This window comes from Hemibagrus wyckioides, linkage group LG01, assembly GCF_019097595.1.
Source record: "Hemibagrus wyckioides isolate EC202008001 linkage group LG01, SWU_Hwy_1.0, whole genome shotgun sequence".
In the NCBI taxonomy this organism is placed as follows: Eukaryota; Metazoa; Chordata; class Actinopteri; order Siluriformes; family Bagridae; genus Hemibagrus; species Hemibagrus wyckioides.
The window spans coordinates 9,722,042-9,782,989 of record NC_080710.1 but is presented as its reverse complement, the minus strand read 5'-3'; the positions used below and the strand labels follow the sequence as shown (position 1 = coordinate 9,782,989).

General features: G+C 36.9%; 1 protein-coding gene and 1 long non-coding RNA gene across 4 annotated transcripts; one reads left to right on the top strand and one right to left on the bottom strand.

The window, feature by feature from the left end:
- The first annotated feature begins 7,100 nt into the window (after nucleotides 1-7,100).
- Nucleotides 7,101-38,054, top strand: LOC131359415 (uncharacterized). The gene is made up of 4 exons (XR_009205779.1): nucleotides 7,101-7,537; nucleotides 21,203-21,373; nucleotides 37,536-37,590; nucleotides 37,799-38,054. It is a non-coding gene; the product is annotated as an uncharacterized LOC131359415 (long non-coding RNA).
- Nucleotides 24,919-36,668, bottom strand: LOC131359394 (uncharacterized). 3 transcript variants are annotated; one of them, XM_058399274.1, is made up of 8 exons: nucleotides 36,543-36,668; nucleotides 32,066-32,132; nucleotides 31,923-31,975; nucleotides 31,703-31,839; nucleotides 29,815-29,931; nucleotides 28,451-28,469; nucleotides 27,611-27,634; nucleotides 24,919-25,110 (listed from the first exon to the last, which is right to left on the bottom strand). In XM_058399274.1, the coding sequence occupies exons 1-8, from the start codon at nucleotides 36,613-36,615 to the stop codon at nucleotides 25,067-25,069; spliced, it is 534 nt and encodes a 177-aa protein (XP_058255257.1). In that variant the 5' UTR covers nucleotides 36,616-36,668; the 3' UTR covers nucleotides 24,919-25,066. The 3 variants fall into 3 exon arrangements, with proteins under 3 accessions (XP_058255257.1, XP_058255251.1, XP_058255240.1); XM_058399268.1 differs by lacking the exon at nucleotides 24,919-25,110 and adding an exon at nucleotides 25,212-27,375; XM_058399257.1 differs by lacking the exon at nucleotides 24,919-25,110 and having other exon boundaries at nucleotides 27,395-27,634.
- Nucleotides 38,055-60,948: the final 22,894 nt, after the last annotated feature.

Sequence of the window (60,948 nt, the reverse complement as noted above, 5' to 3'; positions counted from 1 at the left end):
ACAGCAATGTTCAAAGACAGCAAAGCCAAATCTTAAATATTTAAATGTAAATGCTGTCCATTGAAGAGGCTCTATAAGAGCACCTATATGAAGATGATGCTTCTTTGCTATTTGCCACTCAAATTCCCGTTACAACCACCTTACAGTTCCACAAATATACAAAGTCAGAATGAGATGGTAATATTCAATTTATTGTAACAAAAGAGGAAAAACCTAAAACACTAGCTAATAAAGCCAAAATACAAGCAATAATGCAATAATAATAATAATAATAAAGAAAATCTGTGAACCACAGTCCACCTGTGATACACAAACATCAAAGAACTGACTGACAATTTAACAATAATATATATATATAGTCTTTATATGTAACATATAATTCAATTTATATTAAACAATTTATTGTATATTATTATACATGGATATATAAAATAAATTGAATTGATATATACACTACCGCACAAAAGTTTGGGATCACTCAAAAATATTATTGTTTTCCAAGGAAACACACACGAAATTTGTCCAAATAGAAAATATAGCAAAAGAACAGGACAAGATAATCTGCTGAGATTCCACCCCATGCTTCCTGGAGCATCTTCCACAAGATGGATTGGCTGATGGAGTCTTCCTCCCTAGCCGGAATCAAGCTGAAATATGCAAGTGATCCCAAACTTTTGAGCGGTAGTGTATATATATATATATATATATATATATATATATATATATATATATATATATATATATATATATATATATATATATGTATATAACACAGAAACCCAAAATCATTAATTGTAAAGTGACATTGGAGTTTGGGAAAAAATTTTTAAGAAAACTAAAAAATAGCTGTAATATTCTGCTTGCATAAGTATTCAACCGCTGTGTTATGGGAGCTCCCAGATTCAGTGGCTCAGAGTGGAGTAATGATGCACCAGTGAAATATATCTATATCTATATGTTTAGAACTATATCAATCTGTATCTATGTATCTATATATGTTTCTTTGAACAGATAATACCAGCAGCTATCAAACCACTTCTAAAAATAATAAATTCTTCCTTTAAACTTTTTAATCTATGTTTTTGTAAAGCTTATTTAAGACAATGTCCAATGTTAAAAGCACTATACACTAAAAAAAGCACTAAACACTGCATGACACTTGCTTGTATCACAAGAAAGAAGCCATTGCTCAAAAACTGAAAACTGAAAGCAAGTCTTGGGTGTGCCAACAAACATAGCGTGACAGCTGCAATGTGTTTTTTTTGTGGTTTTCCCCTGAATAACTGAGGGCTATATGTGGGGCTAACCTAAAATTCTGATGCATCAAGACACACCATTACTACAGTGAATTATGGAGGTTGCAGTATCATGCTATGGGGATGCTTTTTCTCATCAGCAGGGACCAGGCGTCTTGTTAGAATTGAAGGAAAATTCAGCAAAAATAATGGAAAGGAAGAGATTCTGCTTCAGGTTGACAGAAAATTCACTTTTCAATACAACCCCAAGCACAATACCAATGGCTAAAAGTCCTACAGTGGCCAAGTCAAAGTTCTAATCTAAATCACATTGAGAATCTGTAGCACTATATGAAAATTAGTCCAAGAGCATCAGCCAACCGACTTGAAGAACCTGGAGCAAATCGACCAAGACGAATGGGCCAAAATCATGTAACTTAACTTAATTAACTGACTTGATTGAGTTTCAGTGTTTTTAACCCTTTAGAACCCACAGAACCCACAGATTGTCAGAGAAAAACTAGTGACATATACGACACATTAGGTTTTTTTTTCAACTTTTAAGATTATAAATTGCTCAGTTAATTTGGCTGATTCAGTGATATTTACTTAATAATTTTCATTGTTACATTTATTATCAATTTATTATTTATCGTTAATAATTTATTATATATATATATATATATATATATATATATATATATATATGCGGTTCTCGAACCCGGACGCCCGTGGTGTGTGTGCACACGCCAGCACACGGTGTAATGAGACCCATTCGCAGGATTCAGCGAAGCACTGCTTTTATTACATTTAAGACACGACATAGGGAAACAAATGTAACACAAGACATGGCGTGGTAAACAAAACAAGAAAAAAACCTAGATCTTTTGGGGATGGAACTTAACAAACAAAACCCAAACAGAAACTAAGGTTCAGGTAACAATCATGGACAAGGACACAAACACAAGGATCCCTATTTATAGGGGTAGACATTAGGGCTTATGGGATACAGGTGACACAATCAGGATAGGAACAATGGGAAGGGCGTAACACAAAAGAAACACAAAGAAGCAGGCCTTCAAGGTTCACCTGCCAGCGCCCTCTCTGGGCCTGGCAGGGAACTGTCCAGCTGTTCCTGACAATTATTAATTATTATTATTTTTATTTATTATTATTTGTTATCAATGTATTATTATTTATTATTATTACATTTAACATTAAAACTACCGAGGTACCTCTGCCTGTTCTGGCAAACCATAATGCTCGTCCTTGTCAATGCATGGCTGATCTACAGCCGTGACTGTAAACTACTTGGTGTCCACAAGCCACTGAAACAAAGGAGCTTCCAGGCTGAGGTTGCAACTAGCCTTATTCTCCTGCATTCACAAAGGGGCCGCCTATCACTCAACACCACAACTCCACCACCACCTCCCAAGAGAGTTCATGTTGGAGTTCCAGATGATGTTCATGTGGACCAGGTTGCACACTGGCCTGTGAAGCAAGGTCGTTGCAAATTCTGCAAAATCGATGCAACCACCACCCTTTGTGAGCAATGTGATGTGCATCTTAGTTTCACTGAGGAAAGAAATTGCTTCAAATGTTTCCATTTGGCCTAGGTTATTGCCACATAAACAAGTTTCATGGGGTTTCATGAGAAAAGGGTCCGGCTGCTTAACACCCAATGTTACATATATGTAACATTACAGATCTCTGACAGTAGGGGGTGGTATTTTGAAAAAAAATTCTATCTATTTAGTCTGTGTTATGTCCCCCATAATTTTCCTTGAAGGAGAAAGGGGTCTGGGTTCTTATGCATTAAATACAAATGTCCCATTTGTAATTCTGATATTATGATGTTCATCATTGTCATGAGTGTCAGATCTTCTTCCTGGCGATGATCCTAAACACATCAAAATAAGAAACCGTCACTATTTTGTGCCAAGCAATACAAAATATCCTTTTCTTTAGTATGCTTGTTTTGTTTTGTTAGGATATCGAGTGCTGCAGAGATGGCGTACTTTTATAGGCCCAAGTGGAATTTAGCATCTCATTGTTATTTTTTTTGTCGAGGAAACAATTGTCATTGTTTCCTCGACAAAAAACAGATATGAATTTTCCATGATCCCTCTTTGCTTCATGTGTGTTGAACATGAGCACAGCTATCATAGAAAGTGACTGCATATGTGTCTTCAATTGTAAGAGGAACCCAATTCAGGTAGTTGTCCACAAAAAAAGCACAAATACTTGCTTCATAATCAAGCTGTCACGGGCACGCCCATCTCAACCACGCTCCCGCGCTCACAATCACCTGACTTTTGATCACCTCCACCTGCACTCTATCTCATGGCGCGTATTTAAAGCGCTTACTCGCCGAGGACAGCGGCGAGTATTAAGACTATGTACTAGTGACATTCGTGTTTCAGTTCTGTCTGCTGCTCATATTGCCTAAGTTACATTTCCCGCATTTCTATTTGCCTGAGTTTATGCTTGTTGTCGCTTCGTCTTCTGCAACCTCAGTTGTTTCAAAGAATTAAAAAAAAGAAACGGTTTTGGATTCTCTCCCTGCCTCCTGAGTCTGTGGTTACACAAGCATTTGCCATGAGTCTTGCCCAGTAAGTGCATGGCTAGCTCCTTAAGCCTCACCAATGATGTTTTTTTATTTTTGATGATTTATTATTTTTTTTATAATTATAGCAACCTTAATTATAGTAATGTTTGAGGACGTTTTGGCTGTAACACTTGGGCCTCTTGGAATACTGTATACATGAATGAATGAATGAATGAATGAATGAATGAATGAATGAATGAATGAATGAATGAATGAATGGACCAAATGCATACCTTAAACAAAGATATAGGCGATGGCTGCAATTGCAGTGGTCAGCAATACTAGAAAGAAGACAATTTTGAGGTAAAGGTATTCATATGCTCCTCCATATACATTTATTATATGAAATAACAGAATAATGTAATGAGACTCTACACACATGTACATGCTCTTGTATACTTACTGTAGGATGCTTTAGAAATGGGAGAACTGGATGTGCCTAAAAAAAAACATATTCCTCTCAGTCTGAGCTCTGAGTTTTTACATTGTGCAGAAAACCACCATCAGAATGTTTCCCAATCAGAAGCCATGGGTGGATAAGACCATCCGCAATGCTCTGAGAACTCGCACCGCTGCCTATAACGCAGGACTTGCGTTGGGTGACATGACCTCTTTCAAGGCTGCGTCATACAACGTGCGGAAAGCGGTGAAGGAGGCGAAGCAGTGCTACGGGAGAAAACTAGAGTCACAACTCCAACAGAGTGACTCTAGGAGCCTGTGGCAGGGATTAAGGACAATTACGGACTATAAAGCACCAACATCCGGTATGATGAATGCGGAAGTGACTCTGGCAGATGAGCTGAACACCTTCTACACTTGCTTCGAGGCTGCAGCTAATGATGCTAAAGCTAATGCTACAGCTAATGCTAATGGGTGTGGACAGGAAGAGAATGCCAACACAAATGCGTTCATCATCTCTGAGCATGACGTGAGGAGAGCCTTCAGGAGAGTGAACACCAGGAAAGCAGCAGGACCAGACGGAATCTCAGGTCGAATCCTCAGAGCCTGCGCTGACCAGCTAGCACCAGTGTTCACAGACATATTCAACCTCTCCTTGGTCACTATTGCACACTACACACTTCACTCTATATAATTTTGCAATAATTTTGTACTGCTGCTGTCTGCACCTTGGACACTATTGCACTACACTCTATTCACTTTACACTTTATATAACTTTATATAAATTTATAATTTTACATAACTTTGCATCACAGCTGTTGTATTTTACACTTCCTGTATGTACATTTTACACTTTTACACATATACAACATATTCTTATTTTATATACATATTATATATACATACCCTACTTTATTTATATTTATTTTATTTCATTCTGTTTTTATTCTATTATATTTTTTGCTACTGTGAACTTGCTTTTATATTTTTATATTTCGTATTTTAGTGTAAGTCGTATTCTTATTTTTTATATTTTGTATTTTTATATTTTATTTTTATATTTTATCCTTGTCTTTTGTTCTGTCCTTATTCCTTTTTCCTAGGGTCATAACAGTCGTGTAAGCATTTCACTGCATATCATACTGTGTACCATTATGTATGTGACTAATAAAATTTGAATTTGATTAGTCTGTTTAACTGGTCAATTAGAAAATTGCAGGGCCACAATTAATAACCAAAATATTATTACATACAGTCCTACAATTATTCTAATAGTTTAAGAGCTGGAATAAGAATAATGGAATAATGGGCAGCATGGTGGAGGTGTGGGTAGTGATACCACCTCATGGATTGATGCTTAGATTGGGTGTAATGTTTCAGTAAATGTTCACACCTGTGTCTTAATTTCCTGTCCACTTCCCACAAACACATGCCAGTAGACACGCTAGATATAGTAAACTGTGCTTTTCCTCCCATGTTGCCAATGTCACACTCTCATCTTGATTTCTTCTGTACAACATCAGAAGGATTCAGCCATTTTTATCCATGCATGCTGCTCAGGTGCTTGTTTAGTCTCTTGTCATTTCAGGACTGGACTACTGCAACTCTCTACAGGTCTACCCTTGAATGCAATCTGTTCTCTGCAAATGATCCAAAAAGCCATCACGCATCTTGTTTTCAACCTGCCCAAGTTCTTCCACACCACCAAACTGCTGCGTTCCCTCCACTGTAGCTGCACGCATCAGATTCAAAACACTGATGCTTGCAAAGCCAAGAATGGACCAGCACCCTCTTACCTCAAAGCTCTTATTACTCCTTGCACTGCACCACACTCCCACCAATCTACTAGCACTGCATGACTGGTCCCACCATCTCTCAGGGTAAGAGGTAGGTATACATCTGTTCTGGCACTGAGTTGGTGGAATGAACTTCCCCTAGCTTTCCGAACAGCTGAGTCACCGACCGTCTTCAAATGACGGATGAAGACCTACCTCTTCCTGAAACACTTAAACCAGCTCTTATTTTCCCTATTTGTTTTATGTATTGTTGTATGTTGTAAAAAAAGGTATTTGGTTGATGGCTGATGGCATGAAAAATGGACAAGAGTAAGGATATGAGCGAGATTGACAAGGGCCAAATTGTGATGGCTAGACGACTGGATCAGAGCATCTCCATAACCGTGTGAACCGATCCAACAGACGAGTTCAAGGTCAAGTAGTTAAGGAGTTAAGTAGTCAAGGACATCGCAGTTTGTTGTGTTTTGGCAGCCAAAACAATACCAATACAATATTAGGCAGATTATTAGGCAATATTAGGTTATAATGTTATGCCTGATCTGTGTATATCGCTTAAAATAAAATATCCTTAAAATAAAGCTCAAAGACTTTATGTATGAAATTTTGCAATGAGATAGCGAACATCCCTTTTCAGTTTTCTATTAGGATCACACTGCCAAAAAAAAAAAAAAAAAAAATTAAAAGAGTATAATGGTTGCGAATCACAAAATCTGCAATTCACATCTGAACTAAAAGAAAAATAAAAGAAAGCTCGTGTCTAGGTTTCAATTATCTGCAACCGAAAGCTGTCGAGGAGTGTGGTATTATGTGTGTTTTGACAGTTTAACTTTTCATATGGGCGGAAATTTCCCATTTGGTCGGGGGGACAACAAAAATGAAACTTAAACTCATTTCCTGAGTCGGACAAAAAAATAAGTACAGTTCTAAAAACTGAAATACTTCAAAATAACTCTACTGTTTTGTGCAATAAATCTCTGGAGCTTGAAGTCTATCATTTCTCTCTCTCTCTCTAGAGGGTTTGTTAGAAATCATTATCTATTTCCTTAATCTACAGACAGCTGAAGATGCTGGCGCCACGGCACACGGAGCTTCTATCGTTCATCATTAATGTGGATGCTCACGTCTTTATCGTAATAATCATCGCTCGTGTTTACATTAGTAGGAGAGAAACAACAATTCTAACAGCCTTAAAGCTTAATTAGGTTTAGATTAACAGAAGGAGCAGATCTCTAATGCGTTGCTGTCACTGCGTAACGTAGCGTGTTCAGTTGATAGCTTCCGCCCCCGCCTTTTTTTAAAAAAGCATTCTGCCTCCTAACTATCGCGCTAATCTACAAGTCTACACGCACTGCAACGACTGAAGGAGGACGTTTACGGCACATTATTTATTTATTTATTTATTTATTTCTTTATTTCTTTATTTGATTTTATTTGATTTTAATTTTTTCCAATAAAGTCGTTGATTGTGGACGCACTGCATTACCATACTAATGGCAAGGTAGGAATTAAGCCTTTCTTGAACGTGCATTCGATTAATTGTTCGGTGCATGATTAAATATTATATCTATATAACTATATACTCTATATTATATACTCTATACTATACACTCTTTACACTCCGATAAGTTTAGTACAGCACATCCTGCACATTTTAACATTCTCTGATCGAATACAAAACAATTCAACTGTGAATTAAATGTGTTAAAGCACTAAAGTGTGCAGGGACCAGGATGCTATCCAGGATGTTGACAGAAAGTGTAAAAACCTCTGTACACAAATCAGTCAAGTGGATCAGGGCATGTTTTCTGTGTTAGCGGGTTTTCACTTCCAGTTCTACTCATGAAATTACTAAAATGAACAGAGCATGGGCTGCAGGGCTGAAATAAAACATGAATAACAAAAACATTGCTATAAATGATTATTGTAAGCCTACGACAAGGGACTGTACCTGTAGTTTCTGGAGAGGACGTAACACCTTTCTGACCTGCAAGAATAAGGATTTTGTGTCAGTTGGTTGTAAGACAGTACAAGTCTGAGCATGTTATTGTGGTATATTGGCATGCCATTATACCACATCTTCTTTTGTAATACTAATACTGAACCTGAAACCTAAAGTGTTAAATGAAATCTTGTATGAAGTGTTTCTACACAGCTGACATTTCCTGCACATCCTTAGCCGAATTTCCTTTTCAACATTTGACTTCTGCATTGCTTGCACTCCTGTGCTCTTATTTCTGGAATAAGAATTAAATCTAAATCTAAGCGTTTAACCGTTTGATAATTTAATCCCATACAATCTTGCATTAGACAACAGATATAACAGTGTTACAGTTTGTAAGTGCATATCATAGACCAGTCACAACACCCATTCACACACTACAGACAATTCAACCAAATTCAACAGCAGTAACATTCATTTTTACTTTGCTGTGATCTGACTTACATTCTGTCAAAGTGTAAATGGGTCATGATAGAGTTTGGAAATGAAAATGAAAGAATGAAATGCTCTGCTTAAAAAACTTACACAAAAATGGGAAGTTCTTGTTGAACTGCAACAAAAAGGAAAAGTTTAAACTCAATACAGAAAGTCAAAAGCAGGTGTGTATGTATAAAACACTAGATTACTTTTGTTCATTACCTACAGCTATAGTTTATTAGACAACAGCTATAGCTGTTAGAAAATGCAAAGATCATGACGATGACATTTATTATTTTCTAGGAAAGTATTGATAGTACTATGTATTAAGGCAGTTGTATTACAAATGAACAATAAATTATAAATGACTTACATCAATTTTAGTACAAGTGATGTAAAAGATCAGGGCATCATGGCACCTATCGAGCGTGACTGATTCCAGTGTAGGAGTGATGATGGGGAAAACAAACTCCCACTTGTTGGCCTGATAATCGGCTACTGATGTGCCCTGATGAAGAAAACAAAAGATGAATGAAAGGAGGGTAGATGTTAAAAAATGTAGACATAAACTTATTTACACTAACAGTTGTGTTTGTAGGATCAATTGTGAAATAATTATTTAATATATAATATAATATAGACTCAGCTTGGAGAAAATTCCATTAGCCTTGATATAGTAGATCATTGATCATAATAACAGCATGTAATGTATTGTATTGCAGTCCAGAAAAAGCTTGCTGTGATGATGTATGCAAAACTGAAAGTCTGGACATATGTTTGAGAAGTATTCTACAATCTTAGATGCATTCACATACTTGTTACAGCAGGTATAATGGTCTTTATTTTTTCTTTTTCTTTTTTTTTTACTAAGGGTTGTATTTGTTTGCCTGACCTGACAAGACCTAAAAGAATTCCAATTTAACATTAGGAGTTTAAGTGAGTCATTAATTATTGAACTTATAGAAAATCACGTCATATTAAGGATGGCATTAAACATTTTTTTGGTTTTCTGATACCAGCACTGATTTTGACACATTAGAGCTTTACACACTTGAAATAGTTGGGTAGTGGTGGCTCATGTGGTTAAGGGTCTGCATATTTCCGTTGTCAGCAACCATGACTGGATAAATTCAGTGCATAACTGCATTAATGGCTTGTTTCATACTTTCACAACCCTTGTGGAACTTTAATGGCTGTTAAAAATAAAAAAAGGACGGGACTGCTGTTCTGCACCTGAGCAGGTATTGTTACCTTTCACAGCTTTTTTTATGTTTGTTGCATAGTTGATCAACATCCAGTTTGAACAGGCTTTTTGACTGTAACTCTCCTCTTCACTCTAATTGACGAGATTTCCATCACTATTTGTCATTTTTTATTTTTTTTACTGTTTACACCAGGGGTCTCTAAACTTTTGTTCTTTTTCTTTTTTTGAGCCCAATTTTGACGCAATGAAGGTGGCCAAGAGCTACTCCTGTTATACTTTTATTAACATTTATTACATAGCTTATTGCTTTAAACCAGCTTAATGCTTTAAACCAACCCAACTGAATAAGCCATTTTTGTGTGGACTTCTCAATGTCGAACATTTGAAATTCACATTTGGTCATGTTAAGGAGCATGTTAACTATAGAGGTAATTAATTTAACACAACGGGGTTTGTTGACTAGATTTCTCAGTTATTATTGTCAGATTTCCTTCATTCGCATAGATTCTGTTATTTATCAGCAAATTTTTAGTGACAGTCCCATGGCACATACCCTGATGTCCTCAGCAAGACTGAAAAAGACACATCTCGTATTAAAAGGGGAACACTTTGATACTGAAGGTACTGTTAATTTTGAAAACAGTGACCTGAAATTGTATTGGACTTTAAGTGATTAAATAATAGTATTTTTTATGGCATTCATATGGTTGCGCCATGGGAAATATTAAACCGTATTTTATTACGAAACATATAACCCGAATCCCCAGTGTCTTCCAAGTTCAGTTGATCTTTATTCTTTATCTAAACTACTTTGATTTGTGGTTATAGATTTAAATATATATAACACTTCCATGCACGGTCTTAGTGCTATCTGTGTGTGAAATAACCTGAGATTAATGAACGGCTGTGTTAATCTGTGTGATGCGCGTGCAATTACGCGCGATGAATTGTCCAGGGAGTCGATTCAGAGATTCGGTACAACACCGTAAAACGACGAGGCGTCCGTGGATTTGATAGGGATGAATTTTTGATGAATTGGTTTATCGAGTTAATTAGTTATTATTATTATTATTTTTTTTTTTCAAATTTGTATTCATTTTATGAAACTTTAGGTGAGCTCCTCAGATGTGGGTTATTACTGGTAAGTGAAACACAGCTTTTGCTTAGCCTCTAGATGTAATATTCTAACGCTACATCGTTTCACACTGTATGCATCTGGCTCCACCGTGTGGGTTATCACTGCAAAAGCTCTAGCAGTGCTGCTTCAGGGCAGTGTTTTATAACGTCAAGAACAACGTACTATTGGCCCCTCTTCTAAACTGCAAGTGTTTAATGGTCATCTACCCGGGGTTAAAAGCGGGGTTAGATCACTGATAACCCGGGGTTAAGTACAGTGTGGAAAGCCCTCCTAAGGATCAATCACTATCAGTACTCAATATTTTCTTTGTTAAAACCCAGTGCCTTTTAAAAACAGAAAAGGTACAAAGCTAAAACCATGAATGTACTGTTATTTATTACATTAATAAATATTAAATAAGTAATTATAAAGTATGAATATACACCAATCACGCATAACATTATGACCACTGAGAGGTGAAGTGAATAACTCTGATTATCTCCTCATCATGGCACCTGTTAGTGGGTGGGATATATTAGGCAGCAAGTGAACATTTTGTCCTCAAATTATTAGAATAATTTGTTAGAAACAGGAAAAATGGGCAAGTGTAAGGATTTGAGCGAGTTTGACCAGGGTCAAATTGTGATGGCTAGATGACTGGATCAGAGCATCTCAAAAACTGCAGCTCTTGTGGGGTGTTCCCGGTCTGCAGTGGTCAGTATCTATCAAATGTGATCCAAGGAAGGAACAGTGATGAACCGGAGACAGGGTCATGGGCAGTCAAGGCAGATTGGTGTACGTGAGGAGTGAAGGCTGGCCCGTGTGATCCGATCCAACAGATGAGCTACTGTTGCTCAAATTGCTGAAGAAATTAATGATGGTTCTGATAGAAAGGTGTCAGAATACACAGTGCAGGATGGGCCAGGGCTGTTTTGGCAGCAAAAGAGGGACCAACACAATATTAGGCAGGTGGTCATAAGGTTATGCCTGATTGGTGTATTAAAAGTTAGTCCTCATAAAAACAACTGGGTCTTTACATATACAAGCGTTTTATTTTACGAAAAGTAAATAAACAAAATACATTTTAATTCTTTGATCTTTTGTTTTTTGCTGGTATCAGATTGGTGCCATCTCTACTTGCAATTAGCTATATAGATCTGAACTAAGTAACTTTTAATTATCTTTTTGTCTGAACACTGCAGATTCCAAAAGCAGGAAGTTTCATTTTTAGGACAAATGTAAAGGTAGAAAACTGATCAAAAACTTACATTAATAATCCACTGGGCATTGCAGGTCTTGTCAGGCAATATTTTTATTATAGAAGATGGTAGATCACAGCGAACTTTGCCGTCACGCAGTGTTGTGCACTGCTCAGGGTCAGCTGCATGCAGTGGCTGGCTAATCATCATGAGCAGCAACATAGCTACATTTGAAGAGAGAGAGAGAGAGAGAGAGAGAGAGAGAGAGAACAATGTTTTTGTTTTGACACTATGACAGTAAGACCACTGTTACTACATATTTTATATGTACCTACACATTGATGGGCACTGCTGATGTCCAGTGTGCTATAATATAGTTGAAGCCAGAGTCAAAGCTACACAGCTACTAGATCCAGTTTTCTGCCTTGTAGTTTTCCCACCACAAACCTCATATCTCATTTACATTTTAGTTTGCAATCTAATGTATTTCATACTTTCATACAACGTAATTTCTTTCATTATTCTGTTTTATTATTGATGTTTCTATAACCTTTCCTTTATTTACATTTAATTAGTATTATTATTATTATTATTACATTCTTTTTAGTTTGCGAGATGTATCTTGTCTTGGGTCCACACTGGTTTAAACTGTTATACAAGAGAGACATGCACGTGTCTTTTGTAAAACGTTTTCTGCAACATTAGCATTTTAGACTTTGTCTTATGTATGAATTCAGCTTAGCATTGCATGGCTAAAGATCCACGTAGCCTTTTTTCCCACTCTGGACCCACTAATCCCTTCTGTTTCTGGCGTAAGTGAAGACTTTGGATAAATCTAAAGGTTTTCTTCCACCTTAAACAAGAAACAGCAGTTCTAATACATTGTTTTATTACCCCATGACTGCCACTATCTACTCATAGGTGGCTGACAAATAAGTGGATACATGACAAGACCTTGATTCATTCATCTTACATGACATGACATCTTACATTTCATAAATGAACTCTTCAAATCCCTGCCATTACTAACCGTCTCCTGCTGCTAACACCTTACTTCCAGAGAATGTAGAACTGCAACGCACACATGCCTGTAAAAAAGTGCACCCATCTGTGACGTAACTTTGAAATAATGATGTGTCACAGTGAATCAAACCATGTAGCAACAGAGCATTACGGCTAGAAGCTTAGCAACTGATACAATCAGAGACTGGACAGGGTGTGTCTCATATCGCGTGAAAATCAGGAAGTAGCAAGTGTTACCAAACAGGCACAGTATGTACATGTGTGGTGTAGATAGGGGGAATACCTGAGACTGAAAAATTAGAGGAAGTTGGAAATCAGCGTCTGGTCAAATGCGTGCCAGAATTAAAATAGAATAAAAAGACCAAAAATTAGAAAGACAAAAAAATATCTGCTGAAGCACAAAATTGCAAACCTGGCCTTTTTTTCCACACTGCTGTCTAATCATTTATCTAATCATATTTGTTGGCACCGCAAATATAAAAATAAAAAGAAGATTAGGGTCCAGGGTTTAGGAATGTACAGCGTCAGATTATGAAGAGTTAGAATTAATTGTTAACCCCTGGTGAAGTATAAGTAGTGTGAATGGTGAAAATAAGTTAACCCAGGATTCCGTTTACCAGAGCTTAGAGTGATTCAGGAAAAACTATAATCTAAACACAGAACTTCAACAATTAGGATATAACAGGATACAACAGCACATGAGGCAACTACTGTGACATGAGGTGTCATTTCTCTAGTTGAAGCTACACAGCTACAAAAATTCAGCTTTCTGCTTTATTTTTCCACCACACACCTAACAAAAATAATTCACACGTCTTATTGTCTTATTTAAATTTTAGTACCCTTACTATTATTATCACATGGTTTTATTTCTTGACATGTATCTGTACAGTGTTCTTGGGCACAACTACTGTGGTTGTACAAAAAAGATATGCGCAATAAGTCTTTTGTAAATTACTGTATCTTTTTTCTCCTAGATGCTTAATAAGCAAATCAGCATGTTTGATCGTCAGCATGTTGCTTGCTCCTACACATTTGTTTTTGCCTCATATGAGACATAATTAGACCAAATTTCCATTCTCTCTCACAGACAAACATCCTTCTGGTGACTTCTTGCCAAGCTTTCTCTTGGGTGTATTCTTACTGTGGCTCAGTGCTCTGAGGTATGCTGTGGTCTCATTTATGTAACATGTTCCTATTTATTATCTTAGCGTCTTGGAAGACAAAAACTGCCTTGCATCTAAGCACATAATAAGCAAAAACAATAAACAACAACAGAGTAACAGCTAATGCTTATATTATGGTGACAAAGGCTATAGGACTCAATGCTTCAAGTGGAGACAACATTTTGTCAGACAAATATATTTTGACAATTTATCTCCCTACCAAAATTCCCCCATTGTTTACATATATCACTATGACTTCTTTGACGTTTGTTTGACCTTTACATTTACAGCATTTGGCAGATGCCAAATTATGAAAGGAAATTATGAATAGAATGCAGTAACTGTGTAGGGTTGACTTGTCTGAGTTCTCTTTTGAAAGTTAAGGCAAGATTTTTATTAGAAGATTAATAATGCATTGTGTATTATTTATTAGGACAGTATTTCCTTGTCTAGATCAATGGTAAACATGCAGTAGTGGATTTTAGGTCCCATTCCTATCTAAATTATGCTATTATAGTTAGGCAGTAAACTTTCAGGCAGTAATCAAAAATTGCAGGATTTTGATTTTAATCTACTAAGTGTTGTTCTGTGACTAAATATTTACAATAGCAACAGCGACCTAAGTGCAACACGCAAACAATGAGTGTAATGGCCAGGGGCGTCGTAAGTGGGGGGAAAAGGGTGACTGAGTGCATAGGGCCCTGGCATCAGTGGCATGTCAGGGGCCCTGGCCGCCCTGCCCTCAAAGATCCTCAAATAGTATTATTATTATTGTGAAATTGAGTGTACAGTGCCTGCACTTCCACGCAGTATTCTGATCCTCGCTGTTTTAGCAAGATTTGGCACCCCCACACGTTTGTGTGGACACCTCCTTTAGGAACAGGGTGCATGCAAATTTGAATGATTTAATTGGTCATTCAAGAACAGTGCCAAATGATGATTGGCTGTGAGGGAGCACCGGAGCGCGGATTCGGCAGTCAGAACTAAGTGAGCGCCGTGCGGGCAATTGTGGTAGCCGAGACGACGCAGTGCGGGCAATTGTGGTAGCCGAGACGACGCAGTGCGGGCAATTGTGGTAGAAGTCTCCCAAGTTTTTCCCTAAGAGAGCAGATAAGAACATGTGTTTTGTGACAAGAAACACAATGTTACGAAGCTAGCAATAAAAAATCTTAGCTTACTCTAAACTTTGAAATAACATGTAAAGTGTTTGAACGTGAGGCAATTTTTAAGAGATAAAATATGAAGAATAATATGAAATCTATGTGTGTACTGTACAGTACATTACAGATTTCATGGATCCTACTCAAAATATTAAAATGAGAAACCCTCTGTTCACCGGCCCTGTCTCAGAGAGTGCTGCAGTGGGTCCATCACAACAAGGTCCTACTGCTAGTTTTTCAGCCTTTTTCACTTTTGATTATTTGATTATTTTATGTATTTTGAATTAGGCAGGCATGCTTTGAAAGAAGGCAAAGTGGTGATTTGAGTTATATTGTGTTTATTTATTTATATTACTGATTGAAAGAATAATAATGTTCTGGACAACGAGCACAATGTCTCTTAATAAAACACAATTCAAATAAAAAAAAAATCATTACGTTGTCATTTTTATCTATAAGGGGATACCTGAGGTGCTTTATTTATAGCAGGGGTGTCCAGTCTTATCCGCAAAGGGCCGGTGTGCGTGCAGGTTTTCATTCCAACTGAGCAGAAGCCACACCTGAGTCTACTGAAAGCCAAGATCTACTGAATAGCCAGTTGGAATCAGGTATAGCTTCTGCTTGGTTGGAATGAAAACCTGCACCCACACTGGCCCTTTCTGGATAAGATTGGACACCCCTGATTTATAGTATAAAGTCACAGGGGTAGGCAAAGTCAATCCTGGAGAGCCGCTGTCCTGTAGATTTTAGCTTCAACCCTAAGACAAAGAAGAAAAAACAAAACAAAAAATAACTGTCTATAGTATTCCCGAAGACCCTGATTAGCTTGTTCAGGTGTGCTTGATTAAGGTTGGAGCTAAACTCTGTAGGACAGTGGCCTTCCAGGACCGACAATACCTATCTTGGTATAGCACAATTTATACACAAAATTAGTTCTGTGCTGCATTAACATGCATGGAATGCAAAGAATGTTTTTTATACTATACATGGTATTAGAATTTTTAATAATGTTCTTTTCAATTTTACAACACTGATTTGACAACAATTACTGTATCAGTGAGTAAAGTGTGTATACTTTTATTTAAAAAAAAAGTGATAAATAGCATGGATCACGAGATGATGGGAAAGGGGCCCCCCCCATACACTGTCTTTGCATAGGGCCCAAGAATTGGGGCTACACCTCTGGTAATGGCATCCTCCATTATGCATGAATGACAAAAACAAATGAGTTTAGAGCAATTAACAAAAACTAGTATATTTATTGTACAAATGTTGAGACTCACATCACATTTTCTAGCTTGAATATAGATCATTCATAGCAGTACTGTCTGAAATTTAAATAGATTTTAGTCATACAAGTTGTACATTGATACACTAGCTTTAGTTTTATGACCAATGATAGAAAATTCCTATAAGAACTTTAATGCACATTTACTTCATTTAATTGTGTGGAAGCCACATGCCTCACAGCTATGCTGGTATTGATTTATAATCATTTGAATATGTTTGAAAATAACATTTTCCTGTCTTTACAAACAGTAAGATAATAATAGGGTCCGCTCTAATGCCTACACTAGACCTTCAGTATTCCCCTTCTCTGGGATTCCCCTTCTAGAAACAGAGGTTCTGCAAATGACCAATGGTCCCAAATGACAAACTAATGACGACTTCTCCTTTACAACATCATAAGGACTTGTCCATTTCTATCCACACAGGCTACTCAGTCATTTGTTGTTACAAGACTGGACTAATTGAACTCACTCCTGGCAGGCTTGGCTTTGTGGGCCATTCCATTTCTGCAGCTGCATGATGTGCAGTGTGTGTGTGTGTTTTCTTAGCATTCCAGTGTTCTTAAACACCACCACATTGTTATTGTCAGGAACAGCTGGACAGTTCCCTGCCAGGCCCAGAGAGGGTGCTGGCAGGTGAACCTTGGAAGCCTGCTTCTTTGTGTGTCTTTTGTTACGCCCTTCCTATTGTTCCTATCCTGATTGTGTCACCTGTATCCCATTAGCCCTAATGTCTACCCCTATAAATAGGGATCCTTGTGTTTGTGTCCTTGTCCATGATTGTTATCTGTACCGTGGTTTCTTTTGGGGTTTTGTTTGCTAGGTTCCATGTCCAAGCTAAGGTCTAGGTTTAGTTTAGTTTAGTTTAGTTTAGTTAACCACGCCATGTCTTGTGTTACGTTTGTTTCCCTATGTCGCGTCTTAAATGTAATAAAAGCAGTGCTTCGCTGAATCCTGCGCATGGGTCTCATTACACCGTGTGCTGGCGTGCGCACACACACCACGGGCGTCTGGGGTCGAGCCCCGCATAGGGCGGGGGTCCCAGACGTTACAGTTATGCTCCCTTCACAGTCTTTGTGTAGCGGGCTGCATAAAGCTTAAAGCACTAATACTGACTGTCAACAATGGACCAGTATTCATCTACCTTAAATAATTTAACACACCCTGCACCGCACCATGCAGTTCAATACATTAGCACTGCTCAAATGGAACTAATAAGACCTCCTTATTTGTCTTCATTCTTTCTGTGTGCTTTTCTTACTATATTACTTCCCCAAAAAGTTTTTTAGACTGATGGTATTGTTAATCTGTGACTTAGTGAACCAGTTTCAGGATTTACAGACTTCAGTGCACTCGATAAGTTCCACTGGATCTGGGTCAACTGCTTGTTCAAACAATACTATGTTAAAATAAATGGAGGAGAACCTAGATAGTAAATGAATAATGATCTGCCAGTGACAGCCATTGCACACCATATTCATCCACTCTGCATTTCTCTGTGGGTTGAGAACATCATTATCCACTAAGATTACTTGTTATCAGGTCAACAAACCAGTTCAGTTAAAATAACACAATGCAGATATTGGTATTAAATACAGGACAAGTACAGACACAGACACACAGCTGTCTTTAAAACTTCTGCAACACTGAGGAAGGTATTCATCCTAACTCTTTGGAGCTCACAATATGTGCATTCAGAACATATAGACACCCTTTCAAAACATAGACAGTGGTCACTATCTATCAAAAGTATCCTTTAAGACCTGTTAGTTGCGAGGTGGGGTCTCCATAGGTCCAGGACTTACAGGACTTAAAGGATCTGCTGCTAACATCTTGGTGCCAGATATCACAGCACACTTTCAGGGATCTAGTGGAGACCATGCCTCAACAGGTCAGGGCTGTTTTGGCAGAAAATGGAGGACCAACACAATATTAGGCAGGCATGTTATGCCTGATCAGTGTATGCCTTTTATATATATATATATATATATATATATATATATATATATATATATATATATATTTATATATATATATATATATATATATATATTTAACACCATTTAAAATTCTGCTAAGATCATTTGTGTCATATTGAGTTAAATATATGTTATGGATACATCAGTATTTTTTGTTATTTACATTTTTTGTTATTGACAGGGCAGTGTGTACCGAATCTAAATTTTTTAAGTAATTTACACTGGTACACTATACTGGTCATATTATGCCACATTACTGCAGCTTATGTATGATTCCAGTCACTGAGTACTAACAGTAACCAGTTTTAGGGTATTTTTCTACAGGTACCGTTTAGGGTGTCAGCTGAGATTTCTACCAACACACTCACATAGCCATTACTCTTACTTAAGGTCAGATTTAATTTTAGTGTGTTACAATCAGTGAGAAACTGTTGTTTTTTTCCTCAACCTTACATATACAAAGAACCTCAAAATTTTATAGAACGTTATATAAAATAAATAAATTATTCGGTTTTGAAATCCTGTTTTCTGCAGCTTTCAGTTCTTGTTTTATTTATTTGCTTTTCCAACACTTGAATGAGCAAGTTGTGAATGTGGAAGATACCAGCAAATACACTGAAGACATTTAACGCAAACATAGCGCCTGTGTAACACGATAGAGGATACGTCACGTGTATAAAGGTGAATGTCACGCTTATTAATTAATCAATACCTGTTAACCTATAACACTCCGTTATAGGAATATTTTTTGATGTATCTGTGACCAAACACAACTGTAACTTCCGACTACCTTGCAGTGTCCGAGAACCTTGTTAAATATCGCCAGTTAAACAGGTTTTGGATTTTAAATAATAATAATAATAATAATAATAATAATAATAATAATAATAATAATAATAATAGTATATTTATTATTATTATTATTATTATTATTATTATTATTATTATTATTATTATTAAACCCTGACAAAATACAAGAGCACAAAATATACTTTTAATATAAGTGAAAACTGAATATTTTAAAATGACTTGAATTTGTTTTTGCATTTGTTCAGCTCTGTTCCATAAAGCACATGTGTTTCCAGTCAGACACAAAAATACAGCTCAAAATGTATACAAACAATCTTAAAACCCAGCTCAAAGATTACACGAATTATTCTGTAAAAGATTGTGGCGGTGATCATTCAACAGGCAGGACGCGTTAATATCATTAAATAACCAAAGTTACCATGTTAGATAAATGTTCAGTCTTTTTTAGCCTGAACACACTAGCTTCTAGCTTACACCATGTGAAATGTAATAAGCAATAGTGTACGATTTGTGTACGTTTTAATCTCTCTCACGTGTTAACCACGTTAATGTATGTAATGTCTGAAGAACGTTAAATGTAGAAACATTTATAAGTATTTTTTTAAACGATAAGCCCTTTTTATTTAATAAGCAAATAAAATGATTACACATTCAGACCAGTGGGGTCATACAAAATAGTCCTAATTATAACCGCTAAGAAATAATAATAATAATAATAATAATAATAATAATAATAATAATAATAATAATAATAATAATAATAATAATATCAGGAGACGGTGTGTTTTTTGTCTCACGTTGCAGTTTCGTTTTTCAATCACGTGTGCATGAGGCATGCAAAAGTGTGTATTAGCTGCGTTTAGGGTCAAAACTCTAAAGCAAAATCGATTGGTTTTTATCGTGCGTCATTCATTTCTGCGATCTTTGGGAACGCCACATTTTTCTGACGCTCTGAGGTCTGTGCTTTTTATTTCATTCATACACGTGTTTTTTTTTCTTGAGCACCTCCGATCGACAAAAAATTTGCATCGATTACACCTAAAAGAGGCGCATCATGAAATAAACGAATTAAAACCTAATGAACGGTATAATAAAGCTTTAGGAGTCGGATAGTGCTTGACTATAAAACAGCATGTTATTTTCGCTAGAATCTCTCAGGTACAATACAGAACAATAGAGCAGACGCAGAGCAAAATAAACCGCCATTATTCTGGAACAATATGTACAGAATGATAAACCACATGCCTGTTAATAGAAGTAAATTAAAAAAAAAAACCGAAAAGGGTCCTACCGAAATATATCGCCGTTTTGATCATCTTGGAATGGACTTTCAGCGGTGTGTAGAAATGGAAGAGCGGAAAGTGGGTGTGGCTTAGATCCGTTCAGTCTTGGCGCGCAGCTCGTGGTTAGAGGAGTGTTTAACCAAAATCTTTCTCGCCGGCGTTTTCTATTTTTCTTGTGGTGACGTCATTCAAGATTTTTGAACAGACCTATAAGCAGCAATTACAGTGAGGGTTCCTGTTTAAAATACACATGACTTGTGAAAAATGTGTATTTTGCATTTTGTGTGTGTGTGTGTGTGTGTGTGTGTGTGTTATATTTATAGTGTATTTTTAACAAAGCTGTTTGATTTCACTGGTATTTCCCTTTTAATTTTGTTAGTAAATTCGTCCAGTTTTAAACAGCGGAAGTCTCCTCCACTTCGCATTAACCTAATTATTATTATTATTATTATTATTATTATTATTATTATTATTATTATTATTAAAAATTAATTAATTAATTAATTATATTTTTTAGGGTACCGCATTGGCCTAAATATTGGCGTAAAAATCTTTACAGGACTTAAAGGATCTGCTGCTAACATCCTCGTGCCAGATATCACAGCACACCTTCAGGGATCTAGTGGAGTCCAGACCTCGACAGGTCAGGGCTGTTTTGGCAGAAAATGGAGGACCAACACAATATTAGGTAGGTGGTCATAATGTTATGCCTGATCAGTGTATGCCTTTTTTTATATATATATTTAACACCATTTAAAATTCTGCTAAGATTATTTGTGTCATATTGAGTTAAATATATGTTATGGATACATAAGTTTTTTTTTTTTATTTGTTTGGGTGAGAGAGGGCAGGGCAGTGTGTACTGAATCTAAATTTTTAAGTAATTTACACTGGTACACTATACTGGTCATATTATGCCATATCACGTATTTTTCTGCGCTTACCGTTTAGGGTGTCGGCTGAGATTTCTGTCAACACACTCACATAGCCATGACTCATACTTAAGGTCAGATTTAATTTTAGTGTGTTACAATCAGTGAGAAACTGTTGTTTTCCCTCAACCTTACATATACAAAGAACCTCAAAATTTAAATATTTTTAGGGTACAGCATTGTTTTTCTCGCAGCCTTTGTCACCGCTACTTTATATTTGAATGTCTTGGGGTTTATGGAAATTAGTGGGCAGAAGAGATTCATTAATCTGAACAGATGCTCAAGAAATTTGTTGTATAAACACGGCGTGCATGTATGTTCACGCAAGGTTTTATAAATCTGGGGTGGGTTTCCCGTTAACGATTAATCTTTCAATCGAGATGTTTACGAAGTACTTAAAGAAGGACGTATCTACATCCTATGTTCTCCCTTCACTCTCTGCACCAGTCCTGGGCCAACTCCTAGGCTTTCCTCTGTTGGGCCAGGTCAGAAGGTTCCACCTGAGAAAGCCACACCAAATAAAACCTGTTGGTGTGATGATGCGGACAGCCAATATGATCTGATCATGTAGATTTTAAACCCTTTAATAAATTTAAACAGCACGTAAATACTAGAGACTGACCTTCGCGGTTAGAGGTTATGTCCTGAACCAGTACCTCATCATAATACTGTACATACAGGCATAAAAAAATCATTTAATACCATGAACACACGAACTACATGATTCAAGCTTGATTTTTCTCAGCGTAAAATGCAATTGTACACAATGCAATTACGTTATGTAAAAAAAAAAGAATATTTATTTCCGTGTTTGTGTACATATGCACGTGTATGAGTGTACACGTACGCATTATACACGCGCTGTCATGTTTATACAACCATCGCGTCTGTGATTTTTAAAGGAAAATTTGTGGCTCCCTGTTTTGTTGTTCAGGTAGAACTGCACGCGAAGAGCGTAATAATAATACACGCACACACACACAGGCACGCACACAAGCTTAAAGTCAACTAGTCAGCTATATATTAAATTATTTAAATTGGAATTATTTCAATTATTTAAATAATAAAATAGTCAGATATATTTTATTTCAGTTTTTAAGTGTTTCAGGTCAACGAGAAGCTAAAACCTCATTAAACAGCTACTGGGGTTTCGTCCGCATACTAAACGTACAATCAGATTTTTAAAAAAATATATATTATTTATTTATTTATTTATACTCAATCAACTTACAAATCTTTTCCCTGTCCTTTTGTACGATTTGTATTTCGTTAGGAAAATGCATACTCAGTCAACCAATTTCCAGTTTCTCCTCCGAAGGCATACTGAAGAAATCTTAAGTACGCATGCTTATATATTTCCTATTATTGTTGCGTATAATACATTTAATAAATATTTAACAATTATTTTACATTACAATTAAATATTAAATGATGATGGTTGCTAGAATATTAATACAATTTGTATTTTTTTTTTGTTGAAGGATTAGGTTTGCCTTAGAGGTTGCTTTTGCATATATTTTCTGTGTGGGGCTGCATGCGCACTTCTACTCAATAGAATTTAAAGGAACAAGTTTATTTAAATGATTCCAATTTTAATTCAGCTCTGTTCAGCTACGAGCTGGAAAATGACGACTCTTCCATGCTTTCATTACTTCATTACTGATTTCGTTTGAGGTACAGCTGTGTGTACAAAAACAAATGCATTGACAATGATCCCAGATAAGCACTCGAGTTTTACTCTTCCTTACTATTGTATCTTAATTACAAGTAAGAGACGGTAAATACAACTAAATGTAACAACAGTCGTGTACAGGTAAGGTATGCTTACAGTAAATAGAAACATCTTGCTTTTAGATTTGTGGTTTACTAAGTCACTGTAGTTTCCTCCGTTACCAAAAAGATTTCGTAATAGTCTGGTATTCCCCCCGACCTACTACAGGGCAGCCTCTTCCAGTAACATCAGGCAGCACTGTCACAAGCTTCACTTATGTACACTTATGAAATGTCGGTGTATGCTGTGTTCCCTAACACACACTAACGAAAAGCTTTGTGTAAAGTGTTCTGTCTATATCGTGTATGCATTTGAAAACCACTTCTTCCAGATTACTTAATTCACACCTTATTCACCTGTTCAGTAATTTATATTTTCACATATACTTTCGCATATTATGTCTCCTGAGAGCTCACCGGCCATATCCATGTCATATGTGAACTGCCCACCCAATTTGCAATTTATTGATTTAATTTATTATTATTATATATTTTATTTATTCACTGAACAGACACGGCCTTTACTAAGTTTAATTGGCTGACAAGGTTTAGTAAAAGGGGGGAAAATGACACCATATTGTCCTCACAACCTTCCAAGTAGCAGTCCTTAACCACACCTTATCCACCTAGCTCATATGCTGAAATTGTGTGTGTGTGTGTGTGTGTAAGTGAATGCATGTGTGTGACAAAGAGAGGATAACAGAAGAAATCCATATCAGTTGAAAGCTTACTGAAGTAGACTGGCTGTATAAAGACAAAGACTGTAAGGGAAAAAAAAAACATTTGCAAGTAACAAGCAACAAACAACCATGTTTTGCTTAATTATTACAGTACATCTGAATTACAAAATATTTCTTAATCAAAAGCAAAACACTGATAAGGAATAATACTTCTGTGAAAGCCTACTGAACCGTGTGAGTGTGTGTTTAAGTAAATGTTGGAATAGGTGTGTGTGTGATGAAAGCTTTCTGCATAGATTTGACACATGCGAGAAATGCTTGTTAAAACCTAAGAAAATGCTGATAAAAATAATATGACTTTACAATTCTTCACACAAACAGTATGACAAAAAAAATTATTAGTAGTATTTTTTTTACATTGAAAAGTAAGTTTTATAGAGGTCACATGTGGCTGCTTTCTTCCAGAAAGGAGGAGGGTGTAACTGAGCATGTGCAGTATGAGTCAAATGACTGTAGCTCATTCCTTATTGGAGGAATAAGCAACTGTTGCAACTCTTTTCTATTCATTGGCCATATATGTGTATATACAGTATTTATGGTCTCTGCTTTGTAACTTTGCACTCAATCTTATTGCATATACACACATATATATATTTATATTTATTTCTATTCATAGTACTATTTGCAAGTCTTGTTAGATGCAAACTCAGGGGTTTACGCATGGAAGAAGCTTTAACTGTGCTGCTGCCACTGCCAGTTCTGATATCAGGGAAGCTTTCTGTTAAAGAACCACACAGAGACTGTGAATGAATAGCAAAACCCTTCGAAATTTACTGAGATTAACAGGGAATATTTATACAGAAGAATGGCGTAATATTCAGTGTTATGTATAGGTAAACAAAAGACGTCAGCAGAAACAGGCATGGTAGTTGACGTGTTCATTGGTGGTTTGGCGAGTTACTATGAAAATGCTTTTCTAAACTACAGATGAAGAGACTGTCAGCGAGTATCTGTGTTCAGCACATGATTATCAGAAAGAATTTCTAGGACAAAACAAAAGTACATCACAGTCATAAGATGAGGTCATAAACAAATAGTATCACACAGTTAGTCAAAGGCCACAGTCAGCCCAGGGCAGAGAGTTTCTTCTGAGTTTCTTTTATTTTTTGGGGGTTATTCTAACACTTAGAACTTTGTTAAAAGATTGATAAATAATGGCTTAGCCAATTGCTCTTGAACTAGGAACTAGGAATAAAAAATAAGCCTAGCCCCATACAGTGCATAGTGTGCAACCTAGGGCAGTCTGTGCAAGACAAAAGACAGTGAAAGATAAGAGAAAGTGCAGACAGACAACCCTACACTACAGGACAGATATATTAATAGCACTGATCTGTATACAATCTGTGTGGACCATTGTGCAAACAAAATAATTCTTGTAAACATATTTACACATCCAATAGCAGTAGTTGATCATAGCAGCAGTTACATTTTTTCTAGCCTTATAATTACCTATGAGGCAAAGACACTGAAGATACACTCTTTATATCAATATATAAAATTAATATTTTATTTGCAAAAATAACAGCACTATGATTTAATTAACTGCAGTAATCTTTTGTATGAAAAATAGTATTAAAAATAGTACAGTTCTAAACTACAAAATATATTAAACTGTTTGCAATAGTATACTAAATTCACTACAACTACTACAACTGTGTATACTATTAGATAATATGCAAAATATTTTACAAACTCAGTAATCCTACATCACTGTTGCAGTGAGAAACTGTTGCTGCCTCACAGCTCCACAGTCTCTGGTTTGAGTTTGTTTTATTTTCTGTGTCCACTTTCTATGCATGTTCTCCCCATGTTCATGTGGCTTAACTACAATTTCTCTGGTTTCTCCCTATAGACATGGCAGTAGATAAATTAAATAAATTACCCCTGTGAATGTCTACTACTAAAATTATAAGTTTGTGCAAAAGAACTTCACTGTACCAAACTCAAACGCTTTTTTATAGACTCTTTGGAAAATGACACTCCTGGTCTGATCTAACCCCTGTTGTTTACTTGAGGGTTACTCTTTCTTGTTTTTATTATAGGTATAAGTGAAAGACAGTAAATAATATTTAATGTATTGACACACATATAGATAAAGATATACTAACATTGCACAGTGACATCTTAGCTTTAGGTAGATGATCTATCTGAATCATGCTGGTACCTGAACTGCTTTATAAATAAATCATAAGAGGTAGTTTTGAGTTTTAAAGAGTTCTCTACACACTGTTAGTAGTCTTACAAAAGCACTGTGAAGTAATTTAATGGGGCTAGAGTTCTTGTTAAAAAAACATGATGCACTCTTGGAAAGAGTTCAGGATGTTGACTTGGCCTCTGATCAAGCATCTGTGGGATGTGCTGGACAAACTAGTCTGATCCATGTACGCTCTACCTCACAATTAAATGAAACAAAGGCTCTGCATTTAACATCTTGGTGGCAGATTGCAACACACACCTTTAGAGGTTTTGTGGAGTCACTTAATAAAAAATGAATGGGTTAAGTTACTCATTAATTTACAAACAGGTTTATGTACTATGATAGTTAAAACAGGATTCGTGTTAAAAAACATTCTAATGAGTGAGTTAGCAATGTGGTTTGTTTTGTTTCATAATAAATGTTTTGGGAAGCTACATGAGTAACTGAATATCTGTTACGGCACATAAACCATGAAAATCCACAGTGTTTCTAATCTAGTACACAAAAGTAGATTCTAGTAGACCAAAACCTCCAGTTAAGAATCATGGTTGGAACAAGTAAATCAAAAGCATTTGATTTCTGATTGCTGGAAATGCTTACACTGTCATTACTGTAATTACTATGCAAGTGACCAGAAAAAAAAAAGAAAAAGAATGACTCAGTAAGAAGAGATTTTCTGTTTTAAAATGGCTCAGTCATTTTCCTAATTCCTGACCTTAGCCTAACTGAAATGCTGTGGCATGACATGACAAGAGCTGAATGCTGTTACAGCAGGATTCGTGTTGAAGAACCTTCTAATGAGTGAGATAGCAGTGGTTTGTTTCAGAATAAATGTTTTGGGAAACTATGAGTAACTGAGTAACTGTTACAGTCTGGCCATAACCTAAAGACAAAGAAAAGAGCTGTGTCATTTTAAAAAGCTTTTTAATTATTCAGAAAGTAATGACAGTAACACAGTCTCTGTCATTTTTTTTTTACTACATAAATACCAAGCTATAATAGAAAATTAGTATAATGGCATTAATCTTTCCAGTGATCCTGGAGGCTGACTCTGTAGGTGTGGTCAAACACAAACACACACACACACACACACTTTGTTTCATCGATCCACTTACAAGTACATTTAGTCATGTTAGTGATTCAACAACAATCTAAATAAATTACTACTCAAGTTGAAGGGGCACATTTTATGTTAATAGAAAATGAAATTCTGACCATTCTGAAATTCTCTGACAATTGAAAATTAAAGGTTTGGTCTTGCCAAACCTTCAAGAAAACATACTCACCTGATGATGTCTTGTTGGTGCATGCTGAAAGGCAGAAAAGTAACAGTAAGATGAAAACGCACATCTAAACTTATGAAATATACACATATACACTGACATAACAGACCAGATGCACCTAAACATAGACTAGATCTGTGTCTTTATTATAACTGAGCGTGAAATAAGATGTTTTAAAGAACAGCCACTTTTACTTAAGAAATAATTTTAACTATAAAAATGTTATTAAATGCATTGAATTAAATACAATTTTATAAGCAGTGAGCAAAAATGTTACTCTAATTGGCAGTGACAGCTTATTATTATTATTAGTAGTAGTAGTAGTAGTAGTGGTAGTAATAGTAGTAGTAGTGGTAGTAGTAGAATAGGATAGTACAATTAAAAGAAAAAGAAAAACAGTCTAAATGTAATATTTTACACTGCACATTTTGCCTGTAAAAATGTGTATGAACTATGTAGTGCACCTTTGCTTTTGTAGCATATGCAAAAAATACGTCTTCAGTCTCCCATCTCTTTTATCTTGTCAATTTATTAATTTTCAGCACTGAATCACTTCCTCACACTGGCTGGTACACATTTCTGAATCTTTGTAGATTCAGTTGAAGATTTGAAGATTTGTAGATTTGTGACTCACTTGATCAGAGTTCATTCAAGCTATAGCAATGTTGAAATCTGTCTGTGTGAATTCTAGATATAACTGCTCTAGCTGGAAAATCTTGAGACAGTTCTCACGATATGGTGGACGGCATGTGAGCATAACAAATGTGGTTTATATGAAAAAAAATATATATATAGAGCTGTTCTTAGATGAATGCTGTGATAAACAGTTTCTGTTGCACTTACGTGGACAGTTGATTACTTTCTGTGGAAATAAAAACAAAGAGATGCATATTAGGCTCATGTTTACAAATAAATGCAAGCAGGGATTCAGGGAACAGATGAATATTGCAAGCAAAAAGTTATGTAATACGATGTTCAACAAGCACATATGGATTGATGGTCAGGCCTTCACGTACTTATTGGCATTTACAGTTGCTAGAAAAATGTGGACTGATCTTCATCTTAGTCTCAATTGTCTGTATCAAGCATATTGCAACAAATACATTTTTAAAGACCTGGGTGTTAATCAGTCCATGATAAACAGAACTGCCTACAAATGAACTTCAGGGATGTTAGTACTTTCTACAAACTGTGAAAGTCATGTTCAACTGTCAATATAAGAAAAACATGTTCGACTGCCACTATCAGAAAAACACTGAACAAATATAGTGGTAAGGGAAGGACACCATGGAGGAAACCTCCAAATAATTACATCTAAATGGGTTGCCATATACCATTTAATTCCACAATGTTTCTGGGAAAATCTGCCACATTTTTTGGCAAAAATTCTAATGCTAACTATAATCTAACCTAGTGACGGATGCACACTTAGACCAACACCTTCCGTTATAAATCATGGTTTGGATTGAAGCAAATAAATCGAAAGCATTTCATTGTCATTGTCATTGCTGGAACTGCTTACACTATCATTACTGTAATTTCTATGCAAGTGAACAATAAAGTTACAATACTGAATCAGAAAAATAATAGCTCAGTAAGAAGAGATTTTCTGTTTTAAAATGGCCCTTTCATTTTCCTAATTCCTGGCCTTAGCCTAACTGAAATGCTGTGGCATGACACGAAAAGAGCTATAATCTAATCTAGTGATGGATGCACACTTAGACCAACACCTCCAGTTATGAATCACGGTTTGGGTTGAAGCAAGTAAATCAAAAGCATTTCATTGTCAATTGCTGGAAATGCTTACACTATCATTATTGTAATTTCTATGCAAGTGACCAAAAACTCAGAAAAAGAATGGCTCAGTAAGAAGAGACTTTCTGTTTTAAAATGGCCCATTCATTTTCCTAATTCCTAATTTCCTAACTGAAATGCTGTGGCATGACACGAAAAGAGCTGTTTACTCAAAACAGTGCAAAACTACATGCTGATGTAATAATTAATCATTTCAGTTTGCACTGTGAATGATTACTCAATCTGTTCAATAAAGACAGTTTGTATGTTATTAGTTTGGTCAGAATGCATTTGGCTATAATTAATATCCTGCCATCATTTATGAATAACCAATGAAAAAACTATGATAACTATATGGTTTCCATACTTTTTTGCAATGTAATATATACGATAAAATAAATGTAATTACTCACCCCATTAAAGACATTTCTGTATGAAACATTGACATAGCAGGTTTTGAAAGTGATGCTACGAGGACTGCTACTGAGAACCATTGGGTGATGTTGATCTTCCCTTGCCACAACAGTGTTCTTAAAACACACACACACAGAGTTACAAACATACCAAATGGTGGGCCATGCATTTGATACCTAGACTTCAGTGGTGTCCTATCTAAATTAATGCCATCATTATGATGCCCCGGCAATAGACAGGTATTTTTACGCATTGCGCATGAATGCCAATTAGCATGAAACTCGGACTACACTAACAAGTCTCTTTTCACTGCATACATCACCTCTAGCCGAAACATCAATATAAACCAAATAAAATGACAGAAATACAGTCCATCCCGTGTTTTCCGAGCATTTTTAGTGCCTTTTGAATTCTCTTACTACGGAAACCCCGGGGATTACGGATTTACGGAAAACCGTAATCCCTGAAAGAAAACGAAAAAGCATGAATGGTTCTTGAGAAAGCTTATTAACAGGTCTGAGCAATCAAACACATGACATAAATTTCATGCAGATGATATATATATATATATATATATATGTTTTGTTAATAAAAACTAAAAACACGTTGTATTATTTTCGAACCATAGACTATCAACTGCAAGAAATTTATGTCATACTTTTGACTGAAAATAAAATAAAAAAAACAAAACAAAAGAAAAGGTTCCGATCATAAATTTGCACGAAAAATGTATATATATATATATATATATATATATATATATATATATATATATGTATATATATATATGTATATATATATATATATATATATATATATATATATATATATATGTATATATATATATATATATATATATATACACATTTTTCGTATATATACATTTTTCGTATATATATATATATATGTATATATATATATATATATATATATATATATATATATATTTTTTTTTTTTTTTTAATTATTTAAACCAGTTGGTCTTGAGTCTTGCATAGAGAGGATTTTCATAGACCTAAAAATACAATTTTTGGCCTGGACAAAGCGAATAGTATCCTGTATGTCTGAAAAACAGCTGTTGAATTTACACAAATATATTTCAGCTTGTGGAACTCTCTGACCATTTAATCAAAGGACGGAAAATGCTGACGTAATAGTGCGCCTGCTAGACGGCCCAGTGCCCAATCTCGAAATCTGATTGGTTAAGGCAACGCCATTTATTTTAAGCCTCAGTCGCCCGCACTGTCAAAGGCTTTAAAGCAATATGATTGGATAAGACCTCTAACATAAACACACACTACTGGAAGCAGTGCAACTAAGAGGAAAGATATGAAATTAATAGAATAGACTATAAGGGAATAATGTAATATATATTCAAGGAAATTTTTTTTTATGAAAACAAGGAAGGTCTTGCTGGCCCTGACGGCCCACTAGTTACTAGCTAATTAGGATTTATTTTAATCAACAAAGCCAGCTAAGCCTGATTATAAAGGGATAATAAATTGCAGTTCTAAACAAAGCTTACCACTTAATTCAGTACACAATCATGTGACTGTTTTATTTATAAAAAAATTTCTGATGAAATGAAGAAACACCATACATGAAAACTTATTAATAAAATAAATAAATGATCAAGATGTTTTGTTGAGCATTATGGGTGCTAGTCAGAGAAAATATTTACATTTTAAACACCTTCAGAATTTGTTAAGTTCTACAGGTTAAGATACAGACAGTCTAATGCCAGCTTTATATAAATTCTGTCACAGAGGAAGTATTCTGATGAATAAATGTGAAAACAGCTAGCACATAGGTGCCATATAACAGACACTGACATGAACATGATCACCGGAATAAAAGAGAATATTTTACATTACTGTATATACTCACATTAACAAGCCAGACATAATCAGTGCTAGTCGTTAGATTTTCGTGTAGATCAAACGTAGTGGCAGCTGAATTCGATGTAGCAGTAAAACAATCACTGGGATTGACTTTGTGGAACCATAGGAAGGACATGCAGATGACTGGATGGCAAAAGATAACAACGAATAAAGAAAAACATTTTTTCAAGATCAGGTTTGTGTAGTGTGATGTATAGTAAACATACCCATGCGCAGGATGCCTGCAGTCCGCCGGCGTATCCATGGTACTGTGATGATTCTGTCCAATTGTAATGATCAAAAATATGTAAATAGCCAGAAATCGCCCCCAAAAACATCTCCCACAGCATACAAACACATAACTACTCACCTGTAAGTGTTTTTGACAGTATCAGCCATCATTTGGAGCTGCTCGGCTCCGCACTGCGGATGAAATGCTGACACAGAGGATTGAGGTTACAGAAGGACGTAGACTTACGTCAGTATCATCCTCCTCCTCCTCCTCCTCCTCTTCTTCTTCTTCTTCTTCTTCTTATTGATATTATTATTATTATTATTATTATTATTATTATTATTATTATTAATAATACACACAAACACACACACACATTTTACATCTGGTATTTGGTGACACAGGACAGCACAGAACCCTGGAGATTTGAGGCACAAATGCTACCTTCATGTGCTACTGTGCCCCTTTCTCCTTTTTTACCTTGCTTTGGTTGATGTTAAAAGCTGTAGTAACTGTAAATGGCCACCAAATGAACTAAAAAAAAAGTGAACTTATTGGGAGAGTGCACGACTGTGGTTGACAAAATGGTGATTGTAGATAGCACCAACATTTTATTGCTGTGATGCCTGTTAGTACATAAACATTAAATGCAAATCAGAATAAGAAACAGGAGTGTGTGATTGTGTTGTAAAACTACGATCCTCTACAGTTCTGATGATAATAGGTATGGTTGCCCTTCCTGTAATTTTGCATTTCCTGTCAGTATGAGTAATCTTTACTGAAGGTGGTTATACGTTTTTTGTCTGTATGGCAAAGACTTTATATATATATAATATTAATTTATCCCTAATGAGCAAGTGTAACATCTGGGACCCCCGCCCTATGCGGGGCTCGACCCCAGACGCCCGTGGTGTGTGTGTAATGAGACCCATGCGCAGGATTCAGCGAAGCACTGCTTTTATTACATTTAAGACGCGACATAGGGAAACAAACGTAACACTAGACATGGCGTGGTTAACTAAACAAAACAAAACAAAAACAAAACCTAGACCTTAGCTTGGACATGGAACTTAACAAACAAAAGCCCAACAGAAACCACGGTACAGATAACAATCATGGACAAGGACACAAACACAAGGATCCCTATTTATAGGGGTAGACATTAGGGCGAATGGGACACAATCAGGATAGGAACAATAGGAAGGGCGTAACAAAAGACACACAAAGAAGCAGGCTTCCAAGGTTCACCTGCCAGCGCCCTCTCTGGGCCTGGCAGGGAACTGTCCAGCTGTTCCTGACAGCAAGACAGAGGCAATTTTGGCAAGAAAATCTAACTGAGACAGTGTCAGTAAGAATCCTTAAGAATTAACAGACTCAAAAAGAAAAACACTTCATCTGAGTGACTAAACTATCAATTTTAGTAGAACACTTTGTCCCAAAATATCCTGCAGTCTCCTTTGAAAGAAAAAGCTATATGGTGCAGTGTCAGCATGATAGTTTTCTCTCCCTCACGTTTCTCCTCCCCCACAGCATGTCTCAGAATTCCCCTACTGAACTATTGTAGTATTTGTAGAGTTCCCCTAAATCTTTGCTGTAATACCTTGGAAGAACACCAATCAGACATAATATTATTACCAACTGTGTTGGTCCTGATTTTGCTGCCAAGATGTTAGCAGCAAGTCCTGTAAGTTGGGAGGTGGGTTCTCCATAGATCGGACTTGTTTGTCCTGCACATTCCACAGATGCTTGATTGGATTGAGATCTGAGATCTAAGTCAACACCTCAAACTGGTTGTTGTGCTCATCAAACCATTCCTGAACCATTTTTGCTTTATGTCACGGCGCATTGTCCTGCTGAAAGAGGCCACAACCATCAGGGAATACCGTTTGCATGAAAGGGTGTGCATGGTCTGCAACAGTGCTTAAGTAGGTGGTATGTGTCAAAGTAACATCCACATGGATGGCAGGACCCAAGGACATTGCCCAAACACGGGCCAGCCTTTGCTCCCCACTGGCATCAATGAGCCTTAGCCACCCCTGGTTCACCACTGTTCCTTTCTTGGACCACTTTTGATAGATACTAACCACTGCAGACTGGGAACACCCTACAAGGGAATTGTCCTTTAGCGAATGTGCAGGTGGTCGCACCCTTAACCACCTTTCATCTTTCACATCTCATGACTGTCACAGTTGTTTTGATTTGCCTCCTTGGTAGAAAGTATAGCAATTTTATCAAAGTGTAAAAGTGTATGTATATATATATATATATATATATATATATATATATATATATATATATATATATATATATATATATATATATATATATATATATTTTTTTATTAAATCTTTCTTGGCCCTGTACCCTAATTCATAATTTGATCGGTCACTGATAATTATAAGTCAATTGTTATGCAAGTATTAGTATGTGAGGTCATCTAGCTACTATAAAATGTGTAGATTATTGAGCAGGCTTTAGTTTCTTTCCTCAGAAAAGTTCAAGGCTAAAAACAATATTTCAGACTATAAGGTTATAGGTTATTTTCCTTGCTGGTTTAACTCTATTCTATTCTGTTTTATTCAGCTCTATTCTAAGTGTCTAATGTCACACAAACCCTCACTGGCTGCACAGAGGCGTTGAAACCCTTCAGTAGAGCAAGGCATTTATTTCAAATGAGTCATATACTGTAAAGAGAAAATGACCACAAAGACTTCTGGTTCACTATGATATTGATATAAGATAGGGTATCTCAAAGTTTCCAAACATAGTGGATATTAACACTTTTTTTAAGCAAGAAGTCTTCCAAAGTTTTAGATAGCTTTCTAAGCATGCTTTTGATCAAGGAAAGCCATGGTATACACTATATTGCCAAATATTTTGAGATGTCTGTCTTTACATGCACATGAAGTTAATATGAAGTTGATCCGCCCTTTGCAGCTATAACAACTCTTCTGGGAAGTCTTTCCACAAGTTTTAGGAGTGTGTTTATGGGAATTTTTGACCATTCCTCTAGAAGCACATTTGTGAGGTCAGGCACTGATGTTGTATGAGAAGGCCTGGCTCAGTCTCCACTCCAATTCATCCCAAAGGTGTTCTATCAGGTTGAGATCAGGACTCTGTGAAGTTCCTCTACACCAAACTCACTCATCCATGTCTTTATGGACCTTGCTTTGTGCACTGGTGTACAGTCATGTTGGAACAGGAAGGGGTCATCCCCAAACTGTTCCCACAAAGTTAGGAGCATGAAATTGTCCAAAATGTCTTGGTATGCTGAAGCATTAAGAGTTCCTTTCACTGGAACTAAGAGGCCAAGCCCAACCCCTGAAAAACAACACCTGAATTCAATGATTTGGAGGGGTGTCCCAAAACTTTTGTCAATATAGTGTATGTCTTACATGTCATGTTCGAACGTTTTCCTTTTATAGGTCAGCACCTCAGAGTGAAAGTTCACAGAATGAAAAGTGAGCCTGGCTTCTTTTGTAATCATCATCCATTCCTCTCCATTTACTCAGTTATCACGTTTAAGGCGAGGCAAGCGCACATTTATCTACTCATTCTCAGAATCAAAACACGGAGGGGGAGAATGAGGAGATGGGGTTCTTTTCTTTCTGTATTCCTTTTTATTTCTTTTCGCTTTAATAACATTTAGTTAATGTGGGAGGATGCAGAATGTGCCAGCAAAATAGTTATTATATTGAAGATCCTGTATTGATTCAGTAGTCCTTACCAAAGAGGGCTATACATTATTTTTAAGAAATAAGAAATTAGTTCGACACCCGAAAGTTTTAACGACAAAACCTGATAATAACCTGATAAATAAAACATCTGAACAATGTCTTGCGGTGTTGTAACTGAGGTATAGAGGAATGATGACTTTTATGGATTGACGGAATGATTGAATTATTAGAAAATACACACACGCATTCGCATAGAGTTGATCAGGTTGTTGATTGTGGCCTGTGGAATGTTGGTCCACTCCTCTTCAATGGCTGTGCGAACAGAGCGGTAGCTCGTTCTCCCCTCCCACACGTGAAACCTAGTGCTAGGTACTCGCTGCTATGTTTTCTTCGTTTAGGTTTATTTTGAGTCTTTTCAGTGTCCTGCTTACTTGTGGATGAAGAAACGTCTGTATTTGTCCTTTTCAGCGATCCCGTTGACAACCATTTATCCATGTTTACATCTGTTTTAGCATGTATGCAGCAAAAATGTTAGATAGCCTAAATTGGCGGGTTGTTATTAAACCAATCAACGAGATGGAATAGTGCATAGTAACAGTTTATTATTAATTTTTCGTTATTCAATTATATATCAAATTATGATATTTAATTATGACTACACATTTTTCATATATTAGCAATATTATTATTTCTGTTGATAATAACTAGCGGCCCCCCCTGCAATACCGTTGCCCACAGGTTGAAAACCACTGGTTTAGAGAAAGGTCTCCGCCTCTGGATTCACCCCGATTCTGAACAGAGCAATCGGTTCCTGAAATTGTACAATGAAGACGAACTTTTATCATAAACGACACCTGACTGCGCGTGATGTGGTCTTCGTTATTTCCTTTCTAAATCTACGACACAAGACAAATTATTTGTGAAAAGAAATAGCTTACCTGCGAGGCAGAATCTCATGAGCATAGGGAGACAGAGCTGGAGCAGAACGAAGTGTAAGGGCAGTCGGTCCATGTTTTTTTCTCACAAAGCCAACACCAACTCTCGCTAGACGGCAGGGGTTTTTTCGACTGCTGCTTGAGCACGCGCAGACCTCGCAGTGTCCTTGAAAGATTTGCCGGGTTTACAGGCAGTTCAGCCTTGCTATTAAAAGAAACCAGTCAGTAAATACACACCGTTCCCTTTTATGGTTTCATTTATCGCAGCACGAGAAACCAGCGAGGAAAAACAGACAGCAGTGTACCGGCTGCTGAGTTGGTCGCGAAGTAATGACATTGAATAAGGGCTGATACGCGTTTATCAATGATGTAGATATGCTGTCTAAAACATGTATGGCACGTGACCAAAACATCTGGGTAAAATAGTGAAAAGACCACGAATGCCAAATTTAAAGATAGCTTACACAGAGAGATAATTACTCAATAAATAAATAACTTTTGCTTCATATTCTCATTTAGTAATTTATGATTTTATTTATTTTCTAGAATGTATTAATATATAAGTTGAATGCATTTACTGACATAATATTATATTTTATCTTAAATGTTTTTTAATTAAATCAGATTAATTGTTATGGTGGGATTTTAAGATGTCATTAGTCATAACATAAAACCAGATATTTGTACCAGACATAGGGTTTGGGGTTTTCCAAAGTCCCCACATATAGCACTTTTTATTTATTTATTTATTTATTTATTTATTTATTTATTTAAAAAAAAAAAACATTTTTCATACGTTTTTCCCCTAGATAGCCTTTAAGGATACCTTTGAGAAAGCAAGGACATGGTGTTCTAGGGAAAGGCAGAGCACAAAGATTTTTTTGTCACATTACAAACATTTGAAGTGCAATTACATACATAACACCAGAGTGGGAAAGAGTAATTGTTTTTAATAATATTAATATTATTATTGTGTATAACAATGAACATTTGTAGGCTTACCGGCTGAAATGATGTGACTTGATCTCACCACACGGCAACAGGTTTCACTGTGAGTATTATTTTTTTTTCCAATAATATTAATTGTATTGAAAATCAAAATAAAGAATACATATTTTTTTTGTCACATGAACTTTGATTAATAATAATACTAATACTATTATTAATACTAATACGAATTCTAATAATACTTCTACTACTACTACTACTACTACTACTACTACTACTAATAATAATAATTATTATTATTATTATCACAGACATATACCTTACCGTAGCCTCCTGGTCCAGCGGCAGGATCCCGCGCTCTCACTGCCGCGGCCTGGGTTTCATTCCCGGGCAGGAAGCTGACCCAGCCACTGAAGAGTTAACTCTCAATTATTCTAATAATAACACGTTATTATTATTATTATTATCATCACAGACATATACCTTACCGTAGCCTCCTGGTCCAGCGGCAGGATCCCGCGCTCTCACTGCCGCGGCCTGGGTTTCATTCCCGGGCAGGAAGCTGACCCAGCCACTGAAGAGTTAACTCTCAGTTATTGTAATAATAACACGTTATTATTATTATTATTATTATTATTATTATTATTATTATTATTATTATTATTATCACAGACATATACCTTACCGTAGCCTCCTGGTCCAGCGGCAGGATCCCGCGCTCTCACTGCCGCGGCCTGGGTTTCATTCCCGGGCCAGGAAGCTGACCCAGCCACTGAAGAGTTAACTCTCAATTATTCTAATAATAACACATTATTATTATTATTATTATTATTATTATTATTATTATTATTATTATCATCACAGACATATACCTTACCGTAGCCTCCTGGTCCAGCGGCAGGATCCCGCGCTCTCACTGCCGCGGCCTGGGTTTCATTCCCGGGCAGGAAGCTGACCCAGCCACTGAAGAGTTAACTCTCAGTTATTGTAATAATAACACGTTATTATTATTATTATTATTATTATTATTATTATTATTATTATTATTATTATTATCACAGACATATACCTTACCGTAGCCTCCTGGTCCAGCGGCAGGATCCCGCGCTCTCACTGCCGCGGCCTGGGTTTCATTCCCGGGCCAGGAAGCTGACCCAGCCACTGAAGAGTTAACTCTCAATTATTCTAATAATAACACGTTATTATTATTATTATTATTATTATTATTATTATCATCACAGACATATACCTTACCGTAGCCTCCTGGTCCAGCGGCAGGATCCCGCGCTCTCACTGCCGCGGCCTGGGTTTCATTCCCGGGCAGGAAGCTGACCCAGCCACTGAAGAGTTAACTCTCAGTTATTCTAATAATAACACGTTATTATTATTATTATTATTATTATTATTATTATTATTATTATTATTATTCCATCTATTATAAAAATGGGAGGGTTTCGTCAGGAAGGGCATCCGGCGTAAAACCTGTGCCAGATCAAAGCATGCGGACCAAATGATCCGCTGTGGCGACCCCGAACAGAGAGCAGCCGAAAGAACAACAACAACATACTTATGCCATAATGAGCCATTAATGAGCCTATGATAATACTACTACTACTACTAATAATAATAATAATAATAATAATATTAATAATAACATACATAAAATCAATTAAATTCATTTTAAATAAATTTATTTTACATAATTAAAACACATTTTACCATTCATTTTTACCATTTGTTTCATCAGAGTTAGTGTCCTTCCTGTCTGATGCTTTTTCATTATTAATATTAATAATAATTATTAGAAATTTCCTAATCAACAATGATCTTTTGTAGGCTAACCGGCTGAAATGATGTGACTACAGCGTCTTATTTCTTATTTCTCCACCGGCAACAACACAGAATATCAGGTTTCACTGTGAGTATTTATTTATTTATTTATTCCAATAATATTAATTGTATTGAAAATCAAAATAAAGAATACATATTTTTTGTCACATTACATACATTTGAAGTGCAATTACATACATAACACTAGAGTGGGAAAGAGTAATTGTTTTTAATAATATTAATATTATTATTGTGTATAACAATGAACATTTGTAGGCTTACCGGCTGAAACGATGTGACTTGATCTCACCACACGGCAACAAGAGAAGATATCAGGTTTCACTGTGAGTATTATTATTTTTATTTTTTTCCAATAATATTAATTGTATTGAAAATCAAAATAAAGAATACATTTTTTTTTGTCACATGAACTTTGATTAATAATAATACTAATACTATTATTAATACTAATACGAATTCTAATAATACTTCTACTACTACTACTACTACTACTACTACTACTACTAATAATAATAATAATAATAATTATTATTATTATTATCACAGACATATACCTTACCGTAGCCTCCTGGTCCAGCGGCAGGATCCCGCGCTCTCACTGCCGCGGCCTGGGTTTCATTCCCGGGCAGGAAGCTGACCCAGCCACTGAAGAGTTAACTCTCAATTATTCTAATAATAACACGTTGTTATTATTATTATTATTATTATTATTATTATTATTATTATTATTATTATTATTATTATTATTATTATTATTCCATCTATTATAAAAATGGGAGGGTTTCGTCAGGAAGGGCATCCGGCGTAAAACCTGTGCCAAATCAACGCATGCGGACCAAATGATCCGCTGTGGCGACCCCGAACAGAGAGCAGCCGAAAGAACAACAACAACATACTTATGCCATAATGAGCCATTAATGAGCCTATGATACTACTACTACTACTACTACTACTACTAATAATAATAATAATATTAATAATAACATACATAAAATCAATTAAATTCATTTTAAATAAATTTATTTTACATAATTAAAACACATTTTACCATTCATTTTTTACCATTTGTTTCATCAGAGTTAGTGTCCTTCCTGTCTGATGCTTTTTCATTATTAATATTAATAATAATTATTAGAAATTTCCTAATCAACAATGATCTTTTGTAGGCTAACCGGCTGAAATGATGTGACTACAGCGTCTTATTTCTTATTTCTCCACCGGCAACAACACAGAATATCAGGTTTCACTGTGAGTATTTATTTATTTATTTATTCCAATAATATTAATTGTATTGAAAATCAAAATAAAGAATACATATTTTTTGTCACATTACATACATTTGAAGTGCAATTACATACATAACACGAGAGTGGGAAAGAGTAATTGTTTTTAATAATATTAATATTATTATTGTGTATAACAATGAACATTTGTAGGCTTACCGGCTGAAATGATGTGACTTGATCTCACCACACGGCAACAAGAGAAGATATCAGGTTTCACTGTGAGTATTATTATTTTTATTTTTTTCCAATAATATTAATTGTATTGAAAATCAAAATAAAGAATACATTTTTTTTTGTCACATGAACTTTGATTAATAATAATACTAATACTATTATTAATACTAATACGAATTCTAATAATACTTCTACTACTACTACTACTACTACTACTACTACTACTAATAATAATAATTATTATTATTATTATTATCACAGACATATACCTTACCGTAGCCTCCTGGTCCAGCGGCAGGATCCCGCGCTCTCACTGCCGCGGCCTGGGTTTCATTCCCGGGCAGGAAGCTGACCCAGCCACTGAAGAGTTAACTCTCAATTATTCTAATAATAACACGTTATTATTATTATTATTATTATTATTATTATTATTATTATTATTATTATTATTATTATCACAGACATATACCTTACCGTAGCCTCCTGGTCCAGCGGCAGGATCCCGCGCTCTCACTGCCGCGGCCTGGGTTTCATTCCCGGGCAGGAAGCTGACCCAGCCACTGAAGAGTTAACTCTCAGTTATTCTAATAATAACACGTTATTATTATTATTATTATTATTATTATTATTATTATTATTATTCCATCTATTATAAAAATGGGAGGGTTTCGTCAGGAAGGGCATCCGGCGTAAAACCTGTGCCAGATCAAAGCATGCGGACCAAATGATCCGCTGTGGCGACCCCGAACAGAGAGCAGCCGAAAGAACAACAACAACAACATACTTTGCCATAATGAGCCATTAATGAGCCTATGATAATACTACTACTACTACTACTACTACTACTAATAATAATAATATTAATAATAACATACATAAAATCAATTAAATTCATTTTAAATAAATTTATTTTACATAATTAAAACACATTTTACCATTCATTTTTACCATTTGTTTCATCAGAGTTAGTGTCCTTCCTGTCTGATGCTTTTTCATTATTAATATTAATAATAATTATTAGAAATTTCCTAATCAACAATGATCTTTTGTAGGCTAACCGGCTGAAATGATGTGACTACAGCGTCTTATTTCTTATTTCTCCACCGGCAACAACACAGAATATCAGGTTTCACTGTGAGTATTTATTTATTTATTCCAATAATATTAATTGTATTGAAAATCAAAATAAAGAATACATTTTTTTTTGTCACATGAACTTTGATTAATAATAATACTAATACTATTATTAATACTAATACGAATTCTAATAATACTTCTACTACTACTACTACTACTACTACTACTACTACTACTACTAATAATAATAATAATTATTATTATTATTATCACAGACATATACCTTACCGTAGCCTCCTGGTCCAGCGGCAGGATCCCGCGCTCTCACTGCCGCGGCCTGGGTTTCATTCCCGGGCAGGAAGCTGACCCAGCCACTGAAGAGTTAACTCTCAATTATTCTAATAATAACACGTTATTATTATTATTATTATTATTATTATTATTATTATTATTATTATTATTATTATTCCATCTATTATAAAAATGGGAGGGTTTCGTCAGGAAGGGCATCCGGCGTAAAACCTGTGCCAAATCAACGCATGCGGACCAAATGATCCGCTGTGGCGACCCCGAACAGAGAGCAGCCGAAAGAACAACAACAACATACTTATGCCATAATGAGCCATTAATGAGCCTATGATAATACTACTACTACTACTACTACTACTACTACTAATAATAATAATATTAATAATAACATACATAAAATCAATTAAATTCATTTTAAATAAATTTATTTTACATAATTAAAACACATTTTACCATTCATTTTTACCATTTGTTTCATCAGAGTTAGTGTCCTTCCTGTCTGATGCTTTTTCATTATTAATATTAGTAATAATTATTAGAAATTTCCTAATCAACAATGATCTTTTGTAGGCTAACCGGCTGAAATGATGTGACTACAGCGTCTTATTTCTTATTTCTCCACCGGCAACAACACAGAATATCAGGTTTCACTGTGAGTATTTATTTATTTATTTATTCCAATAATATTAATTGTATTGAAAATCAAAATAAAGAATACATATTTTTTGTCACATGAACTTTGATTAATAATAATACTATTAATAATAACAACAATTATTATTATTATTATTATTATTATTATTATTATTATTATTATTATTATTATTTCTGCTCCTACTCCTAATAATAATAATAATAATAATAATAATAATAATAATAATAATAATAATAATGATGATAATGTGAGTAAATAAATCCACTCCACAGCCACGCTCACTTTAAGGCACGTCGTATAGACAGCTAGCTATCTCACACTGATCTGCGTATTGACATTAAATATGCTTTCGGTAAAACTACCTTTTCATTCTCAAACAAAAAATGAAACGGCATTTCGTTTCTAAAATCCATATTGCAGGATGTATAGTAGGAATCTAGGAGGAGGCTTAGCAGAACAATAGGTCAATATCAAGCCTTTCCTTTATCAAAAGATCCTTGAAAATGTTATAAGATAAGATAAGAACTTTATTAATCCAGAAGAAAATTCTTCAGAGACTGCTTCAGATTACAAGACAAATAAATATAAATGAATGAATAAAAATATATAATGAAATATTCTATATACAGTGCTGTGAAAAGGTTTTTGCCCCCTTCCTGTTTTTTAAATTTTTTGCATATTTGTCACACTTAAAAGATTCAGATCATCAAACAAATTGTAATATTACACAAAGATAATGCAAGTAATTACAAAATGCAGTTTTTAAATTATTTCATTTATTGGAGAAAAAAGCTGTCCAAACTTACCTGACCCTATGTGAAAAATTAATTGCCCCCCCACACCCTGTTAAATCATGAAAGAACCGTGATTAACCACATTATTTTAGAAAGCTGTAAATGTCACTAGATAGACACACCCAGGCCTGATTACTGCCAGACCTGTTGAATCAAGAAATCACTTAATCCAGGAGGTAATAAAAGAACCCAGAACAACATCTGAAGAATTGCAGGCCTAACTTGCCTCAATTAAGGTCAGTGTTCATGATTCAACAATAAGAAAGAGACTGGGCAAAAATGGCATCCATGGGAGAGTTCCAAGGCAAAAGCCATTGCTGCAAAAAGAACACAAAGGCTCATCTCACATTTGCCAAAAAATATCTTAACCCCAAGACTTTTGTGCAAATATTCTGTGGACTGATGAGACAAAAGTTAAAATTAAGGTTTTGGAGTGGCCAAGTCAAAGTCTGGACTTTGAGATGCTGTGGCATGACCTTAAACCGTCCATTCATGCTCAAAAACCCTTCAGTGTGGCTGAATTAAAACAATTCTGCAAAGAAATTCCACACCAATGTGAAAGACTCATTACCAGTTATCGCAAATGCTTGATTGCAGTTGTTACTGCAAAGGGTGGCACAACCAGTTATTAGATTTAGAGGGCAATTACTTTTTCATGTAGTGCCAGGCAGGTTTGGACAGCTTTTTTTCTCTTAATAAATGAAATAATCATTTAAAAACTGCATTTTGTATTTACTTGCATTATCTTTGTGTAATATTAAAATTTGTTTCATGATCTGAATCTTTTAAGTGTGAAAAAAACAGGAAGGGGGCAAAAACCTTTTCACAGCACTGTATACACCGATCAGGCCTATTGTCTTGGTCCCTCTTTTGCTGCCAAAACATCCCTGACCCGTCATGCCCTGTGTATTCTCTACACCTTTCTATCAGAACCAGCATAAACTTCTTCAGCAGGTTGAGCAACAGTAGCTTGTCTGTTGGATCGGATCACACGGGCCAGCCTTTGCTCCTCACGAGAAACATTGAGCCTTGGCCGCCCATGACCCTGTCACGGGGGGACCACTGTTCCTTCCTTGGACCACTTTTGATAGATACTGACCACTGCAGACTGGGAACACCCCACAAGAGCTGCAGTTGTGGAGATGCTCTGATCCAGTCGTCTAGCCATCACAATTTGGTCCTTGTCAAACTCTCTCAAACACATCTCTCTAACACATCAACTTTGAGGACAAAATGTTCACTTGTTGCCTAATATACACTATATTGCCAAAAGTATTCGCTCACCCATTCAAATAATCAGAATCAGGTGTTCCAATCACTTCCATGGCCACAGGTGTATAAAATCAAGCACCTAGGCATGCAGACTGTTTTTACAAACATTTGTGAAAGAATGGGTCGCTCTCAGGAGCTCAGTGAATTCCAGCGTGGAACTGTGATAGGATGCCACCTGTGCAACAAATCCAGTCGTGAAATTTCCTCGCTCCTAAATATTCCACAGTCAACTGTCAGCTGTATTATAAGAACGTGGAAGTGTTTGGGAACGACAGCAACTCAGCCACGAAGTGGTAGGCCACGTAAACTGACGGACTGGGGTCAGCGGATGCTGAGGCGCATAGTGCGAAGAGGTCGCCAACTTTCCGCAGAGTCAATCGCTACAGACCTCCAAACTTCATGTGGCCTTCAGATTAGCTCAAGAACAGTGCGCAGAGAGCTTCATGGAATGGGTTTCCATGGCCGAGCAGCTGCATCCAAGCCATACATCACCAAGTGCAATGCAAAGCGTCGGATGCAGTGGTGTAAAGCACGCCGCCACTGGACTCTAGAGCAGTGGAGACGCGTTCTCTGGAGTGACGAATCGCGCTTCTCCATCTGGCAATCTGATGGACGAGTCTGGGTTTGGCGTTTGCCAGGAGAACGGTACTTGTCTGACTCCATTGTGCCAAGTGTAAAGTTTGGTGGAGGGGGGATTATGGTGTGGGGTTGTTTTTCAGGAGCTGGGCTTGGCCCCTTAGTTCCAGTGAAAGGAACTCTGAATGCTTCAGCATACCAAGACATTTTGGACAATTCCATGCTCCCAACTTTGTGGGAACAGTTTGGAGCTGGCCCCTTCCTCTTCCAACATGACTGTGCACCAGTGCACAAAGCAAGGTCCATAAAGACATGGATGACAGAGTCTGGTGTGGATGAACTTGACTGGCCTGCACAGAGTCCTGACCTCAACCCGATAGAACACCTTTGGGATGAATTAGAGCGGAGACTGAGAGCCAGGCCTTCTTGTCCAACATCAGTGCCTGACCTCACAAATGCGCTTCTGGAAGAATGATCAAAAACATAAACACACTCCTAAACCTTGTGGACAGCCTTCCCAGAAGAGTTGAAGCTGTTATAGCTGCAAAGGGTGGACCGATGTCATATTGAACCCTATGGATTAGGAATGGGATGTCACTTAAGTTCATATGCGAGTCAAGGCAGGTGAGTGAATACTTTTGGCAATATAGTGTATCTCACCCACTAACAGGTGCCATGATGAGGAGATAATCAGTGTTATTCACTTCACCAGTCACTGCTCATAATGTAATACCTGATTGGTGTATACATAAAGTATCTTCAAAAGTTCCAAAAAGGTGCTAGGGAACTAAGACCATATTGCACATAAAATGATATTGCACATGGTATGATATTGTGCATGGTATGATATTGTAAATGGTATTTTGTAATGGTATACTGTAAATATTAGTATGTTCTATTGTATTAGCATATAATAGTGCAGTGATATTGTCATTGTTCATTAGATCAGCTCTGCTCCCTACAGAAAGGGGAGGAGTTATCGGGTTTGATGGCCACTGGTAGGAAAGCCCTCCTGTGGCGTTCTGTGGTTGTCTTCAGTGGTCTTAGTCTATGCCCCGGTAGGACTCCAGTAGCAGGAGGTGTGACATAATTTCAAGGATACTGAGAAGTTTCCACAGCATTCTCCTCTCAGACACCTCAGCCAGAGACTCCAGCTTCACTCCCATGACAAAGTTTGTTGAGTCTGTTTGCATCGGCTGTCTTCACCCTGCTACCCCAGCATACTATAGATACAGAAGATGATGCTGGCTCTGAGTGGTTCTCATACCTTCACAGAAATAAGATTTATGTGTCAGTAAATAAATAAATAAATAAATATATATATATATATATATATATATATATATATATATATATATATATAAATAAATAAATAAATAAATAAATAAATAAATTCAGTAATTTGTCTCTGTGTGGAAGGGGCTGTAAAGACAGGATTTAGACCTGGATCTTCTGGTCCTTTCTACAACAGCAACCAAGGGCTCTTGTGGAAATAATAGGCCAGTGTGGTCTCTGAGTTGATTTATAGAAACTAATTCGTTACTGTAGCAAGCTGACATGCAACGTCCAAGAGCTGCCGAGCTCGGCGTGGAGACTCTCGGAGAGAAAAGCAGTTTAAGGGGAAGAAGAAAAAACAGAGGCCAGTTTAAAAAAAAATTAAAAAAGATTTTTAAAATCCAAATAGTCACTGGCGTAGTAAATTAAAAAAATAAAATAAATAAAATAAAACAAAATAAAATAAATTAAAAAGAATACTTAAAACAGTAGTAAATGCATTGAAAGTGTCATCACTGCACCCAATGTGACGTTTATGAGAACTAATGTCTGTCACAGTTGTTGTGGTGTGACTGAGAGTAACGGTAACTTTCATGGCCTTTAATATGTGGAAATCAGAAATCTGTCAGCTACACAAAATACACGGAATGCAGCTCAAGGCTCACAAAATCTCCAATGTTTTAAGTCTTTTTCAGATAATGAGTGACCTGGATGGCCAACCTCCTCGACCACGACCGAAGACACGACATAAATCTGTCTACACAGGAAGGTGTGTCTTTTCCTTTTACATTAAATGTGTGTATTGTCATGTGCTTAAAGGAATCTAAATTGTACTTTGCATATGTGCCTTGTGGGCAATGGTTAAATTAGTTTATCATTTTTTTAGCATCAGAATCTGAAGTATTTCTCACCCTTCTCTTCAGGACTGCTGGAAGGTGCGCGCACACCACCAGAGTCGCAGCGCACACGCGACGCCGAGGAAGCACAGGGGGAAGCCAGAGTCACTTGTCAGTGGCGATGACGATGATCTGACCCTCTTCACACTGCACGATTTTAACCCTGATTTTTACTCGCCGACAGATTCTTCCAAATGCCAGAAATCGGAGACAAATCGGTGCTCGTTCACGCGAGTGACAACCACGCAGTGTGAATGACCAAAGACGCGATGTGAGAGAATCACCGATGCGTCGCCAATTCCCGTGAAATATCTGACATGCTGAATATCTGGACCTGTTGGCGATTCAAAATCCTGCTGTGTGTAACCTCCTGTCGCCGATCCATCGTGCATTGTGACCGCAGCAGCAACTGAATGCTCCCACAGATGTGAAGATGCTCGTGCAGTGTGAACGGAAATCCGACGACTTTGAAAATCGTGCAATGGGAACTCGCCATAAAGGACAACTTGAATGCCCATTGTGGAAGTAGCGGGACTATGACAGTGCACAGGTGCACAATGAAGGATACTGAACATGATCACGATCGCTCCCTTCGAGAGAGGTGGGAGGAAAGAAGTTTGGGGAGTCCAAACGACTCTGCAGGAAATCCCGCCCCATCTTGCGTGAACTGAGGCGCCTGCTAGAAAGAAAATGAGGGGCTGATATCACACCAGATACTGTTGGCCTGATGGAAATCTGTGTGCGTGGCACTCAGACCATGACACTGGAAGAAATGCCCCTTATTTGAGGCCTTCAGACGACGGTTTCATTTACCGCCTCACTGACACACACAAGGGGCACAGTGGACTTTCCCCTCCAGATGACATTAATGAGGGGCAAGTGACAGTATGTGAGGCACCCTTGAGAAACAACCTCTTGAGTGGAATGGACCAGAAATATCTGACAAATTCTGCATCACGTGGGACACAGGGAACTTCAAAGTTCAACCCACAATGATACAAGCAGTGGCTTGAGGAGTCACACTGAGGAAGAGGAAGAGGCAGAAGGGGAAGAGGCAGAGGAAAATGAGAGAGAGTGGATATTTTATTTGCAGAGCGGAAGTCCACTGGGCAAAAGACTGTCCTAAGAGGACGAGGGAGATTTCTGATCATAAGTGCCTCAGGTCAAGGAGGGCAGTCCTGAAGAGAAGGGTGAGTAAAACTTCAGATTCTGATGCTAAAAAAATGATAAACTAATTTAACCATTGCCCAAAAGGCGCATATGCAGAGTACAATTTAGATTCCTTCAAGCACATGACAATACACACATTTATTATAGAAGGAAAAGACACAGTGATTAGATTCAGGTGCAGAGAATTCTGTGATAAAAATGGATGAATTTGAGAAGATGCCAAAAATGTGTGTTATGTTTCTGAACTCAATAGGAGTGTCTGGAATAATAGTGAAAGAGAAACTAACAGTACCCTTAAGGTGCATTCAAATTTTCCTTGTTGCTGTCTGAGTGCTGTGTTATTAATCTGATGGGTAGACATTTCATTTGCAACTTTAGGAACAAGCCTAATTAGCACTTTGGATGGATTGAAAGTGTGTGCAAAACAACCAGTTGAATTTTAGGCTGTTAAGTATGAACCCAATGTATGTGTATGAGTGGAAACTCAGTATCTCTGCAGTACATTTATTAAACTAAGCTCTCATGGATAAGGCCCATGCTGTTACTAGACCTACACGCACACAATACATGGACAGGCATGATCTGCACTGTACAGTTCACATATATATGGGACATACATTATGAACAAGAATGTATTGAGAAATGGAAAGAAGCAGATGTGTTTTGTTGCAGAAGTTGTATAGGAATGAAGTCTTTAGATGAGAAATACAAGTAAAAGCATACAACAAAACAAAGTTGCAGCTGTACAGAAAAAGATGTAACCTGTGTGCAAAGAAACTTTGTGTATTTTGAAAACATGTACTCCCTGACCTTAAAGATCTTTAGATGCAGTCCACAACAGAAGAAAGAACAACATGGAGAACAGTAGGATGTGTGGTTAGACACAGGGTTTGGTACAGCCCTAATCACAAACCCAAAGAAAACGTTTCTTTACTACGCTAAGTTGACACATGGGAGAGACCACGCATCTAAAGGAATGATGTACAACCAAGGGCTTTACTAATTAGTCCCAAAAGTTTTGTGTAAAATGTGTACTGTTTACAACAATCTAATGCCATTTTGAAATACTGTTTGGCAGACCAAACAATACAGGCCTGAACATGAACCCAGAATTACCACCAGCCAATGTGAAGATGAAATTTGTCTTCTTAACTTGTTTTGTCTTAGATCCACAAGCAACTGAAAGAAGCTTTGCCCAAGTTGTCTAAAACTGATCTGCATGATTTCAAGCCAGGTGATTGGGTGGTAGTGAAGGATTTCAGGAGGAAGAGCTGGAAAGCCAGGCGGTGACTGGGATCATTCCAGGCACTTTTGCCCACACAGACCGTGTTGAAGGTTGCAGTGAGAGTCATGTGGGTTCATGTTAGCCACTGTAAGCTAGTCCCAGAGCCTGGGGGAAAACCCAACAGACAACGGTCACTAGAAAGAGTGAGAAAGGACACTAAAGGCATACGTTGGCATTCCTCTCCCGTGAGCTCCAAATGACTCTTCACACGACAAGTGTCTGGGTCGGAAAAAATGGCTGTGAAGCCTGTGATGAAGAGTCAGAAATCCCTGTTCAAGAGAATTTACTGCCATCTGAGAGAGGAAGCAACACTCCATCTAAGAGCTCTGTATGAAGGAATAATCGCATGTTAAAATGCTCTTGTTGCAATTAAAGAGAATAACATAAACTGTGACCTTTCATTATTGCTACTGAAATGCAAAGACAGACACATACGACACCAAATCAACTTGACTGAAAGTATGTGAGTTTTGTGTGTTGTCCCAAGGATAAAAAGGGTGACTAGAAGTTGTTTGTGACCAACTGAGCAAATTGTCAGAGGGTCAGAATGCACTGGAGATGAAGAATCAACTTAGACAGATCTAGGTTGTCCTGATCAGGAGTTGCAACAATGAGGAGTGACAATGTTTTTCTTTCTTTCTTTGAATCATGCTTATAAAAACTCGGTGTAATGGATGAGAAGGTTGCATCCTTTTTGAGATTTCTCAGAGAGGGTTTGGTCCTGCTTCGCAGCAGTACAAATAAAATGTGAACATTTTACTCTTTCCCGTGCCTATAACAATACACTAACATGCTAAAAATATACATGTATATAGAACATTGTGGACCCACAAGAATATGATCTTTAGCTACAAATAACCTCAAGACAGTGTGAACAGCCTGTATCTAAAGTAATCTGAATTACCAAGTATTAATCCAGTGTTAATGAGTGTTAATCATTCACTTCCACCCACCCCAAAGCTCATTCTCATAAAAGAAACACATGAAAACATATTTTACACTATTGTGGTTTAACACTTTAACTAAATCTTTCTTGTGAGCCTCAGTTGAAGTGCTGCTAGGGAAGATTTTTTATTCAATTCAACCGAATTTGACTCTACTTTTGACTGTCACAGCATAAATCACTAAATGCTACATCAGAAATGTAGACTTTTGTCAGTTTCTTAACTGCACAACACTATTTTAAGGTCCTAAATAAGAGCTATATTGCTATTAAGCTGTTTACTATGCTTTGTGGCCAAAGGTATGTGGACACCCACTAACACATCCCTATTTGTTTTTTGAACATCCCATGTCGGATCTAATTCCCCCTTGCTGTTATAATAAACTCCACATTTCTAGGAAGATTTTTTTTTGGAACATGGCTGCCAAAAAAATACTCATTCAACTGGTAATCGATAAACTTGTCTTGTCACATGCCGTTGTGATGATATTGTGTGAATGTGAGCTTAGAGGCAAATGTATCCATGGCAGTACAAACATAAACACCACATACACATACATAGAAAGAAGGGTTATTAGGTTATAACACCTAAGTTCAAAATAGTGCTGGATTTGTCAAAATGGTTTAAATTTTTTTTGAATGGGACAAATATACCTTGTTGGCTGTCCAAGCTTAACACTGTGTGGGAAACATACATACTTAAAAAAAACATACATAAACATCAACATGTTAATAGTTTTATACACTCACAGAACATGAATTACTTACTTATGTGCATGAATCATAGTATTTCTTACACTGTCTAACTTTTTCCTATTAAATAATATCTACTAAAGGGTACTAATAATAAAAATATGGTATGAAATTTTTTAACATTTACAGGTAACTGATGTACCTGTAAATACATCATATATGTATTGTTTTTTTGTAATTTAATAAATTTTAGTTTTCAAATTTTATTTATAAAAATATATGTATCGTTATAAGTTTTTTTATTTAGTTTACTACTTGCAATAATTAGCATGGCCCATAGAATCCTGTTGTGTAAGGCTGAGTGGGAGGACCTGGGAGGCAGATGGGATGTCATCTTAGTTCCAGGCAGCTTGTGTTTATTTGGTCTATGCTTTTGACATACTTTAAAAAAAATATCCAAATATCTAAAGCATAAGTAAAATGTTAATTTACAGGAACATCTACAGAAGAGTAACAGCAAAACTACTCTGATCTGATAAACCTTACTGCCTGAAGTGCTTAAAATACACAAAAAGAATAAATAAAAATTAATGATTCTTGATTACATATAATCATAAATGGCCAACTCTTGTTTTAAGTTCATTAAAGCAATGGTGTGTAAAAATGAGGAAACGTGACGTTATTTCAATGAAGGCATTTTAAATAACAGTTACTATGCAAGGAATGATGATAAGAAGATCAGATATTTGCTGCAAATCATCATAGGCTGTGAAATGACTGTGAGAATTCATGAGAAGGAACCCATGAGTCAAATGGGTCATTTTCAGTAAAGAGCCAGGGCATGCAACAAGTTGGCAGAATGAATAACATCTGAATCAGATATTGGGTGGGTCCCTTCATTCAACACCAACAATGAGGAACACAAAGCTGTAAGTATGAGAAGAGAGTGTTCTGAGTAATTGTAAAAAAAAAAAAAACCCACCTCAAAGCTTTGTTTTTACCCATACAGCATTTGGAGACACACACACACACAATATTTTGACAGTTCAGGGAATTATTCACCATACTGTCTGACTCAATTCGGCTTTCTACTGACTGCATAATTAAAGATATTTGCTATTCATTGTGTAATCATGAAAATATCCATTATTCAACTTTTTACTTCACATTCTGACTGGTAAGTCATACCTGAGATCTCAATTCTAATAACTACGGTTCAACTCACCATACTGATACAAGTGCACACATAGCTCGTCTTATAGAAACTGTGTCTGTTACCCGAATAGTGAGATCAACGAATAAAGTCGTTAAAAGTGCTCGAAATAACCTAATCACCATAAAACCAGAAAAAGGTCTAACAAGCAACCAAAAACTATTTCTAAAGTTTAGGCTTCTCAACATTAGATCCCTTGCACCTAAAGCACTTATTGTTAAGGAAATGATCTCAGATTATAGATTTGATGTACTCTGCCTTACTGAAACCTGGCTTAGACCAAATGAATACATTGGTCTGAATGAGTCTACTCCGTCAGGATATTTCTATAAGCATGAGCCCCGTCAGACTGGTTGTGGAGGTGGTGTTGCAACCATCTATAACAATTTTCTTACTGTTACTCAGAAAACAGGAGCCAGGTTTAACTCATTTGAAGTGCTTATCCTTAATGTTGCACTCACTGACATACATAACAAATCCCTGCTATATCTTGCTCTGGCCACTGTGTATAGACCCCCAGGGCCCTAAGTTGATTTTCTTAAAGAATTTGTACATCTACTGTCAGACCTATTGATTCATTTTGACAAAGTGTTGATTGTAGGAGACTTTAACATTCATGTAGACAATGCTAATGACGCTTTAGGACTCACATTTTTGGATCTACTAAATTCCTTTGGGGTTAAACGAAACATTAATAGACCAACTCATCGTTTTAATCATACGCTAGATTTAATTATATCACATGGAACAGATGTCACTAATATAGATATCCTACCTCAAATCACAGACCATCACCTTGTAGTGTACACTCTACCTGTAGAACATATTAGCCATGTCTCCCCACATTATCGATTTGGTAGAAATATTAATCCGACCACTAAAGACAGATTCACAAGTAATCTGCCGGATCTGTCTCAACTTCTTACTAGACCCCTAAATACAGATGATAGAAGTGACTAACAGCATAGGCACTATTTTCACCAGCACACTAGACACTGTTGCCCCCAACTGATTAAAAAAGGTCAGAGATAAAACACCTGCACCGTGGTATAATAGTCATACTCACGCCCTCAAGAGAGCAACGTGTAACCTCAAGCGAAAGTGGAGAAACACTAAATTTTTAGAATTGCGTATGAAGACAGTATGTCTAGCTATAGACAGCTATAGACTAGCTATAGAAAGCTGCTAGGGCTGAGCATCTGAGCAAACTGATAGCAATAAACCAGAACAATCCCAGATTCTTATGTAGTACATTGGCTAGACTAAGAAAACCTCAGATATCTGTTCCATCACAGTTTAGTATTGAGGACTTCATGAACGTCTTCACTGAAAAAATTGATAGTATCAGAAACAAAATAATGAATGTTCAACCTCTGACGGCATCCCGTGATCCAGTCCAGCCTAAAGCTCCACATCTAGAGCTACAATGCTTTACCAATATAGGGCAGGAAGAGCTATATAAACTTATCACCACAGCTAAACCAACAACGTGTTTGTTAGATCCAGTTCCAACTAGAAAAGAAGTGATACATACAGCTGAAGAGCCGTTTCTAAACATTATTAATTCCTGAAATAACCAATTTCAAACCTTCCTTTAATATGTAAAATATTAGAAAAGGTGGTGTCAGCTCAAATATGCTTCCTCTTACAGGAAAACAACATCTTCGAAGAATTTCAGTCAGGTTTCAGACCCCATCATAGTACAGAAACTGCGCTAGTTAAAATCACAAATGACCTGTTTTAAGCTTCGGACCAAGGCTGCATCTCTTCTTGATCTTAGTGCTGCATTCGACACTATAGATCATAATATAAAATCACACAGGTATTCAGGGACAGGCATTAAAATGGTTTAGATCCTATCTGTCTGATCCACACCTTTTTGTAGATTTAAATGGACAACTGTCCAGTGTAGTGCCAGTGAAATACGGAATCCCACAAGGATCAGTTTTAGGACCTCTGCTGTTCTCAGTATACATGCTTCCGTTGGGTAACATTATTAGAAGACATGGGATTAGTTTCCATTGTTATGCCAACGATACCCAGATATATATCTCATCAAAACCAGATGAAATATCTAAATTGTCTGGATTAACTGAGTGTGTCAAAGATAAAAGATTGGATGACTGATAATTTTCTATTACTAAATCCAGATAAGGCAGAGATATTACTTATTGGTCCAAAAGCCAGTACAAAAAAGCTCTCAAATTTCAGCTTGCATTTAGAAGAATGTACTATTTCTACTAGCTGGACAGTGAAATACCTGGGTGTAATATTAGACAGGAACTTGTCCTTTGAAAATCATATTTCCAATATTACAAAAACAGCCTTCTTCCACTTTAGAAATATTGCCAAGCTTAAGAACATTTTATCTGTATCTGATGCAGAAAAGCTAGTCCATGCATTCATGACCTCCAGACTGGATTATTGTAATGCATTACTAGATGGTTGTCCTGCATCCTCAATAAACAAGCTACAGTTAGTCCAGAATGCAGCCGCCAGAGTTCTTACCAGGTCAAAAAACAAAAAAAAAAAGATCATATAACCCTAATATTATCATCCCTGCACTGGCTACCTGTTAAGATTAGAATTGATTACAAACTAGCACTACTTACATACAAGGCTCTAAATGGTTTAGCTCCCACCTATCTAACCAGTCTTCTGACACACTGCAATCAACCGCACTCTCTAAGATCACAAAACTCTGGACTTTTGGTAGTTCCCAGAATATTAAAGTCTGCAAAAGGGGGTAGAGCATTTTCGTATTTAGCTCCTAAATCTTGGAATAGTCTTTCTGACAGTGTTCGGGGCTCAGACACAGTCTCCCTGTTTAAAAGTAGATTAAAGACATATCTATTTAGCCTGGCATACACATAATTCCTCCCATAACTTTGTACTCTAGTACATCTGATTAAATGCACATTATCATCTAGTGCTGCTAATATCATGAACAACAGCTACGCTAATTCTTTTCCACCGATTCCTTTTTTTCTGCCCATCCTGAGGCATCTGGAGATTGTGCCAGCTTCCAGTAGACAGAGGCCAACCCTGCGAGGATCCTGAGGCATCCAGAGATGGACTAGCTTCACCTGGATTCTGCTTCATGAGGATTTCAGTATATCAAAGCAACACTGTGAGCCCTATGTGGACGTTGAGGATGACAACAACATCCTAATTAATACACACACTAACATTATACATGTACTGTATCTGCATCACACTGTACATAACTGCAGAAAGGACATTGTTCATATCACACTCCAGTCTTTAGAATAATTTATAATCACACTCTCCGCTGTCACCCAAATGAGGATGGGTTCCCTTTTGAGTCTGCTTCCTCTCAAGGTTTCTTCCTCATACCATCTAAGGGAGTTTTTCCTTACCATAGTCGCCACAGCCTTGCTCACTAGGGTTGATTTTATCTAACATCTAGGACTTTTTGCATGTTTTTTGTTCTTATGTTCTGGAAAGCCACTTTGAGACAATGTTCATTTTTAAAAGTGCTACACAAATAAAATTGAATTGAATTGAATTAAACTTCATAAAACTACCATGGAACCGCAAGTGATCTGATTTATCCAACAGTGACTGTACAGCCTCTGCATTTTTGTATACTGTGTTTGACTCATCCACCTCTTTCCATAATCACACCAACACAATGCAGAGACTTTGCTAGAAACCACAGATGTTAACAAGAAATGATGGTTACTTGTTAAATGATGGCTTTCTAAAAAGGAAATGGTCTAAAAGCTTTCTGACCATTTGCTCCGTTAAAGATGGGTTTGTTCATGTGTAATTATGGCCCATGTTTCTCCAGCCCTCAGCAACCACTAGAATTCCCACAGGATCAGTCACCAGACATTTAATCATACAGCAGAAGAGTGGCACATGGGGCACATTGTAAGAGATTTCATTAAGTAGTTTCAGCGTACACTGGAAAGTCAACACTTTCAACTGGTTTCTGTTCCAACACTGTGTGTAAAAAAATCACTCAAAAATTCAAACAACTTTGGGAAGATCATTTTATCACAGCATAAGTAAGCTCTGTTTTTAGTGTTAATTTAAAACAAGGTAGATTTAGTATCATTTTAACATATTCTCTCAGTTATAATCTTACATGGTCTCTAAATGCTTATGTAGCCTGCAAAATTAAGTAGTCAGTTCCAAATGTCAGTTATTTACATGGGGCACATTGTAACACTATTAAAAGCTATGGAATTCAATGTAGCTTTCTGTTCCAATACTTATGAGTATTCCTAGTTTTGTGATAGATTTTGTTTTGTTTTGTTGCACACCAATGTTTTTTGCCAGTGTTTTACATTTATGAATGTTCACTCCCTGTTTGGGTTCATTTATAGAAGAACCGGACAATTGTTTGATATATAAAATTATAGTTGAGTGATTAATATTTTTATCCATGAATCACAGACATCACTCATTGTATCACCGCCTGCCTTTTTAGGCTAGTCACTTCTGAGTGACTAGGACCAGTTTTGCTGTAACTTTTTAACATTTGAAGCAACAAGAATTGAAGTACAATGATGGTTAAATTCTTAACTTAGCCATGACCATTTGAGCTGTAACGTATCTGACACTGTAATTACTCGTGATAGAGATCATGCACTAATGAATCAAACAATATATTTGTTCTTTTGGTTCCATAGTCAGAGTTGGTGTTTTGTGTCAGTGAGTGGCTTAACTGTATTGAAGTGCAGTGTACTGAAGTGTACTTTTCTTCCTTCATGACAGTTTCTTCCTTCAGGCTGTCTGGCTACTAAACAATCAGGACTAACAGTACACCATACATGACTCACCGTTTAACACCGGAAAGCACCGCACTTTATAACTTGCCAGTCTTGAACATACACTATATTGCCAAAAGTATTCGCTCACCCATCCAAATAATCAGAATCAGGTGTTCCAATCACTTCCATGGTCACAGGTGTATAAAATCAAGCACCTAGGCATGCAGACTGTTTTTACAAACATTTGTGAAAGAATGGGTCGCTCTCAGGAGCTCAGTGAATTCCAGCGTGGAACTGTGATAGGATGCCACCTGTGCAATAAATCCAGTCGTGAAATTTCCTCGCTCCTAAATATTCCACAGTCAACTGTCAGCTGTATTATAAGAACGTGGAAGTGTTTGGGAACGACAGCAACTCAGCCACGAAGTGGTAGGCCACGTAAACTGACGGAGCGGGGTCAGTGGATGCTGAGGCACATAGTGCGAAGAGGTCGCCAACTTTCTGCAGAGTCAATCGCTACAGACCTCCAAACTTCATGTGGCCTTCAGATTAGCTCAAGAACAGTGTGCAGAGAGCTTCATGAAATGGGTTTCCATGGCCGAGCAGCTGCATCCAAGCCATACATCACCAAGTGCAATGCAAAGCGTCGGATGCAGTGGTGTAAAGCACGCCACCACTGGACTCTAGAGCAGTGGAGACGCATTCTCTGGAGTGACGAATCGCGCTTCTCCATCTGGCAATCTGATGGACGAGTCTGGGTTTGGCGGTTGTCAGGAGAACGGTTCTTGTCTGACTGCATTGTGCCAAGTGTAAAGTTTGGTGGAGGGGGGATTATGGTGTGGGGTTGTTTTTCAGGAGCTGGGCTTGGCCCCTTAGTTCCAGTGAAAGGAACTCTGGATGCTTCAGCATACCAAGACATTTTGGACAATTCCATGCTCCCAACTTTGTGGGAACAGTTTGGAGCTGGCCCCTTCCTCTTCCAACATGACTGTGCACCAGTGCACAAAGCAAGGTCCATAAAGACATGGATGACAGAGTCTGGTGTGGAGGAACTTGACCGGCCTGCACAGAGTCCTGACCTCAACCCGATAGAACACCTTTGGGATGAATTAGAGCGGAGACTGAGAGCCAGGCCTTCTCGTCCAACATCAGTGTGTGACCTCACAAATGCGCTTCTGGAAGAATGGTCAAAAATTCCCATGAACACACTCCTAAACCTTGTGGACAGCCTTCCCAGAAGAGTTGAAGCTGTTATAGCTGCAAAGGGTGGACCGACGTCATATTGAACCCTATGGATTAGGAATGGGATGTCACTTAAGTTCATATACGAGTCAAGGCAGGTGAGAGAATACTTTTGGCAATATAGTGTATCTGTACACTGAACACTGCACACTGCCTATGTACATGACATTCATGCTGCTACATACATTACACTGTGACACACTGTGCAATATCTACTGATTATACTGTGTATCTCATGCCATTGTTACAGTACATACTGCACAATAAATAAATAAAGAGATTTGATTTGATTTGAAATTTGTTTTAGACTCTGTTACATTATTTCCACTTCATGGAATCTTGCATGTCCAGATGACATTCTGTCTAGGCACACTGAGTAAACATTTATTTATTGTAATCAGAGACAGAGAGAGAGAGAGAGAGAGAGAGAGAGAGACAGACAGACAGACAGAGAGAGAGAGACAGAGACAGAAAGGGAGGGGAAGGGAGAGATAGATAGATGGATAGAGAGAGAGAGAGAGAGAGAGAAAGGGAGGGGGAGGGAGAGAGAGAGAGAGAGAGAGAGAGAGAAAGGGAGGGGGAGGGAGGGAGAGAGAGAGAGAGAGAGAGAGAAAAGGAGGGGGAGGGAGGGAGAGATAGAGAGAGAGAGAGAGAGAGAGAGAGAGAGAGAGAGAGAGAGAGAGAGAAAGGGAGCGGGAGGGAGGGAGAGAGAGAGAGAGAGAGAAAGGGAGGGGGAGGGAGGGAGAGAGAGAGAGAGAGAAAGGGAGGGGGAGGGAGGGAGAGATAGAGAGAGAGAGAGAGAGAGAGAGAGAGAGAGAGACAGACAGAGACAGAGACAGAAAGGGAGGGGGAGGGAGAGACAGAAAGGGAGAGAGAGAGAGAGAGAGACATTCACTACTATCATGAGGCTATCCACTAATCTCTCCTTCTGGGCAGTTTGCCAAAGTGGACAAAATGTAGATATGCATTGTATGGGGTTGTGGTAAAGGAGAAAAGGTAATCATCATTTATAATTCTGTGTGTGTGTGTGTGAGTGTGTGAGTGTGTGTGTAGGCCTCTGTGTGTGTGTGTGTGTGTGTGTACCTATTTCCCTGCATTATTCTGCAGGTGGTGTACTTAGACAAGTGACGCTGCCGCTGTGAGAGAGAGAGAGAGAGAGAGAGAGACAGGGAGAGAGAGAGAGAGAGACAGGGAGAGAGAGAGAGAGAGAGAGACAGGGAGAGAGAGAGAGAGAGAGAGAGACAGGGAGAGAGAGAATGTGCCACACCTTCACTGTGGTATCACGACTTGGGAAAGAATGTGCATTCATTCTTTCGTTCTCTTTTCAAGAGACAAACCCTATAAATTTGCTCATCGACTTAAAAAAAAAATTTCCAGTACCTTCCAGAAATCACAAGGTTGTCCACGGCAGCTACACAAGTGATGATGTCACTGTGACCTTTTAGAGTCCTGAGGCGAAACTTTTCCCACAATGCTTTAAGAGATGAGAATTCAGCGACTGGAATAGAAATATGGATACTAGCTTAAAGAAATGGCATTTGACCTCAAATTCTTAGGGTCAGAGGTTTGAAGGCTTGCAGAATGGATTGGAGAAAACATTTTTCTCTATGTTTCTATAAAACCTTTTTAAACTTAAGAGATGTGTTCTGACTAAGGCAAATCCTTTAAATGAAAAATGCTATAGTAGACAAGTAAACAAACAAAACTGTCTTGTTGCTACAACGTCATAATAATAACAAGTCAGATCTCGTATACTGACTTGTTCTCTACTACTTTACATGGAAAGCAACCCCATTTTTCTTTATGTTCTTCAAATTTAGAGGCCAAGATATGTACAAATTTTAGGTTAAACAGTCTGAGTCTGACCGTTGTTGTTGTTGAGAGCTGAGATCATGCTGTTTTCTTCAAGATGAGAAAAAAGACAGTATAAGATTATATGTAACAATATTTACAATACACTATAACAAATGGTGTTAAAGACAGATGGAAATAATTAAGAGCAAATTAT

What these genes read in the sequence shown, in the direction of transcription:
- LOC131359394 (XM_058399257.1), bottom strand. Translation starts at nt 36,615, where the DNA reads ATGGACCGACTGCCCTTACACTTCGTTCTGCTCCAGCTCTGTCTCCCT. An exon ending in CATGAGATTCTGCCTCGCAG is followed by an intron (nt 32,133 to 36,542) that starts GTAAGCTATTTC and finishes CCTCTGTGTCAG; the next exon opens with CATTTCATCCGCAGTGCGGA. An exon ending in TGCAGGCATCCTGCGCATGG is followed by an intron (nt 31,840 to 31,922) that starts GTATGTTTACTA and finishes TTTGCCATCCAG; the next exon opens with TCATCTGCATGTCCTTCCTA.